The sequence below is a fragment of the Strix uralensis genome, chromosome 3 (assembly GCF_047716275.1).
Source record: "Strix uralensis isolate ZFMK-TIS-50842 chromosome 3, bStrUra1, whole genome shotgun sequence".
Lineage (NCBI taxonomy): Eukaryota > Metazoa > Chordata > Aves > Strigiformes > Strigidae > Strix > Strix uralensis.
Window position 1 is genome coordinate 80,802,213 of NC_133974.1, and position 72,089 is coordinate 80,874,301.

Consider the following 72,089-nt stretch of genomic DNA (forward strand, 5'->3'; position numbering starts at 1 on the left):
TTACCATGCAGTGCTCCCACACACCCAGGTTATAGGAGAGGTGTATTTCACTCCTTTGTTTCTGATCTCCCCTATATACTTATTCCAGGCTCTGTACCTTGGATGCCTCAGCTATTATCCTGTTTGAGATGGGCTAGTCTCTCTCCATCTCTCCCCATTAAAAGTTTCATTCCGGAGCTGAGAAACTTTCCCTAAAAAAAATTAGGTGTGAATGTTTTGTTGGAGCAAGGGAATCCCTATGAAAAGTGATGATGACCTAGCATTTCCCAACAAAACCTCCCCTGGCAGCTTTCAGTGCAGTGTGGTGTTCCCCTGCTTTTGTGGGACATGGGAGTCAGCACTCCAGACCCTCTCCAGCCCCTGGCTCTGTGATCATGGAGTTGTGGATAAGCAAAAGTCACACAGAGTCTACTCATCAAGCTGGTAAGTTTGCCAGTTATTATTTACCCTGGCATCTCTATAGCTCTTGACGCAGCTGCTGCCATCTTCACAGCCTTACGTGTATGTCAGTCTGAAGGAATCACCAGACTCCCCAGATGGTCTCTCACCACTGTGTGGCTGGGAGAGGAAAACAGCTCAAATGAAGAGTAATAGAAATTTTCTGCTCTAGGTCAAAATGCTTTGCCCAAATTAATCCTAGCACTTTCTTATTCATACTCTGCAATCGCTTAGCATCTTCTACTCTGTTTGAGGGGTTGGCTACAGCTCCTTGTGCTACTGCTCTGAGGTAGGAGCCTCTCAATGAAGTGCAGGGGAGTCGCAGTTGTACTATGTGAAGGACTTTTCTGGGGTGCGGGAGAGGAGGTAGGAAGGGGCAGATGTGGTGAGTGGTGGAAATCATGGACAAAGGTGTACCTTTATGTAAGGCCAGCTGGATGGGATGAGGAGGAGAGAAAAGTTTGGGAATTTGCCTACTTTAGAAAGCCAAGACTAGACAGTGCCTTAGGGATAGATAGAAGTGCTTCCAGAAGAGGTACCTATGGAGACTGTGGAGTGCTCAAAATTGAGCCAAGGTAAGGAGCAGATGCGAGTATAGCTGGAAAGAGCTGGAAAGACAGGTTTCCTAAGAGGAAGGTGGGATCTTGGCAATAAATAGCAGTTATGGAAGGATGACTAGGCATGCTAGGGATGTTGCTTGCACACTGAATAGTGGGTGTCTTTTAAGGTGGTGGCACCTTAAAAGGAGAGGACCAAGGAAAGGCCATGCATTGTAAAGAGTATTAGTGCATCTGTGCATCAGGAGCTAGCTGGGAGTGAGAAAACAAGCTTCAAGGATCTTGAATATGCTGTGCTGCAGACAGGCATGGGAAGAAGAGGGGCTTGAAGAAGCAGGTGCCTGCCTAGTACATTGAAGAGGAGCTGGGTAACTGCTGGAAGCTATCAGAGATGTTTGATGAAACAAATTTTATTTGAAAACCAACAACTTTTCCAATGGAAACATTTTCCAATAATGTGTTGCCTTCAACAAACTTCTGGTAAAATGCAGGTAGTTTCTTTCTAGCCTGCCTGAGGCAAACTCAAGCTTCTGGAATTTACATCTGTTGCACAGCCCTGCTATGCAGATGTATCCAGAGCTTTTAGGCTTCTTCTTATCATATCCACTGTATGCCATTGCTTGATTCCAGCATCATTTACACTGAGTAATGGAGGTCTGTGGAAAGACACTATAACTAGTGCTAACCCAAGCTGGTGCATCCACCTAATAGTGTGATGTTGTACAGAGAAAACAGACTGTGGCCAAAATCATTAATACAGGATCATATCTGAGGTGATAAATTCACCCTTTGGTTCTCCTGCTTACACAGCTGGTCAGGGAGTCACTGCACCCCGTTCCATTAAGTGAGATAGATGTCTTGGTCACCATTTGCTGACAGCAAACAGTACAGGAACAGGAGTTGTGTCATTGCCAGCACTCCTGATACAGGGGTCAAAATCATATGAATTTGTTGCAAGTCCTCAAAACTATCCACAGTTTATTAGTGTTATCTCTATAAACATGCAAGACAAGTTTTTTACTTAATTGCTGAGAAACAAATAACCTAACTGCCCCTTTATATCACTGCCTACACAGATTTACACAGCCATAGGAAAAAAAAAAGGACAACAAGAAGTTCATTGACATGCTGGACAAGGTTGTAACTGCCCCTGATAATCTGTCTCCAGAGGAGTTGATGTTCTCCTTCCAGAGAGTTTTGTACCCTGCTGTGATAAGCAGCCAGAAATTTTTAAAGCTCTTAAATCCTTTGAAGTCAGGAATGATGATGTGTTATTAGGAGAATATCCTAAATCTGGTGAATATATAATTTTTCTCAGCTTCAAGTGAAAGTATTATAAAGTGATCGGGAAGTATTTTAAATGAAATGGAATGGAAAAGAGTGGGATGAAAAATGAAATGAAATTAAATAAAATGAAATAAAAAAGAAATCTTTATCTGCTGCAAAGTGAATGCTAGTAAGAAGTATGCACAGTGAACTTTTATGTGTGTGTTTAGATAACATATTTTCTTTATTTCATAATTAAGGTAATGCAAAGGAAAAATAAACAATAAAAGGTTAATGTGCCCAAACCAGTCTTAGACTGCCCTCCATACTCTCATGGTGTATGTAGTACTCAGTGACTTTTTTCCTTTTACCGCTTAGTATGGGCCAAATCCACCAGCTCTTCCACTGAAGGGGAAGAGCTTTGGGGTTGGAAGGGGTGTGAGGGACATGGCCATTGAAGAGCTCAATTCTTCTTTTCCACTACACCCATGATGTGCCAGGGCCATGTCAGGAAGAGTTTTCTCTGACAGCTGAACCTGTTAATCTTTCCTTCATCCCAGGTTCATGGGCAGGGAGAGCTGGAACAGTGATGGACTGGTCAGGTAACATTGCTGTGGGCTGTGTCTATTGCTCACTTACTGAATAAAATTCTTTAATAACAATTGTTGCTTTGCACATAATGGGGCTTTTTCAGTAGTAATTATGAATAGAAGGCCATAATTCTCCCCATTAAATGCAGTTGTTAGGACAAGTGCACACAAGTGTAGAAGACAGCAATTTCATTTCAGAATGGTTATCTGACTAGAGTGATGAGCATTTTTCACCCTTCAAAGTACTTATAGAAATGGAGTCTTCTTGAGATTTAATGTAACAAAAGGAAGTTTTCTTACTGCTTACTTAATGCAACTTTAAAATTAATATTAACCATTAACTTGCACAGATTGTTAGGTAACAGCACAAACATTAATGATCCTCTTTCTCGTTAACAAAATCAAGATGTCAGGTGTTAACAAAGGTCAAAATATGGATTATTCAGTGTGACATAAAACTGGAAGAACAATGAGTTATAAAGCAAAATGCAGAGAAAGCCATGTGGCCAATCAGATACACATTTCTGTTTTTTTTTTTTCTCTCCAGAAGAAGAAAAAAAACTTTGTTAGTATAGTGCTGTGATTATGAATTTGTACACCTAACGGGGTTAAGAAAGGAACAGGCAAATCCAATAGTAAAAATAATATAAAATAACTCTCATTATACAACATTTGCATAAGTGGAGAAGATTATATAGTCCATAAAATGGGAGATTCATGTTTCTCTGATTTTTTTACAGGAGTTTTTCACCCTATTTCTTTGGGCTTTTAAAAAATCACTCTTCTGGGGTTCTACATCTAATAACTTCAGTTGTCAGCATGAGGAGAAGGGCTGTTCTTCGGGTCTCATGTTATGCCTCTTGGCATGATAACTAAGAGTCTTTCAAAATGAACGATAAATGAGGTAACTAATAACAGTTGTTTTAGGGTTTTTCCCATTACCATCTGGAGAGGAAATGTTGGGTGTGTGCTGATTATAAAGAAAATCCGTATGCTAAACATCACAATGCACATCTGAACATCAAAATAACAGCCCCCAGATATTTGGCTGGTGTCCGTATGTGAAGTTTGAAAAAAAAATTCTAGCTTTGTATTCGAGGCTTTAATACAATGAGAGCTCCGAGACATAAAGGACGGGAGTCGGGGGTTGATGCAATTGTAACAGTCAGTCTTAGAGCTCTGAAAGGCATTTTCTGTTTGACAGCTTGTACCATAATTCCCATGTGAGGCTGTGGGGCATATGAACATGTCACTGTGGAACTCTATCTTATGGTGTTCGTTTTTGATTTGGTTATTTTTGAAAATTATTCTTGCATTTGAAGATCCTGCTCTTCAGGAGTCTCAAAACATTGCATCTGAACCTGCTTTAGCAAGACTTGTCCAGAGGGGGAAAGACAAGAAACAGTTCTCCACTGGAGGCAGCAGCAGCAGATAAAGAAATGAAATGTTAGCCAGAGCCCTGTGTCACAGTGTAGCAAGAAATTCAGAAGAATGAGATGGGAGACACTAAAGTAGAATTAATAATACAAAAATTGATAATTTTAATGTATGACATTGTCTTTGAAGACATTCTACGTTTGACAAAACATCCGGCTTATCTTTGAAAATGTCTGCAGACTCATGTTCTCACACAGAGCCACCACTGTTAATAATGCAAAATTCAGTGTCCCTGTGTGTTTGGTACTGTGTGGAAAGTTCACTGACAGGAAGTTCATTAATTCCAAAGAAGGCAAGTGCTCTCATCAGGTATTTACATGTATCTGTGCTGCAAAGCAGGAAGAAACTTCTCAGCAGACACAAGGATTATCACAGAGTAAATGTCCAGTCTGTAAGCTTCAGCATGATTGAATCCATCGCAATGACTCAAAATCTATCTCACTGTTGTCCACATTTGTTTTATCTTCTTTTCTTTTTCCCCCTGATTCATCCATCTATATCAAACTGTTTGCAACAGCTATTTTTGAGAGGGATTGGAATTATACCCTCCAGGTAGCAACAGCCAAGATCATTATTATTTCTGCCATTTTTTTAATACTTCTTCCATAGTTTCTTCTTTCTCCATTTTTTCATAACCCATTTACATAGAAAAATGCCAGATATTTTTCTTTTCCCTTTGGAGACTTCAAAAATTTCAGCACAAGGTGATGCAGTTGCTCAGTGGTGTTTTTTTTAAAGCCATTTCTTACCTGTTTCACAGAATCATTGCATTTTCCAGATATTGCAGGACGTAGTTGCAATAGTTGCAAAGAAAAACAAAGAGGTGACAGGTGAAAAAATTAGATATGATGAAGAAAAGACAGAATATTCATATCTTGAACTGGGAGATCCAGTTAAGACCCACATTATTACATGCACTCTGCCTTTCTTTGAACCTCCCCATCCACTACACCACCACAAGTGGAAGCTACTTTCATGCTCCTTGAGCACAAATGACAGCAACTGTGCCCCTTTGCTAGCCCTGAGACAGGCTGATGGTGGTGGCTGAAGGCTCTTCAGATAGAGACATGCTTTTAAGTGGTTAATGGCTATTCTGTTCCACAAGTGTGCCAAGAGACATTGGTACTTCAGGGAGGCAATTCATGTGACTCATTTTAGTTATCTGTTTCAGGATGAGAAGAATGATGCCCTGGCAGTGATTACATCTCTTCGCTGACTGTAATGGAGTCCTTGGGAACTAACTGACATATAGAGCTGTGGCTGTGCTATAGCTCTTCATAAGGACATCAGCTGAAATGAATCTTAGTGCCTGTTTCTTAAAGCTGGAATACATATCAGCTTTATTATACAAAGAAATCTTTGAGTTTAATGAGTCCAACTCAGTATGGAGGGAAAACGTGGTCTTGTGTGGCAGCTCTGGCCTATCAGAGGTCTCATAGCTTGAAGGAACTACAGTAATTTATTCATAGATTGCCAGATACGGTAGTATTAACTAATGGATATATCCCATAGATAACCATTTTTGTTGATAGCAAAATCTTTATTAAGAAGTTGTTTCACTGCTCTTGTTCCATTTCTTCCTTCTTGCAGTTGTGGTGGTTTAGCCCCTGCCGGGGTCTGAGACCACGCGGCCGCTGCCCTTCCCCCACAAAGGGAGTGAAATACAAAGCCCTGAGGCTGAGATAAGGAAAGGTTTAATACAACAGAGCAACAGCAACACAACAAACAGCAACAATAACAATAACAGTAATAACAATGAACAGAGCAAAATATCTACCAATACAGCAGCGAGAATAGAGCAAATCCCACAGTACACGCGGTAACCCCTTGTCCCGCTTCGGTGCCAGGATGTGACATCCGCAGGGTATCTGAATAACCCGGCTAGAGCTTCCCCCCCACTGCTGGGGAAACTTAACCCTATCCTGGCTAAACCAGGACAGCAGTCTAGGTGTTTGCTCTGCATTATCTGTGTTTTCCCAGACTGCATGTGAAAACTCACCATCTCTGTCTCCATTTCTAGTGTTAGCTATTCCTCAGTTCTTGAGTTCAATTTCACAGATGCAGTTATTCTCTGTACCCTCTTAACTCTCAGACTGACCCAGGCTGCTACAGAGGGGTTCCCACTTCCAGCTTATATGTTACCCGAAAATTAGAAACAGGCAAGACAGCCATTCATTTCATTATTGGAGGAAAGAGGAGGCCAAAGGTTCCCTGGACATCCAGTGTGTGTTTTCTTCTGTGTTTTCTCTGCTGACAGAGAACTTTGTTTTATTCCTGAAGAGGTTGGGTTAAAATGGGATAAGCTTTGAAAATTCCTGAATGGCTGCTTCAGTCCAAAAAAAATAGATAGTGGACAAGCAACTATTTAGAAAGGACTTTACACAATATAAAGGCAATGTCAACCTTGCCAAAATCCTGTCATTCATGAGACATTTGTGAGAACTGTACTGGCACTCTGTGATTTCCAGTGAAGCAAGCACTTTGTGTGCTCTGCAGTTCTAAGCTGCAGTCAGGTTAATATCTTGGAGCTTCTGTTTGCACAGTTATGAAAACAGGGATATCAAATAAGAACATTCAAACTACTTGAAAATGTTTTGGGATGTCTATCTGATTTTCCCATAACATTGTTGGACATTTCCAGCATCAGACTGGTCCAAAGACCAAGGAAAAATATGCTCGATGCCAGTAACTTTCAGTGTATTACCTATTACTTTCCAGAACCAGATTCTGGGTGTCAAAAAAATAGTTGAATTTTTTTGAGTTCTTAGTAACAGGGAAAGGTGTTCAAATAGTTGTTGAAAATAGTAACTTCTGGTCTTGGAAAAAAATACCAAGAAAAGCCATGGAGAATGAGAATATTCTCTCTTCTGCAAAGACAAATGAGCAAAGATAAAACTGTTGATGCATACCAGTAAAATGTCTTATTGAATATGTGATGTAAACTGTGAAAATGTCAATGAAATTAAAGGTTTTGGGATGGTATTTATTTAATAGCTGTGGAATTTTGAAAAGACTGGTAGTTGTCTGGTTATTATGGTGTTCTACATATATAGATGAAGAATTTTTGCTAGAAGGTCTTGTATTGGATCACCATAAAAAGTGGGATAAACTTTTGGCCTCAGGGCAAAAATGAAAAAAATAAGAAAGCAAAGAAACTAAAATCCTTTATTTACTTAATGCTGAAACAGTTGTGTTTTTCATAAATATTCTGTCTTCATTTTTCGTCAGTATCTGCTTCAGGGCAATAATGGGCTCAAACAAAATCATTCAACTGATTTGGTTTCCAGAATGCAGTGCAGTCAGTGAAAGAATTCTAAGCATAATTATATCAGTGGGGTCTGATAAAATTATTCAATTATCATAAAAATATATTAATTAGAATTTTATCTTTGGGACCAGGCAGGATTCTCAGTCATTTAACTTCTTTTTAAAATCAAAGTGCCTGAAACTTTCTCCAACCTCATAGTCTTCAGTATGGAGAACAGCAGATAGATCTGCCCTCTCAGAATACAGGATTCATGTCATGTGTCATCTATAATCTGCTTTTTTCTTTAGGTATCAGCAGTACAATTGATTAGAACTTTTCTGATGAAACAAAGTTTGATCAGAAAATACTCTGAAATGCTCCAGAGCAGTCTTATAATAATCATATTTCCTCCGTAGCTTTGCATAGAAATTTATCAGTGCTATGTCACTAGTTTTATATGTACATGCTGTGGTGCATATTCTCTGTCTCCTATAAACATTGGGTAATTCTGCAGTGACTCATGCCAGTAAGACTGCCTAAGCAATAAGATAGTGTTCATCATATGATATTTCAAATATGCTTTATATGTATCATATGGTGAAGATCTGATCTAGGAAATCTCTGTCCTTGGTGATATTCAAAAGCCATCTGGACACAGTCCTGGGTGACCTGCTCTAGGTGACTGCTTTGAGCAGTGAAGTTGGGCTAAATGAGCTCCAGGGGCCCTCTCCAACCTCATCCACGCTGTGTTTCTGTGATACAGAGTGGGCAAAGCTGGCTAAAGAAAATCTCCTCTATTGACTGTGCTTAAATATCTTCCATAACAAAAATGCTGTGTCACTGCTCCCATACTGCTTCTACCTGGCTATTTCAGCAGCTGAACTGTTGAAAAAAGGTCTCCCTTTTGATGTTAAGAACCAAGTATGTGACAGGAGATTTTACTTCTGATTGTATTGAAACTCTGCCCAACATTAGCAGGAGACAGGACTCAGCTTTTCTGCTCCTGGCTGCTCCCATGCTTTGTAGTGATCTAGGCTTTTATGCAATACTCTGTGTTCAATGGCAAATAACAAGGTCAAATTTCTACTCCTTACCCCAGTGATGCACTTCAGCTCAGCTACCTATGCAAGTAAGGAAACAGTGAGATGGTGGTAGCTGTGGTTTCCATTCTGATAATTTTGTATCGTTTATATAATAAGTGATGATAACATTTCCTGTAGAGGAAAATTTTTAAGTTATTTTACTCTTTTGAGCATACAGAAGAAAATACAAATAGATAAAACTCATGTGATTTATACTATGCCCATTAAAGCTGTAACTAGGGTAAGGCTTGAAAATTTTTATGTTATCTTACTCTTTTGAGCATGCAGAAGAAAATACAACTAGATAAAACTCATATGAATTATACCATGCCTATTAAAGCTCTGACTAAAACAAGGCTTGAGTCATGACTTCAGTAATTGTCTTAATCATAATGGCCATAAAAAGGAGGGAAGAAACCTTTTCCCAACCATTTTTCTCATACTTAAAAGTGGCAAGATCATTTTCACTCAAATTCTCATAAAAATATAGCCTTTGGCAACAAGTCAGATTCTTAGCCTGAAAGGCTTTGGGATGATTGACAGAGTTGACATGATTCATTCTTCATAAAATAATATGAAACCATACTCACAGACCCTACATCTATCTAGAGTACATCTATCTAGAGTAAGCTAAACCCCTCTATTTTTAAGTATAATTGTCAGCTAAGCAAACAGAACAGTGAAATAAAAGACTGAAAACTGATCCTTTCACAAACTGTAACCTGAAAATGAGCTTAACTGTGTACTTTAAACAAACATTGCATAATATAACATATATGGAAGCTCAAGCTATATTTTAGATCAGACATTTTATTTATCCATTACAGGATAAATATTGATTCTGGCTAGACTCCTGTGACATGAGGCCAAGTTAAAATGAAGTCCTTAAAGAATGTGAGACCTTAATGGATTGGACCATCCTGGAATGGACCAAAGTTGCATTTAGCTGTGCATCCTGTATACAGGTGTGGCTAACAGAATATAACGATAATTCCTCAAAATAGTTTCCCGATCTCCAACAGTCTGTGACCTAAGGACATCTTGAATCTGGAAGTAGTTGTATTTAACAGCCCCCTGAGAATTTATCTTCCATGAGGTGGTTGCTGTCCTTCTTAGCTTTCAGTACCACAGTGTCCTGCAGCAGGATTCTGCTTGAACTGATCAGATATTTTTAGGATGAATCAAAAGCTATGGCTTCTCTTGATTCTAGTATACAGTTCTTCATTTATGGAACACTTGGAATGATAAAATTCCAGTCCAAATTCTTAGCTCACCATTTAAAATAATTCTGTATGAACTATTGTCTACGGAATGTAAACATTCTAGTTTATTTTTGGGATCAAAGTACTACTGAAACACTTACCCCATCCTTGTATATCAGACCTGCCAGAGCCTTTCCATGCCAAGTAGGAACATTTTATCACCTAAGTGGCGATAAAATGTTGACTAGTTCATAGAATGGTTTGGGTTGGAAGGTGCCTTTAAAGGTCATCTAGTCCAACCCCCAAGTTGTCCAACTGATCTTAGTTTTTAGGGGAAGGCAGACATCTGAAAAAACACAATGTACACTTTTCTTGGAGCCCATTGATCTGCTCCCTTTATCACACAGAGTCCATTGATCTGATCCTCCGTGACACTGCAATGAGTGTCCAGTCTATCAGCCATCAGATCTCTTTTCAGGGCCCTGTCAACATGCTGATATTCCCGATGCATTCCCTGCTGTCCTCTGGACCCTCTATACCCTGATCTGCATATCCAGACCAAAGCTCTGGTGTTGCCAAAGTCAACAGAAAACCTACCATAACAATGTGTCTTGCATTCTGTTTGTCAGATTTGGGTATTCTAAATCTCCTTCCTCCAGTTTGTTTGGAAAAAACCCCCACATTTTCCAAGGATTAGCCAACCGTGTTATCATACTCACTTAGAGTCACAAGTATGAAACTTAATTGCTCTTAATTATCTCATGTCCAATGAACATATGCCAGAGGCCATGTTAACAATGATGAAATCAGAATAAACACCTGAAGATGTAGGTTGCGTGTTAGCTATCCCTTGAGTCATCAGTAAAAACAAATAGATTCCTTTATATTTCCTCTGGAGTCTCTTTATTGCTAAGTGAGTCAATGAGACAATTTTAAATAACCCAGCTGCAGCTGGTTCAGGGACTTTTTCTGCAAAGGGCTAGGAAGGGAGGAGTTAAGAAACATGCACTGACACAACCCATAAATAGTTAATCTGTACCTGCCTCTGCTGCCCATGATTACACATCAATAGGGACTTCTGGAAAGCAAAAAGGAAGAGAAAGGAATAGAAAAGTCTAAACCAGCTTTAGCTGATGTGTTGGAAAAATCGATGATTGCTGCTGACAAACTGGAACATAGACTTGATCTTTACCTATGGGGGGACTGTCTACTCCACTACTCTTTGCACTCCTGAAATTTTCAAAGCTATGGAGTCCTCTGAAGCCAGAAGAGATGATGTTATCCTAGCAAGCTTTCCTAAATCAGGTATTTTTTTCTTGCTGCACAAAGGAGGTTGCCATAATAATGCTGATAATCAGAACAGGTATAACAATAACAATAACAACTAACAACAACAAGAATAATAGTAATTGCTACTACTAATGTAACTATGGTGTTGCATTTAGAACTATGAAATATTTATTTCAGGTTTTATTTGAGATGAATGAGAAAGGAAAGTGACATTCCTATTTGCAAATTAAAAAAAAAAACCCACTAACTTTGGCATAAAACTATATAATTTCTTTTCATGTGTAATACTGTGTGCTTTAGACTTTTGTCTCCCCTTCCTATAAACTATATGAAATATTTCCATCCTACAAAAATACAAATCTTAGCATTTTTTTGTCTTAGGAAACCATAGACTCCACAGGAACTCAGAATGAAAAGGGACATGTACGTGGATATCAGGCATATCCAGAGTTATCAGAATTAAATGAATAAACATTTTTGAAGGACATCTGTTTTTCCTGAATGTAAAGTGCTATACTTCATTTTTCTAATTGCTTAATATAGCCTATTCCACAGACAAAACATCTTTTCAGTATAAGTGTGTGTGTAGGAAATCAGGGTAACAAAAACCAGTGCAAGACCTCAGGGAGAGGAAGGTGATATCTGTTTTACAAAAAACTAAATGTTTATTCTATCTATTTACATTCATTCTCTTGTACCTATATACTTTCAAGCAGCAAGGTGTTTGTATTTGAATGGTGTAGCCAGGGTCAGTTACAGTGTGTGACATGAAGGATAAGTTGAGTTCTTATCATATATCTTGGGTTGTTCTTGCTTGGTGGTGACAAACTAGTTTTTGGACAGCTCTTTTTTACCATATAGAGGGTGATGACTAGTTCAGTGTGATGCTTTGGGTCCCAAATTTTGCTTAATTCAGCCTCTATAAATGTTAGACAAGTATTCTGCATGCCGTAACCTTGTTGCCACCCTCCTCTTGTCACAGTGCAGGGTCTTCTGCTGACAAGTTGTGGTGCTGTGTTCCTATCAGAGCACAGGCCTCCTGGACTTGATGTAAGGAACACATCCCTCAGTTGCATTGCTGTGAACAGTCTCCTTCCTTATCCACACAGGTCATCCTCTTAACCCTTGTTCTGCCGCTTCTCCTGGTGCCTTCAGACGCACATCCCACTCATACTGTACTCATGCCAGTCTTGCTGTTACAAGTCCTTACATGAGTACTTTAAAGTTGAAATGATTTACATTATAAATACTGGATCTGACAAAAGAGAAAGTTCAAGTTTATGATAATTCCACTGACCAGGAGTTATGCTGGAGTCAGTTTGAGCCAAGACGAATTTGGCAGACAAGGAAGACGATCAGCTAGAGAACTTAATTTGGCACGAACCCAAGACATTTCTTCATGGCTTTTACTAATATTCCTGTGCAATCGTAGTAAATAACTCTTTTTACCCCATGATGTGCTGGTCAATGTCCTTCTTAAAGCCATCTTGTTAATTAGCAGTTAGACAAAGAACTAAGTAATCTTGTTTGGAACAATGATCAACATTTTTATCTCTTCCTATTTTATGGTTTGATACAAGTCCAGTAAAATAGATCCTCCTTTCATCCTACCAGAGCAAAAGAGGCCTCAACTAGTTTTTTATAGGCTTCAGCAATATTTTAAATGCCACAGACCAGGCATATTTCTGGATACTGTGTGAATTTCTACACTTGAAAATACTTTCTTTTGTTTCCCTAGTGAGGTGTCACTGGTACCCCTCATGCACCATTTCATACATTGCATGCAAGACTTTTCCTAGCATCTTCAAAGAAATTCCACTCTTCATGCTTCCAGGTACAAACTGTTTTGGACAAATACTAAATGACTTAATAACAACAGCTGCAAAAAAAAATTAAAATGAAACAAATCATCAGAAAGATGTGCCAGAAGAATTTCCCTACCTTGAAATCGGATATTCTGAGAAATACAAGGTGGGCACTGAAGCTTATATGTAATTTCTCAACTGAACATGTGACATATGAAATACTTCCTTACAGAGTAAGAACTATGGACAACTGCAGAGATTCCCTAACCAAAATAAATCCATGTAGCTCAGTAAGGAGAAAAAGATTCAGAAGGACTGTGTGAGACACTTCCAAAATTCAGTCCAATTTTATTCTGTAGAGGTTACAAAGGAGACATTTCATGCACAGATAAACAAAAAGACTACGTAACACAAGATGAAATGCTGGAGATAGTCCCATAAAGAACTTCTGTTGCACCTCCAACAAGCCAATTCAATTTACTACTGCCCTGCTGCTTTCTTATGTTCTTATTAACAGCAAATTAATATATTTATTTACTTTCCAAAGCCATTTTTCTTTTTTTTTTTTTTTTTTCATAAGGAAGTGCAGCATCTGTATGACTAGTTCAAGTTTCTGTGCACTGTCTGGCTAATATGCTTTATTACAGATGCAGAAGGACAAGCCCCAGAGACAAGTGGACAGCTCAGTCCTCATGTGTAAAGAGACCTTGATGTAGGAGCTAGTCACAAGGAAGTTAGCTACAGACAGTGCCAGTCAAAAACTTCTGCTATTGCATGTCAGAGTTCAGATCCTTGCTCAGGACTTTCAGAGGTATTCCTTTTTCCCCCATCTTTCCTCATTGTTCCAGCTTTTCTCCTTCCCAATCTAATCTCAACTTCTTCCTTCTCCTGTTCCTTTTCTCCTCTTAGTCTCAACAGGCTCATCCATTTTGGCTCCAAAATGATGTGTCATTCTCACCTTTCCCACCAAGATCTCACTCATTACTTTTAGAATTCTCTCATCACATAAAGAAGAAACATGAACTCATATTTTGAAATGGATCAGAGGACAATTTTTCTCCCCAAGCAATTGTTATTAAGAGCTTTTAGGTTAGGGTTACTGAAAACAGACAGTATTTGGTCCCAGGAAAAAGCTTAACAATTTATCCTCTCCCAGATGAAATTTTCGCTAAGGGTTTTGAAACCCTTTGTTGATGCAAAGGATTTCAAAAGAGTAATGTTATGTTAATTATGCTTTCTACTTTCTCTCTTCTCTGAATTTTATTGATGCGGGTGAAGAAATTGCCCCCAAGAAGACTTATATGTACCTATGTGGCTCCTCAAAATTTACCCGAGTCCATTTTCAAGAACAAAGCTGAAGTGAGTACTTTTTAAATGATTTATAGACACACTGACTTCAGTGGATTTTCAAGCCAATTTGATTTTTTTTACTTGTCTCCTACCGGGACCATTTACTTGTGGTGTTGCAAGAGTCTGAACTCTGAGTACAAGTCATCCTGCAAAGAATACTAGTGTTTTACCCAAATGTGACCCTTCTTGATAATTTTATTGTTTTATCTGGTCTATTTTAATAAAACCACTGTTCACCATAAATGTTTGAAAAACAACATGCCAAGCAAAACACACTGAGTTTTTATATAATTGATTTATGTGTGCACAATAAATACATTTAAAAAACTTTCCTCAAGGTGAAGGACAGTGAAATAATTTGAATTCTGCTTGTAATGTAAAATCAGTACTTCAAGATTAATGTACATGGTCCAAGAAATCTTTGCTGTGGTAGTTAAAATGAACATTGCTCATTTTCCACTACAGCCCTTTCCTAATACCTATATATATATTAAAATTATATCCTTCAGATACTGCTATTGCTCTGAAATATGAAAGATTTAGTGATATTTTATTATAATTTTTCCCTAGCCTTTTTTCATTTTCTGTCTTATGAATCCTGGGATAGTTTCTTCAAAGACTTCACAGCTGGAAGAGGTATTGAATTCTTACTTAATGGATACATTCACTCATGGTTACTGGTGTTTTACTCTCACATCTTGACCACCAATGTAGAACAGTCTCTAACACAAACACTAACTTGCCTTCAAAGTAGCCTTCTCTTAAATTGCTCTTCAGTTGCCACAGCTGACTGGGATTGATTACTAGAGGATGGTTGCACATAGACATGCATAAGCAAATGTCTACTGCAATGCTCTCACAGTCCCATAAAGAGAAATGAATTTTCTTTGAAGATGCTCTCCGTTTGGCTAGTCTGCTCCCACTTCTGAGGACCTCCTGCAGTTCATCCAGCTCAACTGAGCAGTGAAGACATACCTTTGGGAAAACTCTAGAGTCAGTAAGGGAGCCTTCACTACTCACCATGACTTTTGGTTATTAAAGGGTATTTGTGCATTGTTTTCAAACATGAAAGTAATACTGCCATATACTAACAGCATGGTTAAGGGTAAGAAAGCAATGATAACAGCAGCGATAATAAAAACTCAGTTAAACCACAAGTATTTGCATGTCTAACTCTATTTTGTGGCCGAAGTGTGATAGTTATTTCTGAAAAAAACATATCCAGTGGATCAAATGAACATAGTTATTTCTTAGAACAATGACCTGAGCTAATCATCTTGGCTGCATTTCCTAGGCAGTCAAGAGACATTAATTTCTAAAGCCTTTTCTTGTAAAAGTGGCACATGATTATACCCAGAAAGGATCTCTGTCTGTAGTTCCAACATGGATTTGAGATTGGAAAGCATGGACTCAGTTTTCAATAATATTTCATCACATAATTATTACCTTATTACATGCTTTGCTTTTACCCAGTGCTGTGGGGATCCTATTTGAACTGTTTCTGGATGGAACATGCATGCCTTCATCACTGTTTCTGTAAATGGACTCTGCTCATTAGCACAGGACTTTAGCTATACAGAGTCTGATTTGAGTAATTAGTTGAATTAGTCCTGGGAACAGCTGTGTGCATCGTTGTCTTTACCTTGTCATCAATGTGGTGTGAAAAGAGATACCCTGAGAGTTGGAAGGCTAGAGGGAGGAAATGCTGTATTTACTTGGATATTACCTGGTGCATTCCTTTTTTCCTAACAGACTACATACTTAGGAGTGAAAAAAACTGTTAAATATTTTTGGGTTCCCTTTCAATGAAGAAGACATTTGTGCTGTTATATGGAGGAGTAGCTTCCAATATGTGAAGATGACCTCTAAGGGTGCTCGTGGGATGTTTGGTGATGTAAATTCACCTTCTGTAAAGGTGAATTTTCAGCCATTCTGAAGACACTATTCTCAGCCTTCCTATTGTTAGGTGTGCCATTCCCAGCTTCATTAGCAGAATTTTCCATCTGTAAATATTAGCTGAATATTCACAGTGTACAATGGTGAAAAATTCAATAGATTTCCTAACTTTAAGGTTTTTCACAACTGTCTTGCAACTGGCTTGGCAGACAGTTTTTTTGGACACCTTTCCTTTTTCAAAACTGTGTGTATCTGACTCACCAAAGTCTCAGCCGAGATGGGGAGAACCAGGGAGTTGGTTGTAACTCAGCAATGAGTTCTTTTCACCTCTGTGGCTAAAATGATATTAGATATTAGGTATTAGATGACAGCATGACAGAGCTTGTCCAGCCATTAAGACCATTAAGTCCTTCTTTGACAGATACTTTTGCTTTTTTTTCCTTTGAAAAAGCTATGGGAACTTTTTGAGGAACCATTGGTTTTCTGGAAAGAAAATACATGGTTATTTCTGAATGTCTGTAAGCCTTTTCCTCCAGACCATCAGTGCCATCTTATACTGAAGTAACTCTAGAGTTACAGCCTTCATGGCAGGAATAGCTAAGCAGCTGGTGAATGGTTCTTGAAATGCAATTGCTGTCCAGCTGGTGTAATAAGGTGAACAAAAAATGAGGCCAATTAACTTTATTTCACCCATGTAACAACCCAGGAGCTAGTCTGTGGCTATTCACTCATCCCTGCCCCGAGACTGGGGCCATCTATTAGTTAAGTGAAGCAGAAAGCTGACCACAAATTGACCTCACTCAGTAGATCTCTGCAGACTAGCAGAACTGCTCAGGTTTGGAAAGAAATCAAATCCACTAATAATTTAAAAAAACAAGGAAAAACACCTCACCATATAGAGGAATGTAAATAATGCTTCCTGAGAAAATAAATACAGTGAATACTGAAACCTGTGCATTACATCTTACACTGTCAATAAGGGTTCTTTGTAGGTGGTGTTAGAGACTGGAGGAATCTTTTTGAGTAAAAGCATAGTCTGGATATGGAGAAAATGTACAAAGAATGCTTAGCAGCAACCACTTCAGGTTAAAATATGATGTGTATTGCAAAGTCAGAAATAAAACAGAGCTGTTAAAGCAATCATTTCCTGAACTCTGATCAAGAATGCGGTTGCATGATACACAGGACAAAAGTCGGTATTGCAGATAAGTGTTGTAATATTCAGACTACAGCTGCCTTTATAGTGATTGCAATATATATCAGATATTAATGCTAAATATAAGACCTCTGACATACTGAGAAGTTGTTAATTTACTGAACAGTATTATAATTAATCACATACAGAGGAATCTAACAGCCCTGCTTCAGAATATGCCTTCTTAAAGGAATATTCTATTTCCCCTTTTATTAATGAATTCTCTAAGTCTTTCTAAAGACTATCAATTCAGGTCATTTCTTGGCAAAAAGACTTCTGCCATGGTTAAGCTCTCATCCAATTATGATTCAAATCAATGGAAATTTTTCATTGACTTAATTGGAATTTTAATTAAATCTGCATTAAACACTGATAAGAAAGAATCTCTTAACACATCAGTAGCTCAATCTCTTTAAAGTATAATTATCTTTTTATAGGCAAAACATCAGCTTCTGTCTCCATAGCTTTGGGTAATTTTGATACATATCTACTAGCAAAGTTGACTCTGTAAATCCTCTGTCAGGCCTTGTGCTTATTTTGCAAGTCTGCATCAGCAGAAATCTGAATCTTATTAACACATAATATGCCAGCTTGGGCCTTCTGATTTCTTTTTTTAGGCTAATAAAAATGGTTGTTATAAACAAAACAAATCATACTTATATGTGTCATTCCTCGATGCTGCTTTTGTTGTTGGTTTCATCACAATACAATACAGCTACAGTTTATAGCTGCCTTTGTTTCATGGATTTCTAACACATCCCAGACCTGCCTTGCTGTCAGGTTCATTCCTAGTTAGAGAAGCGAGAGAGAACACTTAGCCATAGTTTTGCTGGTCACATCACAGAGTGGTGTCATTTAGTTTCCTACAGGTAACAGCTTTTTTGATAATGTTGGGAATATTTGTAATCAGTAGTGTTTGCTTTATGCATTAATCCACTGCTGTAAGGGACAGACTGGGCACAGATATTTACCTGACTGGCACAAATGTGGAAAAGTGATAGGTAGATGTTCCTGCCCTGCACTTGGATCTTGCCTACTTTTTCTCTCTACTCAGGTCTGCTCTAAAGTCAGAAGCAAAGCACTGGTCCCAGACTTTGAGACTTTCACTTGGGGGCTCCTGGGAGCTCAAGGCAACTCACTATGCCGTGTCTATGGTAGATAGATAGTTTCTGTGGGAGGGATGTGTCTTTGCTCTGACTGTGGAAGTTTGCTGAGGCCTGCCCAGGGAGTTAGCCTCTGTGACTTTCATAGAAGGTCAGAAGAAACTTCCCAGCTAAGCTTCAGCTACTTTTCCACAAGCACACCCTGCCTGAGAACAACAAGGCTTTTAAAGCCGGTTGTGCTGTGAAGTCAGCATGCTGAAAGAACACCTCTGTGTTCACCTGCTTTTCTGAGCTCCTCATGCACGTCAGAGTCAATATGTATGCCTTCCCTGGGGAATGAAGGAGCATCTCTGCAGCCTTATGCACCTGGCACCTCAACATATCCCATGCTCATGCAGTGACTGAGCAGCATGATTTTCCTCCAGAACAGGATTAAAGGCTCTGAGACAGACTTTTTTCTCCGCTACTGGCTGCTACAAACCATGATAGGACGAGGCTCTAAACCTGAATATGGGAACTCTGTCTTGTCCGTGGTCCCTGGAATGCTTTTCTCCTGCTGGTTCCCAAATGGTGAGGGAAGAAAATTTAATAGTTCAGACATTGAGAGTGCAAATGCTGGATTTAAGAAAAAAAAAAAAAAAAAGGGATTATTTTTAATATCTTCTTGGTGCTTCCAAGAAATCTGCATTGTATTTATGCAAGTTTTCTTCTGCAATAGTTTCCCACATAGGAGATGATATCTTTTACTACCTGCTCTTCTCAGGTGCTGTATTAACATTTCTGTGGAGTAAATACAGTTCACAAATCAACTAATTAAAGATTCAATAGTCATAAAAATATGAATACTTATTAATAGAAGTGTTTTAATATATAAAAGAGAGTGTCTCTCTCATGGGAGCATTTCCTCAGAGCAGCTCTTTATCTCTCTCTTCAAAGCTATGTTCTCCATTTCTCCCTCACCCTGCAATTCTCCAACCTGATAGTACTCACGTTTGGGGAAAAGGATTTATTTGCATTTCTGCCACTTTTCTTCCACAGCTTGCTTTTACTCAGTATGTGTCACCTTAACTGGAGATCACTCCACTCTTTTCCAAGTCAGCAGCTACCAAAGGTTAGTAGGAACTCAGCTGGGAAGGAAGATAAGTATGGAGGTTAAAAGCTAATGAGTGAAATGATAGTTTCCCACAATATGATTTGGTCTGTGTATAATAATGCCTTCACTAAAGAGTTGTGCTATTCAATCGGCATTTCTTTGTATGATTTAGTAATCATTCTTATTCTAGGTCTCCATGTAAAATCCATTTATAACCTTAAACCTTAAGGATGTAATCGATTCATTGAGGAATAGGGTGATCCAGCAAAGCTAGTCTTGGTGGCCTCTGGTTGGTGGCCCCACTTGTTTCTGTAGGGATTCAAGGATCCCAGTTACCAAACATCTTCTGCTGCTGATCACAAGACAGAGACTAAGTGTGGGAACAGCACTGGAACTAATCAGGAGTGAAAAATAAATTACTAACTTGGCAGTCTACACTAGCAGGAGCATTTTTATTGTCTTGTTGCACTGACTTTTAAATCCCAGCTATTCTGATAAAGTCTGCAATTACAGCTGTCATAAAATTGCTATTAAAAATGGGAAACACAGGTTTCAAACCATATGGTGAGACAGATTTGAAACTGTACCAGTCCCAGGTGTCTACCCTATCTTATCATCCATCTCTGGCTGGAGGTAGTGGGGGAGACAAAGTAAGGCCTGGAGAACAGAGCTTCAGAAGCAGTTCCTGAATGGTATCCCTGGTACATCAAGGAAAGTACCATCACTTTAAGAATACTCTAAATTAGGATAGTAAAAGATGTGGGTATTTAGGAGTTTTGTCATTAACAATCTGCTTTCACTCTTCAAAGGCAGCAACTGTGGGTTTTCTGTGATGTAGAACAGCCATAATTATTGGCAGAAAAAGACTTAAATAAGAGAAATTACCTAAAAATAAAAACACAGAGTTTTGCCTTTTCTGAGCTGCATGTGGAAATATATTTCATGGACAGATTAGTAAGTCTGGTGAGCTGTGCTACTGATGACTATTTTTATCTTGTTTTGGATGTAAAATCCCTTCATCTTCACACAGTAAAGCAAATCTAAATATAGGGAATGGACTTGACCTAGGGAATGTGTAAAAAAAGATGAAAGCTGAGGAATTGTATTAGGATCAAAAAGGGGAGTGATAAAGATGAGGGAGCCTTGAGACTAAGAAAGTAGGGTGAAATAGAAAGAGGGAAAAGCTTTCATGGTTTTGTATCTGTGTTTTTTCTGAGATCAAAGGGGACTGTGTATTTTGATGAACTCTAAGCTATAAAAGTTCCTCATATTGGAGTTTTGAAGAGACAGTTGTCCACTATCAAATACATCAAGTGAAATACGAGTTCACCTTTCCCCTCTGGGAATGAATCTGGAGGTATTGAATGGAATCTAATTAGGGAAGATGAGAGTTAAGCAGTCCTACTGGAGCTCAAATAAATTAATTGGCAAAATGAATCAAAACCGCTGACCATATGAAAATAGGAAGAGAAAATCATGAGGGGATTAAAAAAGAAGGGTTTTTTTTTAAAGTTTTTGTTTTCTTTTAATGGATCGGGAGGGTAAGAAAATGGTAGAACATGGAAAAAGGAGGATGGAGAGAAACTTTATGGTGAGCACTTGACATTTGGCCATGGTGAAAGCTCTTCAGCAGAGTCTCTCAGTAGAAATTAGCAGAGCACTCCCAGGAGGCAGGCCAAGAGCTGAGCAGCCACACAAATGGACTCACTGCTTCGCTCTAAGGTTTGCCCCCTGGTTACGGCTGATGCATATTTGCCTGGGTACTGCAGGGGAATGTCATCTAGTCTGGCACATACATCTCTGCAGAAATAGTTCCTTATTCATGAGCACTAAGTTTGCTTGGGAAGAAAATGCAATGCAGGAACTTTGTCATTTGTAAATGATGATGAATTGCTGCATGAAGCAGGGGAGGACAGACAGGCAGTTATGAGATATCTGTGTTCAGACTGGGAAAGCTTGATTACATGGCTACCAAAAGGCATAGTGGGAAGCCCAATACTGATACAGTGGCTTTGTTAGCCTGTGTCTTTCAAGGCTTGAATTGCCTGTTTGGCATCATCTTGGTCCCTGAGGAAGTGGTTAGGTGTCTGCATTGGGGTCTCCATGTGCTTTTTCTAGGAAAAATTATTTGCTAAGGCTCAGTGCAGCACAACTGCTGGAGCCAGCCTGAGTCCAGCACTGCACCCAGAGCACTAGGAAATGCAGCACAGACATCCAGAGTAGCTCTGCATAGACCCGTCTTGTGTTTCTCAGGGTTTGTTAGAGGCGATGATACCAAAAAGAGCTATGCTGCTAAGTTTACCCTCAAAGCAGCAGAAGAGCACGTATCACATAGTGGTGTCTAAGCTTTTAACTCTTGTTCCTGCACTAGCTACCATTAATCTTCAGTCTGGCTAAACTGCCCATAGATAGGCATGAACTGGCTATTTCTAGGGAAGAGATACTCAAATTATTGTTTCCCTCTCTATTCCCTTACAGATCTCAACTCATCTCTCCAGTACCCTCATCTCTATACCCTGTGAGGGTGGGAGGGTATGGATACAAAGCCCTGTGTCCTCCTCCCATGTCCCAACTTTACTTCCAGCAGTACACAATACAGCCCTGGTCCTCCTCCACAACACACAATGCGGAGCTCAGTCAGCTTGCTTAGTCCTTCAGAGGGCAGCAGGAAGTGAAAGAAAGGTGGTAGATCATGGGCCAAGAGTAAATAGGTTGTTACAAGTGGTGCCCACACTGGCCTGTTAGCCAGCTAGTCAGCATCTGAATTAGCCCACAGGCCATTAGCTGGCAGTTTCTTTTTAAACTTTCTAAAGGATTAATTTACAGTGTCATGACTGGGACTCAACAAAATCCATGGAGAAACATGTTTTGAAAAAAATGAGAGAAAAACACTCTGTAGTTCTTTTTGCATGACTTTGCAGTCCTAATACTACAATATTTGAATAAACCTAAATGTCTTTGATAAGTTAAGTGAAAAAACAGTTAAAATATGATCTTCAGACAAGGAACTAAATTATTTTCTCTCTGTGAAAATACTTTGACTTTATGCTTAAGACCCAGGCTGCACAATTCCAGTTCCTATAAGAATATATGCACTATGTCTTATATGCTCTAATGAGCAAGGTGTGTTTGCTTTGATGAGACTGATTTGTACATTCAAATTCATATACTGACAATTAAAATAGCAATTATTCTTTTTTGCAAAGAATGTGACAGGACTAATCTTTTTTTAATGCATCCAGATAGACACCTCTTTAATTAGCTTTATTTAGCATACTTTACATTTGCATTTTATATTTGGCCTCATCTGTGTTGCGACATTACTCTTTGTTTGTATGTCATAATTACTTCTGTACTAAAGGCTCCATATCTTTGACTATTTCAGGGGCATAGGTCATAATGGGATTAACGTCAAATTTGCAGGAAATAGGACATTTAGTGCATTAGCAAAAATCAGAAAGTCCTCCATAATGTCAATGAGTGTTTTGTGACATTCTTCTTTTCTCCCTCCTGTCAGTTTCTTCCCCTTCCTCTTTTAATGTCAGGTTTTATAGATACACAATAAGGCAATGGGTGACTTCTTGAGGTCATTGGCCTGACATCTGCACATTTATTTGGTAACAAAGTTCTAGTCAGAGACTTCCAGCTTTTTAATTTAATTTCACCAATACGGTTGGGAAAGATCAGATAAAACAAACAAGCAAGCAAATAAATGTCTTTTGATGATGGTTTTAGGAGTCTGTTAACATACAGCTGACATCTTCAGATTAGTATAAAAAGATGATTTCTCCAGCATTGTGTGTCATGAAATTCTCTGTATTTACTGACATGTTCCTTCTTATTACCTAGTGGAGTATTAACAGAAGGGAGGGGGCAGTTAACCTTTGCATCTGTACTTTGACAACTAGCCAATACATTAATAGAGATGATGAAAGCTGTGGAAAATTGCTTATTTCCTACCATGTTCCAGAGAGGGGATTAAGAGAGTGGAAACTCTCCAGAGACAGCAAAGCTGAGGCTGAAAAAAGCTGTGAGAGGAAAGTTTAGAAAAGACATGTGGGAAATTTTGGGTAGCAGAAAGACAGCTGTGTATACTTCTGTAGACAAGGGATAGGAGTCTAATCTGACGTGATCAGCTTTGTCCTGGTCGGGGAAGGTGACCATCATAAAGAAGACCTCAATTCAGGAGTAAAACAAAAGATGAAGGAGTATCCTAGAAAATTTTACAACAGAGAGAGAACCCAGCTCAAACAGTTTTTTAGAGTAGTCAAGAAAATAAGCCCGTATCATGTACTAAGGATTAATTATTTTTCACCTTTGTTTCAGTATTTCCTGTATTTTTAAGTAAATAGTAATAGTGCCATGCAGGCTGGTAAATAATTTTATTTGTGGCAGTTTTCTTACCCCTGTCATGTACTCCTGACATAATAAATCCTGTGCAATCATGAAAGGCTCTTCCCCTTCATTCCTTAATGTGCCTATACCCCTAGGCAGCAGCCTCTGCCAGTCTTCAAAAGGTGCTCCAGCACTGATCATCTTGATGGGTCATCTTTACACCAGGACTCTGGGGATGCCACTGGTTTGGGACAGCCTTAGAAGGGGCCTGGACAGGGTGTTCCTTTTTCTGAGTCCTTAATTTGGATTTCTGCCTGCTTTTGTCTCCCATTGCTCCTCTGGGCTTGTGTAGACAGGCCTTTGATAAGCTGATGGCTACTGAGGTGGGCCTGGGAGTATCTGGGCAGGGTATTATTTGGGCTCTCCTTCCACTGTTTCTTAGTGCTCCTTTGTGAATCTGCAGACAATCTTTTGTCACATAACCTAAGGTATCCTACCACCCTGGTCTCTGTTTGGAGACTTTGACTCCCCTCTGATATGGCACATGCTAAATTATTCAAAGGGAAAAATGCCACATATGGCATTTCCATTGTAGAGCCAATTCTACTTTAAAGCCTACTTTTCATGGACTCATTCATAGAATCCCAGGGAACGTCCCTCCCCCTGAGTTGGGTTTTTTTTTTGCAGATGGATGATCAGGGGGATTTTAGGGTACCTTCATAAATGGATCAATATTAGTGGATCCATCTTAAATCTTATTAGGTCATTTTGGAGGCCTAATTTATGGGAGCTTTCTCCAGAGTTTTATTGAGATTAATGCAGTTCATAGGAATAGTTACAGAAAACTACCTCTTCTCATTTACCACCTGAGAGCACGAGTTTTGAGGGTATTGCTTTGTTGTTTCATTTAACAGGGAATGGGTCTGCATAAACAGATCAGTCCACTAGGCAACTGTCAGCTAGCAGTGTCCTGTACCTATCACAGAACGGGTACTAGCCTCTTTCTGCAAAGCTCCACAACCAGAAAAGACCAGGTCTGATAAGTATGGGGAGTCAGAAACCTTTAGAGGCACTGTGGTGGCTAGAACAAATACCATTAATTTGGAGATTACCAAATCCTTTAATCTGTTTTTAATCTCCATGTTTTTAAAGCTGCTTTTTAGAAGCTTGAAATCAACTGATGTTTTCTGTCAGTCTCCAAAATCAGTATTTGGCAGGATCAGAGGGTCTTCTTGTGTAACACATGGTGCAAGATACATTCCTCCCATCTCCTGGCTCAGGTGTCATGGCAGATGGCTGTATCAAAGGCTCACATTACTAAATCTTGATCATGCCTTTTTTTTTTCCCCAAAAATCTAACTCTCCTCAGAATCCCTCCTCATGACTTATGTCTTCTAATTGGTTTTTCTCCACTAATACTGTTGTGTTTGGGGTTTTTTTTGTTTTGTTTTTGTTTTTGTTTTTTTCCTAAGGATAAAACATGCCTCCAAATAATAATTGGCCTGACTGCCCTATCTGGTAAAAATACACTAGAAATCCTCTGGATAGTTTCTTTGGACTATTCTGTGATGAGTGAAGTGTAGGAGTGAAATAAACTGTCCATCTATCACTGAATCCTATTCCAACATTATGCTATTGCATGAGATACATTAATAATTTACATGACATTTCCCTCCTTTTTCCTTCCTTAGGGAATGCGTACTGTCCCAACTGCCATGAGGAATGCTATTTAAACCCCAGGCTGCAATTCACAATGTTCTATTTTGATATATTTTGTTTAGAAACTCTGTGGTGTAATTAGATTTTTTGGCATGTTATTCTGAAGCTAGTTAAGCCCTTTAACCTAGAATGCAATTGCATTTTCTTGTTTTTCTTGTTTGCTTATGTTCAACTTCTGTTGATTTCAAAAGGTTCAGATGACTTAAGGTCTTTGACTGGAGTTGCGTTATTTCTTTACAGTTTCGGAAAGAGTAGTAAATTATTGCTCACAGGGTCCAAAAAAAAGCCAAACCCATCCCCCCATTAAAAAGTAATCTGTAGCTCTCTTTTTCTGCATAGCATTTCACACTGTGACGGAGCCTGTGTGTGAGAGAGAGAGAAGAATGGAGAAGTCTAGGAAAAAGTTTACTGATATCATAGATAAGGCAATAGCTGCTGCTAACAAAATGGATCGTGATGAACTGCTCTTTTCTTACAAGGGGATTCTCTACCCTATTACTTTTTGCAGTCCTGAAGTATTCAGAGCTATGGAGTCCCTTGAAGCCAGAAGTGATGACATAATTTTGGCAGGATATCCTAAATCTGGTGAATATAGTTTGCTTTCTTCATAAATAAAGTTATGTAATGACAAATAAGTAGGTTTGTACTTAATATATATAATATATATTATATATAATTTTATATATTGTATTAAGTAATAGAATTTTCACAAAATTTTGTAGAACTAATTTTGTTCTCAAAAAGCATAACAAAGTTAACTATGAAGATTTTAGGTAGGGAATGTTTCAAATGCCTGAGAAACAGACATCTGATTTTCTTTTCATAACATGTAAAGGTTTTTGTTATCTTTGCTTTTTATAGTTATGAAGTTAAATGCTCACACCGGAAATAACTAGATCTCCTCATATAGCAGGATCTGCTCTCACATTTATATTTGTAAAGTTAATAGCTTTATATTTTTACACAGATTGGAGCTTTTGATACCTTCACATGCCATGCTGCATATTCTTTAGTTTATTTCACATAGATGTCAAGAATATCTGAAATCATAACTATCAAAAAATTATTTTTGTAACACTTGAAATGATCACACTGATCTTTGACTATTGGGAAATCAAGAGGAGATCTTTTCTCGAGTTGTGAGTTTATCCTACATCTTTGCTCCTTCTGCCTGAAAGCACACTATACTGGCCCATATCAGAGCTACAGGTTTGGATTAGATGTGTCTCATTCATTTTAATGTAGCTGTTTCTCTCCTTCAGCAATTGGATTCACACTGTCTTACAGAAGATAGTCACAGCTGACAGGATTGTAAAGTTTTTGCTTTTTTTTCATGTTTTCTTTTTGAAGAAACGCTATGCACCGGAACACAGTTATTAAGACTGTAGGGACAAAGCTGTAGGAACCCAGTGTCCAGAAGTGGGGAAATAGCAAACTAAAGATGGGAGTTCTCTACAGGCTCTTTTTTATGTTTTGAATAAAAATGCAATAAATGTGTATAGGAAATGTCACTTTAGAGAATTTTTGCCTATTGGTAAAGAAAATTGGCTTATAGGCTTCAAGTTGTGCCAGGGAAGGTTTAGACTGGATATTAGGAAGCATTTCTTTACAGAACGGGTTGTTAGGCGTTGGAACGGGCTGCCCAGGGAGGTGGTGGAGTCCCCATCCCTGGAGGTGTTTAAGAGTCGGGTTGACTTAACGCTGAGGGATATGGTGTAGTTGGGAACTGTCAATGTTAGGTTAATGGTTGGACTGGGTGATCTTCAAGGTCTGGAATATTACAGACCAGTTTCTTCAAAGAAGGACAGAGGGGTGCTGCTGCCTAAGGATTCTCCTGTGTTTTCTCAGCCCTCTCTGCTGTGGCAGGGAAATTCCAGATTCCAAAGGCAGGTAAAGGAGACATCCAGAGATCTGAATGCTTTATTATTCATAGAATCACAGAATCATCTAGGTTGGAAAGGACCTTGAAGATCATGTAGTCCAACCGTTAACCGTCTTTTCCAACCTAGACAATTCTGTGTGATTCTGTGTGAAAATGAGCACATACAGCACAATTTTCAGATCTAGTTCTGCTCCCGTGTTGAAGTTCTGTGACCCATCTTTCCTCCCAAGATAATCCTGTGCAGCACATCAGAAAAACATATAAAATGTACTAGGTTTTGAGGTACAGGTTTACCACCCCAATCCCCCCTATATTTGTCACAATAAAAATTTATGACATTAATGCATGTTTTTCTATTTGAATCTTAGTGGTTCTTCTCCTTTATTAGTTAATTTACAATATACAAGTTAATTCACCATGTACTGAGCACTTCGAGTTGGAGAAATGTATCCTTATAAAGAGCAAAGGTAGGACCCTGAGAAGTGATTGTCCAGGTAGTCAGCTGTGATTGTATCACAGGAAAGCAGACCAGGCAACTCATCTGGTAGTACTACCTACCTCTTGGCTTTCCTGGCAAATCCATTTCTGTTTATTCTAAAGGTTTTACAAACAGTTCTGTATTTTTCCCCTTTCAGGCACAAACTGGCTAGGTCAAATCTTAAGTGATCTGGTAGCCATATCTGAAAAGAATAAAGAAAGCAGCATGAATGATGAAGAACTAGAAGAATTCCCCTACCTTGAAATGGGAGATACTGGGAAATATGAGGTGGGCACAGAATACGTATGAACAGTGTCAAAATTTTGTGCTTCAAATACTGAATATATAGTGTATGAAATCATCCACTATTTGATAAAAAACTCTCCCACTTCTCTGTATGTGATGTGTGGTCAGGATGAATCTCACCTGCGTTGCCAAATGCTGAGGGATAAATGGACACTTCAGAGGACTTGAGAGGAGCACATACTCATTAGATATGCAAGAACTGCAGAAATTCAGCGTAGCATGTTTTGTATTTAAGAAGAGTTTAATGAAATATCAAATACTGAAATACTGGCTTTTGTCTCTTTTTTACTAGCTATTCCTCACTCACATTCTGTCTCTCCTTGAGATTCTTCAGCTTTCACATACACCCAGTTAAAGTCTGCATCTTACCTTTAGATTTGATCCCTTGTCTAACAGAACATGTTGAATTCATTATCGCTGAGGAGAATTAACAATGGGTAATCTTCCAATCACTCATTCTCAGGGTCTTTTGAAGATTAGAGTTACTCAGAGAATTCCACTAAGATCTCAGGATAACACTCTCAAAAAATAGATATTTTCATGAGCCAATAACTGCTGATGAGTTTAGCAAGGCAATATTATGTCATAGAGTGATGAAAAGAATGCTTGTACTAACTGAACTGTCCAATTTCCTCCTTCCAATTCTTAAAGAGAATGAACAAATTACCTCCTCGAAGAATTGTATTTACTCATCTCCTTCCTGAAAATCTTCCCAGCTCTATCTTCAAAAATAAAGCCAAGGTGAGTGCTGATTTTAATCTCTTGGAAGCAAACACTCCAACAGATTTTTTATTTAAGCCAAGTTAGTTATTTTCTGCCAATTTTCAGAATCACTTTTCTCCTTAAGTGTTTAGCCTGGTCATTTCTACATGCCCGTTTAAGTACTGACATTCAATTCACTTAATCTCAGTTCATCCTTATTGACACCTTTGTGTCAGTCTCCACAAGTGAGATGGGGGAATGGAACAAATCAAAATGTATTTTGACATAATTTCCTATGGGAGGCATTTTATGGTGTTGTTACAAGCGAGGGCTTCAGTGTGTCAAGTTTCAGAGAGAATTTTTGTGATTTTTTCCCTGCTACCTAAATGATGAATGAAGGTTGTATCGAGCAAAACATACTTAGATTCTGCATAATTAATTTAATTAATCTGTAAAAGATATTTTAATAATCTTAGGCAATCATCTTCACAAGGTTCTGAAGCAAAGTGAAATACTTCACCTGAATTAGAATGAAATTGCTACTTCTGCAAGTAGTATACAAGATATTGGAAATTTCCCAAACTGTAAAGTAGATAATAAAGTAGATTATTGTTTTCTTCATACTATAGTCTGCTATGTCTTCCTCTACAAATAAAATATTTTAAATTTTTCTAGATATTGTTGCTGATTCGCAATCCGAAGGATGTAGCTACATCTTTTTACCATTTTTCCAACGTCATGTCTCCTCTTCCTTCCTATGAGACCTGGGATGATTTCTTCATAGCTTTCATGACAAAGAAAAGTACAGTATACTCTCCTGTCTGCATCAATTATTCAATGCTTTGACTTTGTCTAAAAACCTTGCACTTTTAAAATCAGCTTCACTAGGATTTTTTTGGTTTACTGTACAAAAACAGAGATTAAATACAGAAAGTTAGAAATTCGAACTAAAGTTTACAGTACTTGTCTTACTGCCTGGGGATAAATCCTTATCAAAACTGCACTTCCACAAAATGCTTTAACTTGCACAAACTGATATTTTTGCTGGAAGAAGCAGTTCCTCCTTATCCCTATCTTGGATCCCCCTTCACCCCTCCTCACCAGTGTCCATCATCTTGTGCCCATGCAGACATCTGAACTCCTACATGCCAAATTGGACCAGAGGAATCATTTGGACTAAGTCTAGTGCATTAAAAAAGAAAGAAAATAATCCCACTAGTTTATAATAACATAAATTTTTCAGTTTGGCATATCACATTACCAGCAGAAGGGAGGGTTAAAGAGGGTTTTAAACTGCATTAAGGGACTCTGCAGGGTGGTTTGAGTACTGATAGCTCTTTGGTGGACTCACATCTGTCTTGAAATACTAGCTAGTTTTACCATACTGACTTACAAATTGTATTATATGCTTGAGACATGTGCATGTGTCAGAACAGCTTGGAGTAAAACCCTGTAATTCCCACAGAAGGTGAAAACTCTGTCATAGACATTATTAATAATATCCATGGCTGAGGTATCAATTTAAGGAGTAAAAATTGGTTTATTATATAAAGAGCTTGTCTAATCTTCATTTATGCTTCATCTTAGGATTCTTTTGTTTTATTTAGTGCCCTGGGGATGCTACTTTGAATACCTTTCCAAATGGAACAAATATGCTGATGATGAAAATGTCATGACAATAACTTATGAAGAGCTAAAAGAGGTGAGGTTACCAATAGTTACAAATATTTTCTACTTCAAAGAGCATTTGTTCCTAAACCAATTAACCATTATATTCATGTAGTGTATTCAAACTGTCTGATACTCTATGAGCTAGATTCTTATTTTAAGGGAAGGAAAGGTGAGATTCAAACTTAAAAGCCTTTTAAAAATTTTGTTTGTGAAAATGATTCTTGTTTTCTCTTTAACTCTGATATAAGCCCAAATCACTGTAAATCAAAATCCCCAGTATTATTTTGGGGGGAGCTTTTATATATTCAACAGTGTAGATTTTGATCAACTGTAAATCATATACAATCTTTTGTGATCTATAGGAAGACAGATCATATCTCCGACGAAATTATGGAGAAGAGAAACACTATGTACCGCTCCCATCCTACTGAACTCTGTGGATGTTCTATATATGTAGCCAGCAGAGAGATGTAGGGAAGTGCAAACACCTTGGAAAGCAGTGTAATTTGTTTACTGTCATGTGGTATGTTACATTCCTCTTTTCAGAATCCGGTCCTGGGTGTGAAAAACATAGCTGCTTTCTTTGGTATTTCCCTGACTGAGAAAGAGCTTCAGACTGTGGTAGAGAGGAGCAGCTTCCAGTCAATGAAGAAGAACTCGCAGAAGACCCATGGCGCATTTGGCAATATTCTCTTTCGCAAAGGTAGGAAGCTCCAAGAGGTCCAGAGGCAGAAATGTCACACTCTCAAGAACTTGAGCCACCCATCCTTTCCTTCTTTTTTGCACACAGATTAGTTTTATGGATTAGTATCAAGCAGGTTGATGACTGTTATGCTTGAGAAGACTAGTCAAGGAGCACTGGTGAGGAAGAGACCCAGCAATGCTCTATCAGCAGGCTGCAGCCAGCACAGGAGAAGCAACTGCACAGAGGAAATTATAGAGGCCCACAGGTGACTGGCAGGAAGGAGGACCTGTCATGTGTCTGAACTCCTCTCCATCTCTGTGCCAAGATCACTGATTCTTCAACCATTACAGGCTTACCTGAGCAGGCAAATCTGGGCCAAACTCAGCCTGAGTGGCATGATCACACTTTTTAGGAGAGTGTAGAATCTCCTGAAAGGGCCACTGCCAAGCCTTTGTTCACACTCACAGGTTAGAATTAAGCCAAGCATGTACATAGAGAAGGGGAAACAAAGGGAACTACTTTTGCAGTGTAGTGTAGGGGACACAGACATGAGAGTGCCAACCTGGCAGTCAGAATCTATTTCTTCATTTTACATTAAAGAAGTCACTGGATAAAAACTCAAGCTGCCAAGGGAACAGAAACCCAGCTCTCCCTCCTGCCAGATGATTCTTATTTAAGTCTTCATGGTCTTCCACCTTGTCAGTCATTACTGACTGGAGTAGGGAGTTGCAGAGAAACAGGACTTCAGGCTGTTTTTCTGGACACAGTCACCTGAAGAGGAGTATGTTCTTTTGCATTATAGCAGTTTCACAGATCTGTAGTTCCACTGACTTCCCAAAATTATATTGGTGCAAAAATGAGTGAAGTTTTCTCTTGAAAAAGGTATCAGCTCCATTTAGTGTACAATGGAACAAGAATGACAGATGTATAAAATAAGAACCAATAAAATTTCTTGTTTGTCAAGAGTTTCTTTGCTTCTTTGAAGGTGGTGTAAGTGACTGGAAGAATCTTTTCAATGAAGATCAAAATGAGAAAATGGACAAAGCATTTGAAGAACACGTAGGAGGAACTAAACTGGGAGCAAAGTTAAAGTATGAGGTGTACTGTAAAGCCTGAAGAGTAGTGCAATGTGGTTAGAGCAAGAACTTTTCAATGCACTCTCAGATCATCTGAATGCTACATACTACAAAACTAGATCAAATGATCCAAGCACCTTAGAATTACTGTGATAATCACATTGCAGCAACCTTTACAGTGACAATGATGAAGAGCGGGTTTTTGTTTTAAAGGTGAGATCTTTGGCTTGCTTTGGCTAAACTCATTGGCTGAATAAGATGGCAACTAACCACATTCAGATAAACTTAACAGCCTTGTTTCAGTAGCTGTCACCTGGAAGGAAATGCCCCCTTTCTCTATCTAGCCAAACTTAGACTTTCTAGGCTATTTATAATTATTTAATATGTAGATTTTTTTTTTTTTCAGAACTGTTTCAAATCAGGTGACATCTTCACAGAAAAGATCACTAGCAAAAATATGGATCTGACACAACCTTAAGTAATGACAAAAGATATCTTCCCCATGACTTCAGCAGAAACTGGATCAAAGCTAGAGGGAAGAGAATGAAGGGGAATGGGGATCAGCATTCTTAGGTATTTTAATCTCTCTGAATGCAGAATTTCAAAATGAATTTCAGATTATAGGCTGGTATTAATAGGCCAGATCCACTCACAGGCAATGCTTTTATAGAATCATAGAACAGCCCTCGAAAGGTCATCTGGTCCAATCTTTCATGGGAAAGGGGGCCTAGACGAGATTATTGCATGTTGAAAACCTCCAGTGATGAGGACTCTACCACATTTCTGGGGAGGTTGTTCCAGAGAATGATTGTTCTCACTGTAAAGAATTTATTTCTTATATCAAGTTGAAACCTCTCCCACTGCAACTTGTACCCATTGGCCATTGTTTTCTCCATGTGGCTCCTTGTGAATAGAGAGCTCAATCCTCTTTGTAGCTGCCTCTTAAGTGTTGGGTGATGAGGTCCTCCCTGAGCCTTCTCATCTTTGTGGCCCTCCTTTGGACTCCCTCCAGTCTGTCTGTGTCTTTCCTGAATTCTGATGACCAGAACTGGACATATTACTCAAGGTGTGACCTGCGAAGTGCTGAGTTATAGAATCATAGAATTGTTTATTTTAGAAAAGCCTGTTCCAATGCTTCACAACCTAAGGTGTGGCCTCACCAGTGCCAAGTACAGGGGGACAATCACTTCCCTCGTCCTGCTGACCACACTATTTCTGATACAAGCCAGGATGCTACTGGCCTTCTTGGCCACCTGGGCACACTGCTGGATCACATTCAGGTGGCTGTTAATCAACACCCCCAGGTCCTTTTCCACTGGGCAGCTTTCCAGTCACTCTTCCCCAAGCCTGTAGCATTGCATGGGATTGTTTTGACCCATGTGCAGGACCTGACATTTAGCCTTGTTGAACCTCATACAGTTGGCCTCAGCCCATGGATCCAGCCTGTCCAGATCCCTCTGTAGAGCCTTCCTACCCTCAAGCAGATCAACACTCCCACCCAGCTTGGTGTCATCTGCAAATTTACTGAGGGTGCACTCAATTGCCTTGTCCAGATTATTGATAAAGCTATTAAACAGAACTGGCCCCAATACTGAGCCCCGGAGAACAGCACTTGTGACTGGCTGCCAACTGGATTTAACTCCATTCACTAACACTCTTTGGGCTCAGCCATCCAGCCAGTTTTTTACCCAGCAAAGAGTACATGCGTCCAAGCCATGAGCAGCCAGTTTCTCCAGGAGAATGTGGTGGGAAATGGTGTCAAAGGCTTTACTAAAGCCTAGGTAGACAATATCTGTAGCCTTTCCCTCATCCACTAAGCGGGTCACCTTGTCATAGAAGGAGATCAGTTTAGTTAAGCAGGATCTGCCTTTCATAAATGCATACTGACTGGGCCTGATCACCTGCTTGTCCTGTACCTGCTGCATGATGGCACTCAAGATGATCTGCTCCATAACCCTTCCCAGCACCGAGTTCAGACTGACAGGTCTGTAGTTCCCTGGATCCTCCTTCTGGCTCTTCTTGTAGATGGGCATCACATTTGCTAACCTCCAGTCAGCTGGGACCTCCCCAGTTAACTGTGACTGCTGATAAATGATTGAAAGTGGCTTGGTGAGAACTTCCACCAGCTTCCTCTGTATCCCTGGGTGGATCCCATCTGGCCCCATAGACTTGTGTGTGTCTAAGTGGTGTAGAAGGTCGTGAGCCATTTCCCCTTGGATTATGGGGTCTTCATTCTGCTCCCTGTCCCTGTCTTCCAGCTCAGGGGGCTGGGTACCCGGAAAAACAACTGGTCTTACTATTAAAGACTGAGCCAAAGAAGGCATTAAGTACCTCAGCCTTTTTTTCATCCTGTGTCACTATGTTTCCCCCCGCATCCAGTAAAGGATAGAGATTTCCCTTAGCCCTCCTTTTGTTGCTAATGTATTTATTGAAACATTTTTAATTGTCTTTCATGGCAGAAGCCAGTTTAAGTTCTAGTTGGGCTTTGGCCCTTCTAATTTTTTCTCCCTGCATAACCTCACGACATCCTTGTAGTCCTCCTGAGTTTTCTGCCCCTTCTTCCAAAGGTCATAAACTTCTTTTTTTCCTGATATCCAGCCAAAGCTCTCTGTTCAGTCAGGCTGGTCTTCTCCCCTGCCAGCTTGTCTTTTGGCACATGGGGATGGCCTGCTCCTGTGCCTTTAAGATTTCTTTCTTGCAGAACATCCAGTCTTCCTGGACTCCTTTGCCCTTCAGGACTTCCTCCCAAGGGATTCTGTCAACCAGGCTCCTAAACAGGCTAAAGTCTGCCCTCTGGAAGTCCAAGGTAGCAGTTCTCCTGACCCTGCTCCTTACTTCTTCAAGAATCAAAGACTATCATTATGTATAACCATGAATAATTCTCTCTTTGTATCACAAAAATCCCAAATAATTTTCTTTTTAATATCATATAAATTTGCACTTGCTCCACTGAAGACCATATTTCTATCTGTATAAAGCTTAGTAAAAAGCAAAATTGTGAAGGTAACGTCTTTTTCTTGTGTTTGAAGAGAGTTCTTAATCTATACACCTACATGCCACTTCTAAGAACTGCTTTTATGTTTTCCATGTTCCAGACATAAAATAGGAAAAGAAAATGTAGTGAATACAGAAGATGATGTTTCCTACCACTAATGCCAGTCGAATGCTCTTACCACAAAACTACAGTTAACATTCCCTCTGTTCATTCTTGAGTTATATATGTGCCTACAGTTAAGCTTTAACTTTAATTAATACTTAAACACTGACATAGATTAACTTCAGTAACTGGAAATTCTCTGAAACTGAAGATGCCAAAATTCACTGAAACTGGCTCTATTGAGAAAATGGGGTTGTCAATGGTGATGGTGTGAGACATTACTATACTCAGCTGTTTTGTACCAGCATTGGTATTTGGCACTGTGGACACAGTATTTCAGACCTGTCCAGGGACCAACTCCACTTCAGCCACCTGTTCTGGAAAAATAGCAAAATAAGTTTCTTTAAGTATAGTTGAATTAAAAATAGGAAAAACACACACACAATTTATAGATCTGTCACTTAAGAAGATAAGTAAAAATAAAAAATACACTAGGAAAGAATAAAGTATTCAATGACTTTTTGCTTCATTCTTCTAAATTCTGCCTGGAGATGTAGAAATGAAGTTTTGCAAAAAAATAGGAATGCTACTTAAAATATTTAGAAAAAATGAATGGATTCAAAAGCAGAGCATCTGAAAGTCCCGACACAAGCCATCTTTGAACAACTAGAAGTTATCTGTGAGAACCCAGAAAAGTACCAGATGCCTGGAGGAGGACACACATAACAGCCATGTTTAAAAATTTGGGAAAGAAGAATCAAAATAGAACAGTCACCTTAACTTGATACCTGGAAATTTACTAGCAAAAATGATCAAGCAACAAATGAAGAAACATTTTGAAGATAATAAGGTGGTAAGTATAAACCATGTCAAAGCTGTTCGTGCTCCTTCTTTAAAAGATAACTTATCTTTTGAATAAGATATGGTCAGAATATACAATAGATGACAGCATCAGAGAGTTTCTGAAATTATATGACAAAAGACAAATCTAGGTCAACAAATTCATGGCTTCGTATGTGGAGATGACAACTTACAAATGTGGTTATAGAAATGAAATTAAAGTACTGACAGTAGATTTGTGTTCCTAGAAATTCATACAACATGACAAAAGGCATCTTGAAGCAGGGTGAGCAGCAGCAATACTTTTAGGAATATCCAGTTGTTTACATGGCTGTTGTGAACTTGGTTGCAATAGTGTGTTCATGGCCAAACGGCATATACTGGATAACAGCAAAATTGGCAGGACAATTAAAGCAATATCCTTTAGTGGTGAGTCCTGGTCATATTCAACATTGTTCTTAACACTGGTGGATAAACTAATATCTATATCATATAACATTGACTTTTAAGTCTGGGGATCAGAAAAGAGGACTGAAAGTACTGCAGAAAATGGGGAAACAATTCAAAACATCATAACAAATTGAGGAGAAGGTTGGCAAGAAGTTCAGTAAAGGTGTGTAAAATGCTACATTTAAAAAAGAGAAACCAAAGACACAAGTACTTAATGGGGGCAAACCAGTCAAGCAGCAGTTGGCATGAAAACACCCAAGTAATCACACTCAGCAAGGGCTAACATGGTGAAAGTGCTGGGAAAAAAAAGGTCAGATCTTATTCTGGTCTACAGTAACAGGAGGATCATACCTAAGACACAGGCAGTAATTATTACAGCCTGTGGTTGCAGGTCAGTCTAAACTGGAGAATGCTGCTTAGGGAGTCTGCAGAGAAATTGAAGGAAGCATCTGGCAGGGAGGAGACAAGCATGCTTGATACTTTAGCAGTACAGGGGGAGGACTAGAAAGTCGCATTAAGTCCTTTCTAGATCCATACTTGAACACATCTTGGAATATGGCAGGCCAGCTTTCCATGTTCTTACTGAACTGTCTGTGCTAATTCTTCTTGCATTAGTTAGTCACCAAACACTCCGGTTTATGCAACAGGCAAGACTCTACCACGTCTGACTTCCTTATGTGATATTTTTTCCCCGATTAGATCCACACCAGATTTTAGAGTTACACTCGATATTATCACTCTCTGAATCCTATTGCAATTTCATGGCAGCTTTTTGGGTTTTCAGACACTGATGCTGCACAAGAGCCTTCACTTGCAGTGAGGCTTGCCAGGCACACGGGGCTTTGAGAAGTAAATATAAGTAGCAGATTTACTTTAGTTAAGAAGATAAAATCATTGATCTTCAAAAGCTGTTACCCTTGCAGCATTTTTGGATGAGACATTATGTAGTTAGTTGTTACTGAGTGTGGGAACAATCTCTTCAAAGACTGGGTGCTACACTGCACAGAAGGGAAACACAAGCTCTATGGGTAATTCCTCAGATAATAATACTACATCACCACCACTCTATTGAACTAATTAGATTAAAGCTAGTTGAAGAACACCTAAACTAAAATGAACAGTAGACATGCCCTTGCTGATCTGATGGAAAACCAAACCATGACCTCTTTCTGAAGTTTATCCTCTCTTGTGTCATCCCAGGGCTATGGGTTCAGTCCCTTTCTGCCCTTACAATCACCCTGAAGGACAGAGCTATTCAGAGCAGTAACACCTCATGTGCTTTTGCTCCATTAGAGACACTCTGTGGGCCCTTGCATTCAGTGGGGTAAGGAGGTGGGAGAGGGGAGGACAGAAAAGGCAAGCTGCTATGTCAGAAAATGAATGTGGGCAAGGAGACTTGATGGATGAGTAACATTTTGAGGGGGTGAAAAGTAAGCAGAGGTGAAGGCAATGAGTATGAGAATCAATTCAGAAAATCTTGGGAATCTCTTTTCAAGGTAAGACACAGTTGACTGACACAATAGCAGTAGTTTTCAATCTTTTCACTGCTAGATCCTTACCAGTTGTCAAAGAAAAATTAAAAAAAAGGTGTATCTTTCTGGTCTAGTCTTTTTTTGTTAGCCTGTGATTCCTGAAATGATAAGCTTCCACTGAAGAGGATGCTCACATTGCATTTCCATCTATTTGCTTTAAAGAGGATGAAGAAACCAGAAAAATTATACTAACTGTTCTCCCACCCCATGTCCTTTCCCCAATCCATTTTCCAAAAGAAGGCTTAGGTGAATCTTCGACTATGGTGAATCTTCTTGTGTTGTACTGCAAATGCTCCTGCTAATAGCATCTAAGGCAGATTTTCATGTAGATGAATTGAACAACTCAGTTTTCCCTGGGGACCATGTGAGCTGTGCCACAGTCTTACAGCTTCCCTGCAGGGTCACCTCCTTACACTCGGCTGCTGGGCAGACAGAGCTGGGACTGGGACTCCCTGCACCTTCAGGACACCTGGTTCCCCTGAGCCTCTCCAGAGAGACAGAGCTGCCCTGAGACCTCACCTCTGCAGCTCCTGAGCAGCCTGCCAGGTGGCTGCGACAACATCGAAGGCCCTGCTCATGAGCAGAGGTCAGGGTCCAAGGGTTAAAGGACCCAGAGGCACCTGTGTCCCTAGAGGCTCAGGTGACAGGTTGTTAGATTTCATGTTGAGGTGTTATAGTGATCTGGCTCCCTCAGGATTCATGCAGCTGGCTCTGGAGGCAGGAGGAAAAAATGCTAGTTTATTGATGTTCTTACTCTTCAGTATTGGCAAATGGGAGGATATTTTTCTTTGCAACTCAGAGTAAACACACAGATGGAAAACTGAAAACAATAACAAAGCTGGCAGAAGGCATAATATATGAAGGGTGCTTCCAGTTTTTATGAGTAAACTGGCATTACTAGAGAAAATATTTCCAATCAAATGGTCTATTTTGATGGTTCTGCATTTTGTGAGACCAGAAAAATAATTTTAAATGATTCTTTGTAGGTAACTGTAAGCAATCTTCCAGGTTTTACAGTTGTGCTTTTGATTTGACACCTCCTCATGCTTAATTAAGCTTGTATATAGGTTTACTAAATGTCTAACATCCATTTATGAAGAAAGAGACAAGGATGTGATACACAGCAGTCTGGAGCTCTCTGTGGGTTTGATATATGGGTAGTGAACAACACCCATACTATATTCAAGGGTGTGGAAGAAAGAAAGAGTGAAAGACCCCTCCACAGGGTAATTCAGCCTTCCTGTATTGCATGTGTCTTGTTGGAGTGGCCTGTGGAGATACCTATTTTTTCCATCTCAGTACTCCTTATCTTCTGAAAATGCATCAGCCAGAATACCAGTAACTCCCCCACCAACAACAATTTCACCTGAAGATTAAATTATGGGTATGTGTAGGCAGAAACAGAACTGAAGTCATACAGGTAGAGTTTGATTCATGTTAACACAGAATCTAAGTATTAGAGCTTCACATGAAAGTAACTCTCCTGTAGGATTTGGTGAAGTGAAAGTCTCAAATGTGAGTATTTAATCATGAGAAGTATGGGTTAGGTGATACTTGTCCTTAGCTCTGGAGATGTCTCCTGAAGTGATGATGTCACAGAGCCGCCACCTAGAAGGAAGTTGCACTCTTGGAGGTGTATCCATTAGTGGAATCAATAACAAGATAGGTTGAGAACCACTATCTGCATGTCCACTACACGCTGGTTGTCCAGTTTGTAAATTGCACTGCATGCTCACCAGTTAAAAATATTTCAGGGAATATCCTTTATACGTCTGTTTTTGGTTTCATTTAACATTTTGAATACTATTAGCTGTTGCCCCAATAGATTCCTGTTCCTGGTGTCAGCTGCAGAAAGGACTCTATGTCACTACTGTCAGTCTCCAGTCCTGTGATTTCAAAAGGAGTTAACAGAGTACAGAGTTAATCAGTGACTTGTACCTTCATTCCTGAGCGAATGCCCTATCCAATTTGCTAATATGTTGCATAAAGTGTTTCTGCATTGTGGAAAGACAGCCTGTATCTGTTTGTTTGAAAGGAGTTCCACAGGGATACAAACATGAGCAGAAATAGGGGAAGAGTCATAGAAACAATGGAAAATGTTTTTTCACAGAGTGAAAAGATTGCCCCAGAAGACATGCTCTTTTCCTACAGAGGTATTTTATACCCTGCTGTAATTAGCAGCCCAGAAACTTTGGAAGCTCTGAAATCCTTTGAAACCAGGAGCGACGATGTGATTCTAGCAGGCTATCCTAAAACAGGTGAGTGTTGTTTCCTTGGTAAGTAGTCAAGTACACAATGCTGCAATCCAGAAGTTTGTGTCAGTATTTAGCACAGCAATAATACCTGAGAAATGCTTATGATGACATCAGACTTCATATCATCATGAATTTAATTTGTAAGGCATCTCTGGAGGTCAAATAATACAATTTTCTGCTCAAAGCAGGGGAAAGACCTAACCTTCAAATTTAGGTTTGGTTGCTCAAGGCTTTATTCAGAAGCATTTTAAAACTTTGAGGGTGGAGATTCACCACCCATTGGAAATCTATTGCAGTGTTTACCCACTATAGTGTTTTTTTGGGGGGTGGTGGTGTTTGGGTTTTTTGTTTGTTTGGGGTTTTTTTGTTTGTTTGTTTGGTTGGGTTTTTTCACTTCTATGCTGTCAGACATGCCCTTGTTGTGATTTGTAATATGCCTCTTCTGTAATTTCCTGGCCAATTTTCAGAAGAGTTGGCTCTCTCTTTATTATAACTTCCAGAAGTGGAAGACTGCAGTGAGATTTCCCCCATGCCTTTTTTTTTTTTTTTTTCTTCCAGCCTGAGCAAACCAAGACTTTCTATGCATTTCATTTGCTCCAGGTCCCAGTGATTTCATCAAAGTTCAGCAGGTCTTGCCTCAGATTCTCAAAATTGCTTGTGCTTCTTGCACACAGTATTCAAGTGGTGAACTCACCAGTGTTGGGTAAAGCAGAATAATCACATCCCTTGATATTCTGACCACTCTTGCTTATACAGGAAAGTATGTCGTTACCCTACTCACTGCAAGGGCAATACAGGGAATGTATCCTGCTAACAAGGGCAGAAAAACTGCTGTTTCCATAGCCTTACTGCATTGCAGAATGCAGGTGATTCCTTTGAATCTAAATGGAGCAAAATACATGAATGTCGTCAGGACTCTTGGATTATTTCCTCTTTCACTATAGGCATTTTAGATTCCTTCATTTTTTTCGCTATTCACTTTAGAGAAATATCTTAATAGATCATTTGCAGAAAAAGAGGAACTGTTGATCCTTATCCCCTTTGTGTGCAGCCTGTAGAGCTGTGCAGAGGCAGAAATGGTTTAAAGGTGTGAGGGTCCACTTAGACATCTCAGAAGGTGTTGAAAGCTGAGACTTTGCTGTACAAGCCCAGTCGCTCACATACCAGTTTTGCCAGGTTGCAGAGGCCAAGACAGCTAAGCCTGATGCAAAGATGCTGACAGCAACTTGACAGTCTGGTGGTTTGGTTGATGACCTCTTCTGCTGCCAGTTATGGAAGCCTATGGGTGCTGGGAACGATACCAAACTGTGTTGATCATGAAGAGACGGTAAACTGAAGCTGGTCAGGAGGAGGGAATGGAGTGTTCCCAAAGACAGCGCTGTGGAAGGAGAGCAGAAACAGCCAAGGGACAACTCAACTGGCCCTGTGCTAGGAGCTCCACTGCGCTTGAGTAATTTCCACAGAGAGTAGTCTGAGGTGACCAAAAAGTGCCAGAGCTGGAAAGAGCAATAGAGATCTGCTTCTGTTTCACTGAGGGATGGGATGTGCTCCTGAAGTGAGCACGGTAGCACTACACATCTGGCTGGCAGCTCTGTCCCTGTTGGCTTTTGGCATACCCTTGTTGATTATTGCCCAGTGCCATGGTTTAACCCCAGTCGGCAATTAAGCCCCACACAGCTGCTTGCTCTTTCCCCACTCTGGTGGGATGGGGGAGAGAAACAGAGCAATGAAAGTGAGAAAAGTCGTGAGTTGAAATAAAGACAGTTTAATAGGTAAAGAAAAGCTGTGTGCACAAGCAAAGCAAAACAAGGAATTCATTCACTACTTCCCATCAGCAGGCAAGTGTTCAGACATCTCCAGGAGAGCAGGGCTCCATCATGTGTCACGTCTACTTGGGAAGACAAACACCAGAACTGCCAGCATATCCCCCTTCCTTGTTCTTCCCCCAGCTTTTATTGCTGAGCATGATGTCATATGGTACAGAATATCCCTTTGGTCAGTTGGGGTCAGCCAACCCAGCTGTGTCCCTTCCCAAGTTCTTGTGCACCCCCAGCCTACTCGCTGATGGGGTGATGTGAGTAACAGAAAAGGCCTTCACGCTGTCTGAGCACTGCTCAGCAATAATTAAATCATCCCTGTATTATCAATGCTGTTTTCAGCACAAATCCAAAACATAGCCCCATACCAGCTACTATGAGGAAAATTAACTCTTATCGCAGCCAAAACCAGCACATCCAACTGTTGACAGGCTAAAGTACAATATAGAGCCAAACGGGTTCACAAATGTGAACCAGTTTGACAAGATATCCCGTCAGGCAGGTAGTAGTCATGTAGGCATGTAAAAGTGCAGTCAAATGGATGAGCTACTGGTATCTTTATCCTTTCAGGAACTAACTGGCTTGGCCAAATCATTGGGGAGTTGGAATCAACAGATGCCAAATATACAGAAGAAGAAATGAAAGAGAGAATAAATGCTGAAAAGAAGCTAGAGACATTTCCACGTCTGGAATTTGGAGATCCTGGGATATATGAGGTTGGCAGGAACTGAAAATATTATCATTGCTCTTCTTACAGGTAGTAATAGCTGAAAGACAATGGCTGATCTCAGAGGTAATGGAGAGCTTAGAGCCTTAAAAACAGCTATGGTCTGCACAAGTAGCATGTGTTATTGCCCTTGGTGTCCCAATGCAAGGGCCTCAGAGCACAGACAGTGCTGAGAAGCCACAGGGAGCTCCAGCCCTGGATCCAGTGGATTTGATCAGTAAGACCTTTCTCTTGGGCATCATGTCCTCAGGCCTGTCTCATGTGAAATGGTGCTCTGTGGCAGAGGCTGACAGAAGCCTACACCACCAGTGCATCCCTGTGGGTTTTCCAAGGGATAAGATCCTTCTCTGGTCTCACCTTTTCTTATTACCCACAATTTCTGAAAAGGCACGTGTCATTGATTAAGCTACTTCTGTCCTGTCACATTTCTTCCCACTTGTTTTAAAGAGGATGAAGAAACTGCCTTCCAGAAGAATTATAATAACCCATCTACCACCTCATCTCCTGCCCCCGTCCATTCTCCAAAGCAAGGCTAAGGTGAGTCTTCTCTTTGTATCACACTGCAAAAGCTTTTCCACCCCTAATTAGCTTTCCTCTGTCTGTGTGAGATGTGTTTTCTGCACTTTCACCTGGGCTGGTCAATGCACAGGCAGATTTCCAAGGCTGAAGAGGCAGAGATTGGCTATTAGGATAAATTTCTTCACCGAAAGGGTTGTCAATCATTGGAACAGGCTGGCCACACCTGGAAAGTGGTGGCGTCACCATCCCTTCAAGTATTTAAAAGACATGTAGGTGTGGCACTTAGGGAGATGGTTTAGTGGTGGACTTGGCAGTGTTTGGTTTACAGTTGGACTCAATGATCTTAAAGGTCTTTTCCAACCTAAATGACTCTGATTCTATGTGATGTGTTGAGAAGATGGTGTTTTGGTCTGTCACCGAATCAGAACCAAATTCTGTGTTTTCTTCCTCTAGATTCTTGTGCTAATTCGGAATCCCAAAGACACGGCTGTCTCCTATTACCACTTCTACAACAACATGCCAGTGCTGCCATCCTTCTCCTCCTGGGATGAGTACTTTGCAGCCTTCATGAATGGGAAATGTACTTTGCTCTGCATCCTCTGGCATTCCTCCTTACATGAGGGGCATACACAGGACCCTGTGCATGGAAATCCTACTCCAACATACCTTACCAAGGCACTCCCAGGACAGGCAGATAGGCACATGTTAGGGAAGAAACAGGGACTACCAGAGAATCAGAGTTTCTTTTGTCTCTAACTCAGAGAGAACATGAGAAAGCTTTAGTGTGACTTTTCCATTCCTGCAGTAGAGCTTGTGGTTCGGTGCTACATAGTGGCCTGAGCTGAGGGTTCCTGCACTGACCTCAGCTGAAAGAATAGACATGTTGAGCCAGTCACCACTTCACCATCCCGGTGCCATGCTTAGAGCTGTCTGGGATGACTCCTCTGGTTTGATAAGAGCCTGTTTTGGGGAATACTCTACACAATTATGTCTCTTCTTTGTCTGCAGTGGCCTGGGGATCCTACATTGACCACTTACTGGAATGGAACAAATACATTGACCACGAGAGAATCATGATGATAAGCTATGAGGAACTCAAAGAGGTATGGTATCTCATCCAGCTCTTCTTTGATGAGTGCACTGTGCACCCCTCCTGATATGTATGGCTGTGGGGAAGAAGAAAGTCTTTGGTCAAGCCTGTCTGCTCCCTTAGAAGGGTGTGCCTTTCTGAGGTAGTCTTATGTTTGGGGGAGGCCCATGGGGTTTAGGAGGAGGATAGCCTTGCCTGTTCGTGGAAGAAGTCATATGTGGCACAGGCGCAGTTGCTTTTGGGAGAGAAGAAAAGGCCTTGAAGCTGAGGCCACCATGTGTGGGTTCTTTCTCTGTTAGAGCTCTTAGAATTCCTTGGTGATACTGTGGGAGACAGCCTCCTCTGCTGGGCTTCCTACTGGGTTCTGACTCCATGCCACAGCCACAATATCAAGTCTTCTAGTTTCACTTCTGTGCTATGTTCCTTTGGCCAGGATCAGGTATTGGGTATGAAAAGGATTGCTGCCTTCTTTGAATTCTCCCTGTGTGAGGAAGATTTTCCCAGAATAGCCAAGAAGACCACTTTCCAAGCTATGAAAGAGAATTCCAAAGAAACCCATGGAAGGTTCGGGGACATCCTCTTCCGGAAGGGTACGTCTCTGCAATTGAAGAATCTACTTGCTAAAGTAGAACTCCAGAAGGAGTTCTGAGTAGGTTTCCTTGTTCAGCTATGAACTCACGGGCTGTCTAGGAAGGACAAGTGTGTCTGAGTTCTCTCCTGTGGCATCCTGTACAACAAGCTTCTACCACTGATGGGATCTGGGGGCTGTTTGTGAGAAATGTAGCAGAGAGCCAGGCTTAAGAGCCTCAGCCATTGCTTCCATGTTGCTCTATTTCCCTGTGCAGCCCCAATTAGTTAGACAAAGTGAGGTGTGAAGGTGGGGGCCAACACTGGTGTAGGTTATGCCAACAATTATGCACCAAATCTGCTTGGGCTGGATGGTTACAGATGGGTTGTGGTGTGGCTGTTGCCTGGGGTCAGGTGATGAGGCTGATCCTGGATCATGGATCCAGGCTGCATGTGTTGCTTCATGAAAGTCCCCTTTGGGAGGAGGTGTGCTAATGGGACAAAAGTCTCTTGAACCTCAAGGGAATACATTGCTCACTGCTCTGCTGGCCTCCCAAGCATCTTCTTGTTATGCACTCAGAGCTGAGGAATAGTATCAATCTGGTTCCTCTTAATAGACATGCTAGTGGTGGCCCCAGAGATGACAGAGTTGGGGCCAGGGCCAGAGCTCTGGGAGCCCAGCTGGTCCCCATGATATCAAGAGTCTTTGGTTTTTGACTACTGTGGGCATGGGCTTCCTTTAATCCCTTTCCTTCACCAGTTCTTTGGAGGAAGAAGGATTTAACTGCTATCATCTCTACCACCTACCCCATGACTCCAAATAACTTGCCCCTTCAGAGGGAGACATTCATGAATGAGCTTTCCTTTGCGACGAAATCAGGTTCCCCACTCTTCCATGTAAAAACTTCATGAAACCACCTTGGAAACCCCCTCTGGGGAGAAGAGGCATGCAGGCGGCCCACCGGCAATGCTCCCTGTGGCCTGGATGCAGCCTTTACTTCTTATCTTTACTATCTTGCCTCTCCCAGACAATGAGAACTCTCAGGGGCATAAATCAGGTCCTTCCTGACTCATGTAGGCAAGGATTCTGCTTCACTGCTGCCTAGGTATTATTCCCTCTCAGGAGTGGCTACCTTCAGTTTCTGGTACTTCTTCTTGTACACAGGGGTTGTTGGGAACTGGAAAGACCTCTTCTCTAAAGCTCAAAATGAAGAAATGGACCGAAGATTTGAAGACTGCCTAGGAGGAACAAAGCTGGCAGCAAAGATGAAATATGATATTTACTGCAAGGCCTGAAAATAAGCAGATCAGCAGCACAACAGCAAGTCATGCTCCAAAGGTGATCTCCAAAGGTGGGCAGACCCCATGTTTCCTCCCCATGAGAAAACAGAGAAAACCCTCAGAGATCTACCTGTCGCCTATAAGCATTTGGGTGGTAGTTCTTAGTCATGTGCTGGGCCTAGGGCAAGTGCTTTGCTTGATGCAACCAAATAAAATGTGTGTATGCCTCGAGTGAATGTCTGGCATCCTTTCAGGAGAGAGACAGTGCACAGGCATCATAGCACCAATCTGGTGGTGTCCTTGTGACTGCTTCATGTCCTGAGATGGTGAATGAGCACCCTGTGGTGCTCAATGGTGAGGCAGCATAAGCAACACAGGGTGTCTCCTCCCAGCATGCACTGGTCTTGACATGGATTTGTGGTGTGGGTCTGAACCCCCAAGTGTCTGTGTATGGGGACAGCATGATAGTCTGCGTTTAGGTCCACCATGGCTACCACGGTGTTGGCATTTGTACAGCAAGGTCAGAAATGCCTTTGACACTTTGGCAAACTCCTCACTTCTTTGGTGCAAGGTGGGACTTCTTGAGATCTTACTGCCACAAACTCTTAAGTAATGAACAGCTATATGTTTTCTGGAGTGTTTTGCTCCCATTGCCCTCTCTGGTAACAGTTAGGTAAGTGGCAAGTGGGAAGAACCACGACTTTTGAATAGAAAGATCTGGGGACAGAAGCCCCTTGATGACCATGTTGCTGAAGTATTAAAGCTGCATTTGTTTGACAATAAATACATTTATGCTACATAGGTGTGATTTCCATACCCTCCTTGCTGGTGTAGATGTCCTTGCTACATCTGTGCAGAACATGCTGTGTGACCTCCCATCCTGGGTTTCAGTGAGTGGTGGTGGGTTTTATAGTGGGGAAAGGGGCTACAGCAGTGGTCCCCTTCTTGAAGCTCCCCTGGCTCCAAGTCAGACCCACCTTTGCACCAAGGCCAAGCCAATTAGCTGCACTTCTGCAATAACATATTTAAGAAGGGGAACCTAGGAGGAGGAGTTGGAGTTGTGAGGAGGAGCTCTGAGGAGAACATCTGTGTGAACACTGAGGTCAGTGGAAGAAAGGAGGAGGAAGGGGAGGAGGTGCATCAGTGCAGAGCCCCCCTGTAGCCCGTGGTGAGACAGCAGGGCCACCCTTGACACCCATGGGTGTTCATGGTGGAGCAGATGCTGACCTGCAGCCTGTGGAGGACCCCACACTGGAGCAGGTGACTGCGCCCAAAGGAGGCTGGGACCCTGTGGGAAGAAGAAGCCCCACTGTTGTAGTTCAGCGCTGGGAGCACTGCAACGTGTTGGGGTGACCCACGCCAGAGCAGCTCAGGAAATGCTGTGGCCCATGGGAGTGACTTATGTCTGAAAAAGTTTGTGGAGGACTGTCTCCCATGAGAGGGGGACTGCACTGGATCAGGGGCAGAATGTCAGAAGTTACCCCCCTCCCCGAGGTGAAAGAAGTGAGCAGGACTGACCATAACCCCCATTCTCTGCCCCTTGCACTGCTGGGGGAGGAGATAGAGATATTGGGAGCAAAGCTGAGCCTGGGAAGAAGGGAGGGGTAGGGGGAAGGTGTCTTTAAGATGTGGTAATGCTTCTCACTGTCACAACCACTCTTTTGGAAAACCAGAAGAAGGCTGGCAAAGGGAATTCAGTTCCTTAGAAGAGGGATTCCTCTGCCATATTCCCAGACAGATATATCTGCAGGACTCTTACACCAAACTAAGATTAAAAACCAAGCAACCAGCAACCAAAAATGTAATTAAAAAACCTGGGAAATTTTAGGGCCCTGTCAAAGCCCCAACTGTCCCTGCCCAGTCCCCTGGGTCTCCCTCTACCCTACCCATGGCCCAGGATCCCATGTCAGCTCCCCGGGGCCGTCAGCCCCTGACCCAGTGATGCTGCAGCACAGTCGGTGTCCAGCTCCTCACAGCCTGCCCTGTCTGGCCATGGGCTCTGCCAAGCTGGATCCATCCACAGGCTCATGTCCTGGACCACCCTCAGCCCATCACCATCCCCAGGGAGGTGCCCGATGCCTGGGTCTGGGTCTGCCTCAGTGCCCCCGGCTGCCCTGCCCCTGGCTGAGGTTGTGGGACAGGCCCTGGCTGCCAAACCCCACCCCACGTCTCCTAGACAGGAATAATTGCGGATTCAGCTCTGATGGGCCACTCACAGCCTGCTGCTTGGTCAGATTTTCTAAACTTCTGTGCAAGAGCTGCCTGTGTGAAATTGCTTTGCATGAAGATATGTGTTTGTTTGAACCTGATTATTCTGGGTTTGTAGGTTTTCATTCCCAGAAGAGTAGGACTTCATCTAACTCTGGGCTTCCATGGATGAAAAGAGAAAAGCCACCATGCCCCATAACTCTGGAATTAACAGCATTTTAATTGATTCCTTAATACATGCCCTTTATTATTTCCTACATGGTGATATCAAAAGCTATCTAGATAACAGAAAGCAGTGTGCATCTCAGTGCCTGCAAGAAGCTGAACAAGTGAACAAGCCTGACCAGAAATGGGGAAACAGTCACTGAAATATTCAAAAGACCTTTACTAAGATGAAAAGATGACATCTTAAGATCTGTTGTTTTATTTTCCTGCAAAGGCATTTTGTAGCCTAAGGGCTCTTAGCAGCTCAGAAACTTTGGAAGCTCTGAAATCCTTTGAAACCAGGAGTAGTGATATGATTTTTACCATCTTTCCTAAAATGGGTGAAACCAGGGGTGATTATATGGTTCTCACCATCTTTCCTAAAATGGGTGAGTCTTGCTTTCTCAATGAAGAGTCCACTGCTGCAGTCCAGAAGTGTGTGACTGCACATAACACAGCGATAACGCCCATGACAGGTTAATGATGACTTCAGTCTGCCGTGGAGGCACAGGAGCAGGGGTTTTTCCATGGAGAAGGCTAGGAGGACTGGTGTTTCCATAGCCTTCCTCCACTGCAGGACATAGGTCATTCCTGTGTGCTGGGTGGAGGTACATGCACATCTGCCACCCAGACTCTAGGACCTTTTTCTTCTCCCTTCCCATGCCTTTCAATCCCAGCATTTGGGATTACTGGATACCTTCATGTTTTCTCCTAATTATTTAAAGAAATACCTTAACAGGTCATTTGAATTAAAAAAGAGGAGGTGATGTTTGATCTGCATTACATCCACTTCAATCAACTTGAATTTTTTTTCTCAGACAGGAAAGGTATAAAGTTGTGATGTCTCATGTAAATATCAAAAGTATTTTAGATATCATCTGACATTTAAGTCATAACACCTCGAAGTTTTAACCAATCTTAAAAGAACTGTGTTAGAAAATGCTTTATGTGACTCATTTTAAATGTGATGTGGCCAAGATTCAACCCACTTAATTAAATGGTGTGGTGGTGAATGATGAGTAAGCTGAGAGGCATGCAGCCTAACTTTCAGCTCAATGGGGGGAAAGGGCTTCTGGCTTCTAAAACAACAATTCTCAAGAAATTATAGCAATATGACTTGGAGAGATGAGCTTAGACTCTCCTGCTGGTTAAAATGCTGAAACTGGAATTGGTCATTAGGAGGTAGTGTAATGGTTGCACAGAAACACCTCTGAAAAGCAGTAAAAACCTTGGATGGGATCTAAATTCTTTTAGTCTGTGATGACTGTTACTTTTGACTGATTCCTCCAATTTTCTTTTTAATTTTATTTTCAGAAATTGATGAGTTTATTTCCTTTTGACCAAGTTGTCATTACAGACTGTTTTGCATTTGTTTCTACAGATAATCAGTCTTTTCTGATTTGTGGTATCTTACAGTTTTCCAACTCATGTTACCCAACCCTACTTAAAGGATTTCCTTCTCCAGACCTCTCAGTCTATGTATGCTTATGGGTGTACAAGCTGGAAATCTTGGCTATAATACAGTCCCTTCCTAAGACACATAGTTCTTAATATTTTTTCATGTTTGTTTTTTCAGTTTTATCTATAGTCCATGGAACAATCTATTTCCAGTAAAATGTTTATTTTGTATTTGTTTCCAATCCCATTAAAGAGAATTAAAACATTCTCTTCCAGAGAACGATATCAACCTCATGTCCTGCCTCACTCATGCTTTTTCAAAGCAAGCCTAAGGTGAATCTTCTTTTTGATTTAATCTGAAACTACTATTATTAATAGCATTTTCATAGAGATTAGTTTTCCATTTCCTGTGTAAAACATCTTTTCTGAGATTGTATGTAGGCTTTAGAGAGGTAATTATACATTTCCAAATGTGAGGTGATAAAGTGCTATTTACAGAGAATGTGAACACATGTTCTCTTGCAGCTGCAACCCTAATGGCTTCATAGGTTATTACCGCCTTCAGCTCATCCCTGCCAAAGACAACTGCTCCCTCAAATTTTCTTGGGGAAATTTTTTCCTTGTCTAAAGCTTGGAGGTGAGCCTACCTGGACCTTTTCTTTACAGTGGACACACCATAATCACCCAGAGGGCTGTATACTTCTAAAGGCTACATTTAAGTTTAGCTAAATGAGGAAAATCAACATTGAAAACATGGAAACTCAGTTTTTTTCTGAGTGAGAATAATATAACAGACCTTTTAAACAAATCTGTTTTCTCCTCACAATTTTTTGTCTCAGTCCAGCAACATTTCGTGGCATTTTGGGTTGCAGCAGGCTCCACACAGGCTGAATATTCCTGAGAAATTTGAGCTAGTATCTGCCCCAAAGGCTAGGCTTACTTCCCTCTTCTGACTGTAGCTGTCTGCTCCTTCTTTTGCATAAGTTCTTGTGTTTGCCTGACACCCCCAGCTTTTTGAAGCAGCATGAAACACTCACTTTTGGTGGCAATGAGCTGTCAGATTGTCCCAGCTGTCTTGCACAACCTCACCCCTGTGCCTCTGGGTCTCTAAGAAAGAATTTTTCTGTTGCTTCAGAGGCTTGCCTCTGTCATTTTCTGCTTCTTTCAGGCATCTCCTAATTCTGCCCTTGCCGCAGGCTTTCCTGCCTGCTGGGTCATGCACCCACACTCCAGACGCTCCAGCTTTCCCAGCCCGGGGCTCTCCTTCACCCAGAGCAGAGCAGCCACAGCAAGGCAAATGGGCAACCCCCTGGCCAGCCACTGAAAGGGAACAGGGTAGACACAACACTGTGCACGTCCTGACAGACAGCATCCTTCTCCCTCATACCTGGAGAGGAGCAGCAGTGCTGACTGGTTGTGGATATGCTAGAAGCTATAGCCTTTTAGGCTGGGGGAGAAACAAGACATGTTTCTGCAAAGGGAACTTTAGACCTACAGTCCAGTGGCAATTATTCAAGGTTTATTGCACTCCCTCTAGTTGTTTTAGCAAGAAACTCACTCATTATCTGAAAAAGAATTAATTTATATCTTTGCTACCAAGAAACAACTTGCTAGCAAAGGTGTGCATTTTTTATTTTTTCAAATAGTATTGACAATTTTAGTAAATGTTAAAAATATATATTTTCTAAGTATTTAACAGCTTTTTCCCTGGCCACCCAGTTGCATACTTTTGCTTTTTTTCAGATAAGATACACAACGTTGAAGTTGCAGCCACCTTCTATTTTTACTTGTACTACTGGGATGATACTTCACAGCTTTATGAATGGGAAAGGTGCTTTCCATTGTCTAGAAAGATATTCTGGTTAATAGTGTGTACAGGTAAAAATAGTTGTAGCTGAAGCGAGCCTAGCTTTTTGGCAATGAACATAAAATTAGAATTTGACCTTGTGTTTGGTAGATACTCCATTTTCTGACACTGTGTTATCTTTCCACCAGAAAAGTAGTTAGGCAAAAGCTTTAGCCCTGAATTCTCCCAGGTTTTTGAAATAATTCTCATGTATTTTTTTTTAAGGTTCCAAAGAGACAGATGTGATGTGGTCCCACAGTGAACCTCTCTTAGCAAATAACTGAACCAGTGTTTAATGACAGGAGCTGTTTTTCAGCAGGTCTTGTGCATTTGGCTTCTCCTCTCCAGCTGATGCAGTACATATTGGCTGCTACAGCTGGAACCTGATGAAAGGAGTTGTGGAAGGAGGCCACTGTACCTTCTTCCGCGGTTCCCATGCCCCTCGCTACCTTTCACCAACTTTCTGATGGCTGGTAAGAAGCAGATCTGGGCTGCCTGAGCAGTTTGTTTATCAAAAAACTGGTCTGCCTGGACTCCAAGGGAAAAGGGAAGGCTGGGCTGAAACATCGGGACGGGTTGGACATAGTCCTCAGACTTCTTGTTGGACAGTGTTTTCTAGGCCTTATTTATTGTGGACGTGTAGCCATTTACAACCTGTGCAAAGCACAATATCACAACAATCAGACTGGTATAATTGCCTGAAGACTTGCTTATATTAATAAAAACAAAAAACAAAAACCACAGTAAAAATATGCCAGTTATGTATGATTCAGTAAAAGCACATTAAAGCCCTGGTAACAAAGGAAAATTTTTCACCAGATAAGACTGGTTTATGGTATGGACAATTTAATTCATTTTCCTTGCTTGAAATATGGAGAAAATATCAGTTACCTATTTCTGAGGCTTTGTTAGTATTTGTAAATATTCCAAAGACAAGACATGTTGAATACCATATCCTGCATAAAATGGAGCAGTAAAATTTCTGAGTGGCATTTTTTTGAGGGCAAAAAGGGATAACATGACAATGAGAAAGACTGTTATCATGAAAAAACTCATACTGTGTTCAAAAATACAGAGATCAAAGGTTCTGACAGGACGTGTACTTACAGACATAAATGTTGTTAATTATACCACAGACATGCATGCTAAAACATTTGAAGACTTAATTTAGAAGGTTCTTCCAGAATTGAAATCTAATAAAGCACCTCTGAGTATCCCCCTGCTATATAGAAAATCTTTCTTCCATCTTATTCCTCCGTAGTCAGTTTACTGTAAAGAAAACTAAATACAATCAAGGAGTTGGGAACAGTTCAGAATTCAATCTGTTATTCACCCCAGCTAGTGCCTGGACATTATGGTTCAGTGCTCCTCTGTTCCTCAATATTTGCTTCATAATGAAGATCTCACAGCTGAATATAAACCTAAGAACATGAAAGGAAGGTAGTGGTGAAGAAGAAGAAGCAGCCCTTCCTTCTTTACATAATTCATCTTTACTTTCACTGTTGCTGAATATTTTTTTTTCTCTTCAACAGTGGCTTGGGAATTGTTTTGAATGTGCAGTTGAATGAAACAGGCATTTCAGTTATGAATATCTAAAGTCAAGCTATGAGGAATCAAAGGAGCTGGGGTTAATGTTATTTAAAATAAAGCATTCTTCAACTTTTAGTCAATGTATTACTGAAATCATGGACAACAGGTCATAACGACTCATTAAGATCAGTTCAATGACGCTTCAAAATAGAAATGGTCAGGAAATTGTTCCTGCAAGTGAAATAAAAAGAACGTATATTTATGCAATACAGTTGCTGGCTTTTATTGAAAGCTGAAATACCAAAACACATGTTTGCAAAAAACGGGAAAATTTTACGTAAAATTTTCTAATAAGTCAAAAAGCCGTTTTCTTCTTGGAAAACATTTTGGTAGGAGCTCGTAACATATACACTGAAATGTATTTTGAAAGACTGAGTATTTGGTTTGGATATGACATAATTCTAACAAAAACCTTTTGCAAAGGAGGAATTTTGCTGACTTCAAACAAAAATGTGTTAAAGAAGCTAAGCTTCACAAACAAAAGCACTTTTGTATTAACAAGCCATATGTCCAGTGCTCTCCATAATGATCTTCAGCACCCAAAGTTTGCACATCTATACATAGGTGTAAATCCCTGGTCTTTTGGCAGAATTGGGACAACCCTTAGAGGGTCACTTTAGTTCCTAAGTTGTCTCGGCAATGTTGGCTACGTATGAATAAAATCAGTGGCCTCATTTTCAAAATTACAGAACATTTATTTTCTACGGGTATCAGTAGATGTTGATCGTATGAAATAGCTCTTAAAATCAGACCAGCTAACATCATCGTAAAGATACATAAAGATACTTTGGAGGGAAATTTTGCCCAATATGGCAATTTTTTTTAAAAAAAAGATCTAACATGTTGTCACAGAATTTAAACTGCCTAAGGCTGAACTGAAGAATTAACTGTAAAATATGTATCCTATAGATGGAGTTGAAAACTGCATTGTAGTAACATGAAATGTTATATATTTGGCAAAAATGTTTAACTACAGCTTACATGTGTTCTCTCCCATTGGTCTTACTTCAGATGAAAAATGTCTGTTCTAAGTGTCTTCTTCAAAATGTCTGAAATAGATAGGCATGTAGGGAATGCTACCCTGCCACTAGACAGCCTTCTTCCTTAGCTCAATGTTTCCCCATCCACTGGGGTCAGTACCTCAGGAAGTGTGCTTTCTGCTCATGGCCCTGTACCTTCCCAACACGCTCACTCTTACAAATACAGACTCATAAGCTCTGTCAACAAACCTACCAGTGTTTCCCGGAAGTTAGTGGTAGTTCAGAGTGTCCTGTGTGCATCATTCTGCACAGGCAAAATAGCCTTGCATGGGGAGGGACCTCTGCCCACTGATTCCCTACATATTCTGCCTCTTCGATTTCCTCAGTGAAGCTGGGACACAAAGACTTTACACAGCCAGACCATTCAGGGCAAACTGTGAAGCCTACAGAAACACTGCTGTAACTCTGCCAAAGGTACAGCAAAAATACAATTATGTACAAATTCTGCATCAGAATCAGATACTGGGAATGAGAAGGGAAGCTGAATTTTCTGGGTCTCCTTGACTGATGGAGACTGAAGCAGCTACAAAGAAGACCAGTTTCAAAGCTATGAAGAAGAAACCCTCAGAAATCCAAAAACATTTGGGAATACATTTTCAGAAAAGGTGAATTTACAATTCTTTGTAGGCAGCTGTAAAAATATCTGTTCTAGTTGTTAGCACTAATAATACGCCACGATTTTGCTTAGATAGTTTATCTCATACAGATAAAATTGTGGATGCATTTACAGAATGAGTAGCACTGAGGTTATCTAGGTTCAGCTACCTAAATTTAGATATCTAAGTTAGGCTAGTGGTCTAGGTATCTTCCTAACAGAGAGAGGTAAGTGCTTGCAGTGGGAAGTTCATTACTTTTAGTCTTATGTCTTGGTGTATTACCTTCTGGAGGTACCCATTCTTCCCTGAGACTGTTTTACCTTCTGAGGAAGTCTCATTCAAAAATAAAAAAACCCCATTTATCACTTATTTAAGAATACTCTATTGAAGGGTTATGTTATGGGAAAATGGGCCACATTTTAAAAAAAATTTGTGAATCATAGCTTGTCAGCTGAGCAATACTGATTGATTACTGCACACTCCTTATGGTATTAATCTTAAGTTTTCCTCATGAAGGCTAAGCCAATGAGTGACCTGCTGCGTTTGAGCTCAGCAGAATGAGCTGGAATCTTACAATTTTGTCTGCTGGTAAATATGACACACAGTTTCTGTGAAAAAAAAATCATTTAGATTTTTATATCCTGGTGAGAAACTCCAATAACTCCACAAATGTTATGTTTGCTTTTAGATGAAGATGTATGTGACTTACTGGACATGAAGAAGGATTTAATACCTTAAGCAAGAATTAAAGTACAGAAATGTAACATTTTTTATCCTGTAAACCACAGCTCAGGTACTGCCTAAACCCAGAGGTGAAATGACTCCATTTTTGTCTTAAAGGTCTCCAGACACCCAAACTCTGCTTCAAGACATGTCCAAGAACTCTTCTGTCTTAACAGGCTCTGAGCCTTGGGGCTTCTTGAAACTATGTACAACTCATTTGAACTTCACAGTTAGATCTCATCTTTCCCTCATACTCAGCACTTTTGGAATATGAGGGCTCTTTATGAGCCTCCATCTGGGTCTCTCCAGATGGAAACAGCTGAAAATGATAATAATTTTTACAAACCTTTTGCAAAGCATGTAGTGTTGATTCTCCAGAACAGAATTCAGTACAATAAAATACTTGCTAATACTGGTCTGCCTACACAAGCCCAGAAGAACGATCTTGGTTTTACTAAAATTTTATTTTTAGCCTGTCACTTTTAAAATGCTTTCTTCACCTCAGAATTACTTGCAGGCTGAATGGCTCACAACAGCTCTTCTGGTAATTGCAACCTGGCTCAAAATTCTTGGCATTGGTCTGGGGAGAAATGTGCCAACCTGGGAAGCAGGGTCTCCTGGTGGCCTGAGGGGAAACATTAGCAGGAGGCTAAGGCACTGTTGGGAAAGGATTTGAAAGCTAATGGCATATGAAATAGTGTATATGTGTTGGTTAATATAGCACAGGATAATTACCTGTGTTCTTCACAGAAAGATTCAAGAAAAAAAAGAAATTCCCGTTTCTAGCAGCTTCTCTTCCTTGAACCTAAGTTTACAGACTTCCTACAGAAACTTAATTTAAAGATCACTTAAATTTTTATGACATTATGAAAGCCAGCCATTACACAGAGATGTGTCTGAGCACAATTTTTTAGCTGCTCCTTGTCTGGCATGCTGAGAAGTGCTGTGCAGTTCCACACAGGAGTTCCAGTTTCATCCCATTTAAAGATTATCTGAGTAATATACATTTGGGGCAGCACCTTAAGCCTGTTCTGTAGTAACTGGAAAGAAAGAAATCCCCCTGAGTAGCAAAGGTTGAGTCTGATTTTAGATGGCTTTAATCAACTTTTAGTCTCCACTGGCACTATAGCAACCGTGTTCCTACCTGAGATGCTGCAGATGTAGTTGAAGATGGAGATTAATTGTGTCAAACTGTGCCCAGTACCAGCACTGGGCTCATCCTATCTTCATCCCACTAGGAATAAGTGATTCTGAAGTGAGTGGGTTTAAACTGCTGGTGTGAAATGGAAAGCAATCAGGCCCCAAATATACAAAAGGGCAGATAAAGCTAGCTGTAAAGGCTACACCCCTTATACATCTTTGTTTTTCTATCTTCCTGTGTGCCTTTTACTGCAATTTACCTCTGAGAACATATCACTTAGAGCAAATCTTATCATTAGTGCTTATTCTCAATTTCTCGGGCAGTATGGACCTGTCCTGCAGCAGCAGAGTCACTTTTTCAACAGCATCTACTAAGATATTTTCGGTTTACCATTAGAAATGTCCTTGCCTAGTTTTCTGCAATTTTGGGAGGAAGAAAGGAACAGGTGAAACATCCTTCAAGCTTCAGCAGATGGTCAACAATGGCTCCCAGCTGCATACCAGCTCAGGGGAAGTCACACAGTTCAGCCTGTGTGATATACATACACACGTGCATGGAGCAAAAAGACTGTCAAAGACAAGTAAACTCAGCTGAAGAATCAGCTGGAACATATTACCTCAAGAACCTTTCTTTTGAAATGGGCAGTTTTTGCATCGCTGCAAAACCACCCCTGGTAATCTGTCTTTGAAAACATGTAGTGTACATCTAGGTGCATGTGTATTGTCAGACATTGCACTTTGTGCTTCTTTTTACTTTAGGGGTGCTTAATCTATACAACATCTGAAAGTCTGTTTATCATGTGTGCCCACACTTCTACCTAACAAGGGGCATGAAAACCTTACAGGCAGTGTATTCTGAGAGGAAGGGCTTGCTCTCTGCCTTAGACATAGAAAATCTCTGGTGCTATAGCATCATTATGCCACAGGCAAGATATCTCACCCCAGGACATGTTATCTTCCTGAACATCACTAAATAGTGTTTGGCAAGGGGTTGAATTCTGGTGGAACTTGTGCTGGAGCCAACTTGGTAACTTAATTTTATGCAGTTGAAGGTGTCACCTGGGAATTACAGCTGGAATCAAAGGCCTGAGATTGCCCCACATGACTGTTTTAACCTGTTCTGCAATCCCACACAAGCGCAGATAGGATAACAACACTACATAGTCTCTACCCAGAAGGACTGTGTTATTAACATTTTTAAACTAGTTTTAAAAATACCTTTGATATTATACCTTTCAGTTTTTCCAGGTGGGTTTTGTTTTGTTGATGCTATAACTAAGCTTATCTGTTGAGAACTTTTATGGTGTTAATAAATCCATTTATTAGCAGAGATGCAGTTTTCATTTCATCCCAGTTTTAAAAGACAATGGTACTGACTGAATATAGAAAATGCTCACAGAATTTGATAGGGATGAAACTAAAAATGTTCTCTAAACTAAACAGCAGAGTTATAGGAGTTACTGTAAACACATAGAGAAATATATCCCCTCCAGAGTCTTTGACTATTTTTTAAAAAGTCAGCCCTATTGAATTCTGTAACAAGAACAGAATTTCCTATTAAATACTTGCAGAAAAAATCTTTAGGACTTTCTTAAGTTAGACAAAACACAGATAAGTAAAATATTTTTCTGCTGTGCTGTGCATATACGACTCCCGCCAACACTGACAGTAATGAGGGCACAAAGCACAGTGTGGAAATGAGTCCATTGGCTAGCCCAAGCTTTCAGTCAGGCTATAGTTGTTGAATCTAGTGGATATGACTCTTGTTTCTGCTCTACCAATAGACAATACTCATTTGTGTCTCAGGCATATGTATTACTTTCAAAAAGGCAGAGGCAGAGGCCTTTAGTGTAGCTTCCAGATCCTTTGATAAGTTGCTGGAATTTTGATTTCAATAAAGCCTTGCCTTCGCTGTGCCCTAGACGTAGCAAAATAACTATTCATAGTTGTCGATGCTTTAAGAGACATCCCTGTGTTCATAAACCGTTTGTTGCAATGTTTCAAAAAGGACACCAGGGGGCAAAAATTATTAATTGCTTTTCAGAGCCAGGCTAGCAGGAGAGGGGATGCAGAGCCCTGCGGGTCCCTCGCCCAGGTAGGAGCTGTGGTTTGGATGAGGCTGATGGGGCCGATGGGGTTGCTTTGCATGGACAGACCTCACCCAACCTGGTGCTCTGGGCTGCTTCTCTACTGTTACACTGGAAAGTGGTCCTCCTTCTCCTCCTGACTAAACTCAAACCAGATGGTACCTCCCAAAGTGAACAAATACTTCTTCCCTTATTTAGTGCAAGGATAATCCATACAAAATGTTAAAAATGCAAAATACAAAAAGTGGAATGATAAATGTAGCTCCATGGCAAAGGAGTCACATGACTATGAAAAGGTTTGTTAGATACATCTTGATAAACAATCAGGCAGCTTTAAATATCCTTACCAGGAAAAAAGAAATAAGATTTTCTCTTTGAAGTTTTGTCAAGCATAGTAATCACAGATTGTACTATTTTTACTAACTCACTAAGTATTTAACATATCTTTTTTTCCAATGTTTTCTTTTTTTTCTCCAAGACAGCTGTGAGCAGACAGCATAGCTACACACTTTTGGGTACTCTGCAAAAAGAAATGTTGGAGAGGCTTTTGGATATATTCTCCCATTGTCTTTTGCATTGCAGTGCAACATGTGGGTAGAATTTCCTGTGCCAGAAGAACCGAGAGGACTCTTCTGTGCTATTATTATCACCAAGAATGACTGATTCTGTCGTAGCAATGGAAAATGTAAAATATCAGCCATGATGGGTCTGATTTTTCAATCTCATACTGGAGGGTACATGTGAGGAAAAATCGTGGCCACATCTGATTATCTTATATATCATTAGATGACAGAAAATGCAGTGCTTTATAAATCCAAAGTACATAAACCAGGGGTTTTCTAGGGGCAAAACCAGTTTCCTCCAAGTCAGACTTGTACCCTTGGCAGCTGGTGGTTGTCACCCCACAGATGGAGCATGCCATTTGTACAGCCCGTTCAGCCAAGAGCTGAGAAAGAACATCATGGATGTTGTTTCATCTCCAGATGTTCTGTGTGACAAGTCCATGCCACAGCTCAAATGAAGCCCTTTGAGGCCAAAGCATGACAATCTAAAGGAATGCTGCCAAATGTATGAAAATGTTCCATGTATTTGACATAAATTTGAACATCTGTGATGCTCAAAGAAGATTTCATGAAGCTCTGTAAATATTGTTACATGTAATTAACTTCACAGCATGGGTACATTATTATTCCCAGTTTATGGCTAGGGAGATTGGCACAGAAAAGATAAGCAATTAGCCCTTGGGAAACAAAAATATTTTATGCCTCAGAGGGAAGCAGAACCCAAGCAAGTCAAGTAGTAAACCTGTCCATCTCTTATTTTCCATAACACCATTTTGTGGAACTACTGTTTCTAATTTGAAGGAGATGGCAAACAACAATTCATGGTTACAAAGTAAGAGTTGTGCTTTATAGCAATAAAACAAGAAGGGAAACACATTTCTTCTCAGATGTCCTTCTCATAGGTGTCTAATAGCAATTGCCAATTTCAAGAACACAGGGCATAAATTAATGTAATTCATTATGCAGGCTTCAAAAAAGAGGAGATTGTTCTAAAGGCTGTGTGCTTCCTTTTAAAAGGGTATTTATCTCTTCTGTCTTCTAGTTTCTGATTCTATATGATACACTTAAAATATATTTTTAGCTTTTCTCCATAACCACTGGGATTAGAAACATCACTATTGTTGAGAATGAAAGCTGAAATCCCTTTCAGAAAGGAGCTGGGGTTTTCTGAAAAAGGTGGTTTCTATGAGGCTCATCATAGCTACCTGGCTCAGTACCATTTTTGCTTCCTTTAGTTAGCAGAATAGAGTTTTAAAACATCCATATCTCTTCATGAGCAACATGGAAAGAGAAAGTGAACATGATCTTTCTGCTGGTCTCAGATCATCTAGCTGTTAACACTTCCATCCAGGATGTTTGATGAAGGTCTCTGGGTTGTGATCCACTGACTGACCAGGCTGGAGACATCTCCCATGTACATAGCAGTCCCCTCTGGCCTCGGCAGGCACTGCAATGCTCAGGGGGCAGTGATGGCTGGAAGAAAAGTTTCCCTCTGATATGGCTTGGGGACCCTATTCAGGAGGTCCAAGGCTTCCCACTACCACTGTTTTGATGTAGTTTATGTGACTTCAGTGAAGCAATTGGTGCTGCTCCATATTTAGAAGTTGTGTCTTTTCACACCTCTGTAACCCTCACTGTTGCCTGGAGATGCACGGACGCAACCAGACACTGAGCAGTGCTGGTTAATACAAGCGCAGCAAGTCCTGTGCCAAACATTTAATAAAGGGAGTCCCAAGCTCAACGAATCTTGGCTTCCAGATCCTAGCCCGAGCTTTGAGACTCTTATTAAAAATAAACAGATTTTTTGGAAGTGTCATAATAATAAAAATTTGTTCCAAAACTTTTGATACCTGAAACAGTGTAAACCTTCTATAAGCAGATATATTGGTCTTCCTGCCTGTGAAGGAGCGGCCCTATGGATGTGGCAAGGTGGTTTATCAGTTGAACATGAAAGACATGTAGTATCTGTGTGTGTCACACAGCCATGTTCAATTTCACCTTGCTACAAGGATCAAAAGCAGTGGGACTGAGCAGTGGGGATTTCTGCCTGAATGCAGATACATCTCCACACAATGGGGAATGGGCAGTGGGGGTGGGAGGTCCCACAGTCAGAGCCAGGAGGATCATGGCAGTGGTGAATGGGCTCCAGGGCCCCTCTGAAACTCCAGAATTGCCATGATGGGCCAACAGGGCCCAGGTTGTTCTCAGTCCCACCACCAGTGGAATGGAACCATCTCAAGCTGGCTGAGAGAAGAAGGTGGTTACAAACCCAGAACAGCTTTCTGGAGCCCGTGGTCAAAGAGTGTGGGGCAAATAAATCCCTCCTGAAGGGCTGAGCCTGAGTGAGTTAGTGCGTGCCCTTCTCACAGTGTTAGGGGCGTGAGCAAATGGTCTGAGCATAGGTGAGTTTTACAAAACAATGTCTGGCAACAGGCAAGCATGGTTGCTCCTGTGAAGTTTGGGCAGGTAATGCAAGAGCAGATACTATGTTCACAATTAATTTGAAGGGACACTACCCAATTTCTCTATACTACTGTATTATTAAAACTGTCAGTTACACCAACTCTTTAGAGGGAGCTTTGTAGGAAGGAAGTGTTTGTCATTCTGAAAAAACAGCATTTTCAGAGGAAATGGCACCTAACCATTGGAAATAATTTGTTACACTCAGATTTTGTTTCTATGGAAGGGAAAGAAGCAGAGCTTGGTGAGGTAAATGCCTGCAGTCCCACTGGGAAGAAAAAAAGACAGTGTCCTGCAAGAGTGACTTTCCAGCTCTGGCAGAAAGAGATGCTTGCTATAGGATCTCTGTGTCTACATGACTTTGTGTACAGACTACAGTTCTGCCTTACCCATCTTTAGGATACCAGCCAGCTGTTAATCACAGGAAACGAAGATGGCAAACTGTGGGGGGCTCCCAATTTTGTTTGTGGCTGTTTTTGGAAGAAGAGTAGAGACACTGCTGGTTTTTGCCTGCTCTGGGCAGATTCCCGGTGGTTTGCACAGCATTGTGTGGCGGCACCATGGAGACTGCAGAAACAGGCAGAAGGGAAACTGCAGAAATGTATGCTCTGGGCTGGAGTGGAGCAAACATTGGGTTCACTGCACTGAGGGCTGTGGTTGCAAACTCAGCAGTACTTGTGCATTACAGAGATGCAAGATAAAGGAGACCAACTGGTTAGTGATGTTCTGCTTTTTGTGAGGCTCCTTCTGACTGACCAGTGTCTGACATATACAGTGGCAGCAAAGTCATCACCAAGCACATAGTGAATCCCACTGGAGCTATTACTTTATAAACTACATGATAAACTGAACGAGAGATACTTTAAATACCTCTTTTTGTGTTATTAAAGATTGGCTACTCCTTCAGGCATGGCAGCTTTTGAAATATATTGGTCATTATAAGCCCTGAATTCAGGGCTTTACACATAGCAATTTGGAAAGCTAGACCTTGGCAATGCTGTTTGAAAAGCCTCTCTAAGCCAGGAACCCAAATGATGCTTTCATGTTCAGCTGAGAACGTGGGAACATCCCGACTGTGTGACAAAGCTGCTGTTGCCCCTGGCTCTCCTTAGGCTAGCACTGCCTCAACAGAGACTATCATACAAAAGCTCACATTAAAGAGCCTTACCCACCCCCCTGCAGATCCAAACCACTATAAATACAGTGGTGTGACTACATTAACGATCTTGGCACTGTTGTTTGGCATTGCACAATAATGAGAAAATATCAAAACCTGACAAGTCAAAAGCACGGGCTGTTCTTGCTTTAAGGGTATGAGCACTAGGTGTCACTGCAGTCCAAAGAAAATGCATCATCTCAGGGACCCCGGCAACTGCCAGGGAAGAAGTAATTTTTATTTTTGCATTTGAGAAAAAGTAGATTTTGACCGTGGCAGAGAAATGAAGGAAAAAGGCAACTATGTTATAAATACAGATATAAGCATAAATACATAAATCTTATGTAGATAGCATCTTTTATTCAGAAGGGAAACAGATAATTTTTATGGCAAATTTCAGTCTTTTCCAGGATCATCTTTTTTTTTGCACACATAGAGCCCTCATCTTGTTTCAGCTGAAGACACCCGTCTTGAAAGATCTCCCGTATTGAAACTGCTGAATGTTAATTCCCTAGTTAGTAGCAATTTTGGATAACTGATATAAAATTATTTAAGACAAGTGGGGCACAAGAGATTAGGGAACACCAATATGTAAGTACAAAGCATACTAAAACAGAAACAAGCCTATGGGAGAACATCCGTAACTCTCCAACACCTCAAATTTCCTTGTTCACTCATCTTTCTTAAACTTTGTAGCCTTTTCTCCATACTCCTTTCCCTCTGCATCCTAAATTTCCTTATGTCCTCTACTCTTCCACTCTAAGTGTGTTCTGAAATAATTGCAGATGTTGTGAGCTGGAAAAATGAGAGTGTCAAATAAGAAATAAAATTTATACTCAGAGCCAGTGAATCCTTGTATTTTTTCATGTCTGGATTTCATCATTTGCTGATTTGTAATGTAGAAGAGCAGCGTGAATGAGAAACAAAGTTCTGGCAATGTTTTTTTTTTTATTATTTTTCTGTCTTTTAACAAATGATGGCTTCTGTCAAAATAACCCCCCATAAAACCTTATATAGCTCCCTTGTGAGTTCTTCCTATGCCAATTAAGTTCAAATGAAATGTAGTGGCTTTCTATTTACTTTTTTATTTATTAAATGTGTCCAGACAGCCTCTGGCTACCATTAGAAATTTTCAAATAAAACAGACAGCTTATTGATTTGTGTCAACTCAGCTCCGAGTCCCCTCCAGGGTAAAATAGACATGTTCACCACCACGTCCTCAGGCAAGAGCCTGAGCAAACAGATGAGCCATGCATCCTGCCCAAAAAATCAACAGGCTGGGATACTGGCAGACCAATGGAGGAAATTAAATTCACAGGTAGACAGACCTCCTACCAGTGAGTAGGCAGGAGGCATTTCCATGCTGAAATGCCCCTGCTAAGAGTGACAGGTAAAAGAATATCCCTGCTGACCTGCAAAGAAAGAGTGGGGGCCCAGGAGGTAGTCTGGTATCTGCCATGCCTTCTCCCAGCAGTGGGCTCAGCTGAGTTCTGCAGTCACTCACTGACAGGAGTACTTTCCACTGAAATGGGTGGGTAATTATGCATCCACAAAGGTTCCTTGCAGGGTGAAGCTCAAAGGATGGGGATGTTGATTTTGCAGTTTCAAGGAAAGGATACAGACTCAAGGCCCTGAGTAAGTTGCTCTTGACCCTGCTTTGATTAGGGGTGCTGAACTAGAGACATCTAGAGGTCCCCTTCTCACCTCAGCTACACTATGATCCAGAAAGTCTTTTCCATTTCTAATTCCTAGATTCATGGGTTATGTTACAGAGAAAAGACAGAGAAGCTGTGATTCTAGTTTACACCTTTGCAGAGGAGAAAAAATAGTGAGTTCAAAGATGTAGTAGGATCAAAGCACTCTAAGAAAAGAGTGTGACCTTATGGTAGCCTACTGAATTTGCTCTAGCTTAGTTTAGATTCTTCATCGATTTTCACCCACGTCTATTACTTCAAGTGCAAAATTATCCTGTTAAGTATGGGTGTTAGCAGGTTAAATAGCTGCAGACTGGTAAATGCAGATGTCCTCAGTCAAGCCTGATGAGAGCCACTTACATGCCACAAGGGCTGCCAACAGGACAATCTATCAACTCTGTAGGTGTCCAGACCATAACTGAGGTAAGCTGGCAGACGACAGGCAGTTATTCATAAACAGTGTCACACAGCTAATATCAGATGATGCCTTTTCCTTATTGATGTTGTAAAAAAATTTGATTCCAAGGTGAGCTGAGGTAAAATGGCAAGTTTGGAGTTGGATTTGTTTAGGGTTTAACAACTGTGTACATAATTACTGAGAGAGAAAATCATATAGTTAACATGAATTTAGCTTAAAATAATGTTTTGATAATTGGTTGTGCTGTTTTATGTCCAGGCCTACATTCAGAGTTCAGTTCTCTGCGTAAGATGAATGTCTCACAAACAACTTGAAACAGAGCATCTTGCTGAATTATCTCTCCTTCTGACATTATTACTGTAGAGTATGGGCATGCTGCTTTCTTGTGACTAACTCAGTGATAGCAAAGCCTACTGTTTCTATGTCAGTCCTCATGCTTTTGGTATGTTTGGTGCCATTCCATCATTCTCCTTTCTTCTGGTTTCTATCTTGTACTTCCTCTCTTCTCAGCTTATTTTCTTTCATCTGGTCATGTTCCTGTCTTTTCCATAAACTTGATGTGCTTTCCTCATCTCTCTCCTCTTAAACAAGCTCTCTTTCACCAGGGTCAATTCTGTAAATATCTGAGTCTTGCTGAATCACTCATTAATATCATCCACACAGACTTCTCTTAAACAAACATTTCCAATATCACATCAGCACATCATGACTGCCAAAGAACGCACTCAAAGGGAAACAAACTGCCACTCAACATGCCCAGCATGACACTAAACACATGTAATGTCATTCCACAACCACAGGTCTTATTGTTATTTTGTTTGAATTTTCCCCTGCCACTTGTACTAGACTACCAACTTCATAAAGAATGATTATTTAATGGCAGTTGTACAAGCCAGAGAGTCTGAGCTAGTAGCTTTGAAAGCTCTGATTTTATTTCACCCTGGCCAGCCTGAGAGTCAGTGACAAAGGACCTGATATGACACAGGCCCAGACAAATAAAATACATATGACAGTGATTTCATAAGAGGAACTGAGCTTTTATAAGAAGCTTAAGGACCAAAAGGTGAACAGCAAAGGTTAAAGAGAGCATTTGGAAAGACAGTGCTTACCTCTCTTTGAGGATAAAAGGAAAAAATATTTGTCGTCTTTCCTCTAGCTTGGAAGACAACAGAGCACTCTCTTATTAGGTAGGAGAATCACATGATGAATCAAAATATGGAGCTTGATTTTGGCTATAAAGTAGTAATCCAGATGTATTGTCTCTTTCTACCTCAGCCAGCAGTCGTGCACTATCATGCACTATACAAGGCAGAATATTTAATCCATGCCTTTTCAACAACATACAGCACAGCAGTTAAGAAGAGAAGATCTAGATCATGTGGAGTGAGACAGATATTCTGTAATGGCTTCTTCTCTAAAAGAAAGAATGAACAGAGCCTGCCATGCTCACTTTCCCAGGATAAAAGACACTGTTATCAGTATTATGTGCTTGAGCTAAAACTCAGAGGAAATTGAATTGTAATCTTGGCACATTCTTCTCTATGGCTTTCTGTAATTGTGAGGTGCTAGAGAGCCCAATGAGCTCCAAAAAGATCAGGCACTAGCACATACATGTACCACCCTTCCATTGACTTCCTGTCAGGAGACATCTCCTTCCAGATGTATCCCTGTCTCTTTTTTCTCTACTCATCAGGCCATCAGTCCTCTATCTTTGTCTTGCTTATTTGGATCCCTTTTAAACAACACATGGAAGGTTTCTTCTAAGGCACTCGATCAAGAAAAGAAGTCCAGCTAAGACTCATCTAATGAAAACACGACAGAAGGTGTTTAGCTCCCCCTTATTCATCAAATCCTAGTCCTCCTTAAGAGACACAAAATCTTTATTTGTTGTGCATGCTGTGCCATAAGGCTTCCTCTGTTTTTAGTCATAGAAATTCTATTTGCTGCCTTGTCTTGACAGGATGCTTTGTGATGAGTGCTGCAGGGAGATGTTAAGAGTGTGTGCCAACCCCATGCCTCTGCCATGGCCAAACATGATATTCCTAGTGTTTTGATAGATTGAAACTACAGTAACAATAAGTTTGCACATGTGTTCCAGGCATGCAAGTGCATGCATCATGGAAAGACTGAAACAATTCCCGTTGTTTCCTCTGTCACTCTGTGGGGTTTTTTTTTGCTAACAGTTCAAGATATAAAGTATTTATTGTTGTAATCATCATCTCCAATTCTCAGATAATCCACAGAAATACCAAAGTTTTCACACTGATATTTTCCTCTGAATATACTTTCTTCAATATTTGTATTCCATAAATTGCCTATCTGCAAAATTTGAGCCTAGTTGTGACATTTCTGTTATCTAGGTTTGATAAACAGGAAAGCATTTCCTGCAAGAATTGTTGCACATGCATTTTTTGTAATAGTCTCAGGGGAGAATATTCAACCAACTTTACTAACTCCTTTTCTCTGGGCGTTCATGCCAGTGAAATGCGATCACTTCAATGTTTAAGGAATAATTGAAATGTCAAAGGGAAATAGACAATGGCATAAGCATGTATATTTCATTGCAGTTATAGAAGATTCTTGGATTATTTTTGCAGTTCTGATATTCTGGAATTTTAAATAGGTTCATGAAGATTCACAATAGATTCACAATAGATTCACAAAGAAGAAAATCTCATTTTAGTTACTCACAGAAATGTAATTTATCCTCACAGATTTCATGGGAGCTTCATATTTCAACTCAGGTTATCAGCACTAGCATCTGTAGGACAGAAATAGGAATGTCATGTTTTTCTTAAAGACTGATTGGTTTTCTGCTGAGTTCACTAGATGTACAAAGAAATATGCCAAACATCTCTGTATTTTAACCACAAATTTGCATTTTATCATTGCCTCATTCCAATTTGCTTATTTCTCTTTCTTTCTAGAGGCCAAATGAAAATTTTCTCTTATAAGGAAAACATATTTCTCATCAGAACATTTTATAAACCATCAAAAGAAAGAATTACAATGATAATAAAAAAAAATATCTGCTTTGCTTAGAGAATGGACCATCATCTGTGAACAGGATATACACTGAATGATGAACCAAAATAAATAATGAAGAAAAATGTATTTTAAATGTTCATTTGCATTTGATAGCAATTTTCTATCCATGTCAACATATAAGACTCTTATAGTGTTGCCAGTTCACACAATTTAAGCTTTAAAATTTCAAAAGTGGGTGTTCTGCTGTGAAGCTTGAAATTGGTCCATTTGCAAGTCTTAGGCTGAAATATCACCATCATGTTGACAAGTGTGCACTGTGTGTGCAAATGCAAACTATACAATTTCTTCAGAGACAGAAATCACCCAGTTGAGAACAGAAATGGTATCAGATGACTCCGTCTCAAACCACAGTAACCCAAAAGTGAACTTTTACAAATTCCTAAATGAAGAACATTTAGCATGTTAACATTGGAAGCAGGAGTGTTAAAATCACTGGTACAGCACTTGCCACAAACAACATGGAAGACTGGTGCATAAAAGTTAAAAAACCTCTCAGGAATGATTGCTTCAGAAAAGTGTGTGTGATCTATCTCTTTCCCCTCTGCAAGTCAGAGTGAAGGGCAGAGGGATGTTAGCCCAGGGCTATCGCTATCCTTTAGTGTAAAGGCACCCATCACTCCTTCCTGTAGAAGGTCCATTACTAGAGCATGACAACAGCTAATGCACCTATACATTGGATGCTGTGTTATTAATGGCCCTGCTAATAGCTGGTGACAGTGAGAGAGTGAATTTCCACAGTTCACAACCCTTTGTAAGACTTCTTCTGGAACATTTCTCTCCACTATCAACACCCAGACTCCCCCTCTGACCTCTTTATCAGCCAGTGAGTGGTACCAGAGGCTTAAGACACATAATCACAGCAGTGTGCCCTGTGTGCTCTGCAGGGTGGTATAATGCAGAGGGGAAAATTAGGAAAAAAGCATTGCTTTAAAAAATACAAGTTCCTGTTAATACTTCATGAGGCAATGATAATGTTATTTAGTTTAACCTTCTCCTTTTGTGCTTACTAACTTCACATAAACTTCCGTATTTCATCTTCAAGTGAATCTTCATATTTATAGCTGTGCAACCTGATCCAAAATTCACCATGGTCAGTGAAAGTGCTGCCATTGACTTCAGTGGACTTTGGATCAAGTCCGTATCTACCTTAGAGCTCTGGCTCCCTTGGCTCCCCGCCATGAAACCACAGGCTGAACCTGGCTTATCTATATGGTCAAAGAATATAAAAGTATCATTAAAAGAAAACACTACTGTGTTTGCTTCCACTTCCGCCTCCCTTTCAAGAGAAAGAAAAGTAGCTGCTCATTTCAGTACTTCTGCAATTAAAGGTAAAATCCACAGCTACAGGTCACAGCTTATTTCAAGCATACTTTGTGCTCAGCAAACCTTAGAAAACGGAAGTTTTCACTCCTGAATTTTTGCTCCACAGACCAAGTGGTTGAGTGAATCCCCATTGTGTGGTACAGATAATGTTACACAGATGTTGCTGAAGCACAGTACTGGCTCTTGGACTGCACTTGGTGTCTGCAGGAGCACCTGGAGTCTTCCAGGGCCTTCAAAGCCTTGTACTTGGCCTTTCAGAGAAATGTATCTAAACATGGTGATGATGCTGGTGGCTGTAACAGGAAGGGTGGCTGTAATGTACTGCTCCATGTGAGAGAGCAGAGATATCAAATCTCACTACTCCGTCTCTTGAAATTGCCAAAGTTTCTTTGAGACATTTCATTTACTGTTCACACTATTAATGGTTACTGTACTTCCACAGAAAGCCTAAGTTTTAAGGTGGCCAAAATCATCCTGAGTATCTTCTCTCCAATAAGAGACAATACAAGAACAGTATAACTACTTGACTGTCAGTTTTTAGTAACTGAGACTTTGAGTTTGCATTTGAACTGTTCAAAGAGGTTTAAAATACTCTTTTTTTTTTTTTTTTCTTTTTCCAGGAGCATCAAGGAGTTTGTATTGCATAGAATTTTCCATAACTAAAAGATCAGTGAATCTATTTTCAAGTCTCCTTAAAGTAGAAGTAACTTCAATCTTTCTGTTACTCTGTTTGGTGTTTTTCAGCCTGTTAGAAAAGTATTTGAATGAATCGTCTAGGGTATGTTCAAGTTTTTAAACAAGTTCTTAAAGGAATCTTTTAGTTGGTTTGTTTTCTTAGCACAAAATATGTATATAATCCTTACTCAAACTCAGAAAAGCTGTTCAGTTAGCATAATGCAAAGAACTACCCTGCTTTGCACAATATTGCTGAGGGCCAGTCAAATGGGAAGAATTTATTTACTTCTTCCCCCTTTGTTTTGCTTTGCTTATTAATACCCATGGTTTGTTTGGGAGCCTTGGGGAATTGAGGAGGTACCTTTTTCTTAGTTTTCTTTCCCAGAAGTACCAGCTCTAAGAGTTGGGTCAATATATGATGCACTCTGATTAAAGACACACAGGACCTAGAAGTTGTTCTGGAAGCCCTAAGGCTAATACTGCCTGGCTGCCCAAGAACATGTCATATCATTGAAGATGATTCTGATATTTCAGCAGTTGCATGATCCCTTTGCTCTTTCTCTGTCTTAGCATCTATTTCTGCCCACTTACTTTAATGAAATTTGGGGGATCTTAATTTTCTCAGAGATTGCTCTTCCTCTATCAAATCGATCAATGGATTCAAAGGAGATGGGGCAGGAGAAGCAGTGATACACAACCAGACATATGCAGATCATGATAAATGCCTCCTTTCTTTATTAAATAGAGAGAAAAATCAGCTATCATGTTATATATTTAAAAGAGTTCAGATTTCTGCAGATTTTGCATGGGTAACATACAGCTTCCTGGGCTGGGCTGGCAGGGAGAAGCCCGAGGTAAATGGTGGTTTTCAAGCCCACCTTCTCAGTGGCTCCATGGGGAGATAGGGGCAGCTGCTCTGAGCCAGCCCCTCCTTTGCCCGGGCCAGCCCCTCCTTTGCCAGGTGCTGGCCCCACTCCAGCAAAGCACTTAAGCACATGCTTAACTTTCAACACATCAATTACTCATGGAGAAGTCAAGCCTGGAGAAGCTGCTGCTGCAGAGATAGTGGTGAAAAGGAAATGGGGAGGTGGTGACCTTATTGCCTCTCTTTCCCAATGGACCTGTCTGCAGACATCATTCAGGGCCTGGGGTAAAATGATCGCAGAGGCTAATAGGTCAATGACCTGTTACTCTGTCGTTGGCCTAGCCCCAACCTTTGCAAAAGAAAGGGGAAGGGAGAGGGAAAGATCTGTACAGTTTGTCAGATGTTATCACACTTGATAACACAAAGCTTCGCTTTCAGGAATTTTTCTTTCCTAGTTTGCTATGAAAAAAGATGG

The 72,089-nt window shown here is 40.4% G+C and overlaps 2 protein-coding genes across 3 annotated transcripts; both read left to right on the plus strand.

The window, feature by feature from the left end:
* Window positions 1-25,988: 25,988 nt before the first annotated feature.
* LOC141941028 (sulfotransferase 6B1-like) lies at window positions 25,989-36,011 on the plus strand. The gene is made up of 7 exons (XM_074863052.1): window positions 25,989-26,190; window positions 28,123-28,253; window positions 28,923-29,012; window positions 29,649-29,775; window positions 30,581-30,675; window positions 31,191-31,347; window positions 32,315-36,011. Exons 1-7 carry the CDS (start codon window positions 25,989-25,991, stop codon window positions 32,443-32,445), a joined length of 933 nt encoding a protein of 310 aa, XP_074719153.1. The 3' UTR covers window positions 32,446-36,011.
* A 138-nt stretch (window positions 36,012-36,149) lies between these two features.
* On the plus strand, window positions 36,150-46,811 carry LOC141941027 (sulfotransferase 6B1-like). 2 transcript variants are annotated; one of them, XM_074863051.1, is made up of 8 exons: window positions 36,150-36,355; window positions 40,435-40,582; window positions 42,967-43,112; window positions 43,571-43,660; window positions 44,096-44,222; window positions 44,651-44,745; window positions 45,166-45,322; window positions 46,465-46,811. In XM_074863051.1, the coding sequence occupies exons 1-8, from the start codon at window positions 36,311-36,313 to the stop codon at window positions 46,593-46,595; spliced, it is 939 nt and encodes a 312-aa protein (XP_074719152.1). In that variant the 5' UTR covers window positions 36,150-36,310; the 3' UTR covers window positions 46,596-46,811. The 2 variants fall into 2 exon arrangements, with proteins under 2 accessions (XP_074719152.1, XP_074719150.1); XM_074863049.1 differs by lacking the exon at window positions 36,150-36,355 and having other exon boundaries at window positions 40,339-40,582.
* The last annotated feature ends 25,278 nt before the right edge of the window (window positions 46,812-72,089 follow it).

Coding starts and splice junctions, on each gene's coding strand:
- LOC141941028 (XM_074863052.1), top strand. CDS start 25,989: ATGGAGAAGTCTAGGAAAAAGTTTACTGATATCATAGATAAGGCAATA. Junction 29,013..29,648: donor TCTTCAAAAATAAAGCCAAG/GTGAGTGCTGAT, acceptor AAATTTTTCTAG/ATATTGTTGCTGATTCGCAA. Junction 30,676..31,190: donor CTTATGAAGAGCTAAAAGAG/GTGAGGTTACCA, acceptor TCCTCTTTTCAG/AATCCGGTCCTGGGTGTGAA.
- LOC141941027 (XM_074863049.1), top strand. CDS start 40,381: ATGAGCAGAAATAGGGGAAGAGTCATAGAAACAATGGAAAATGTTTTT. Junction 44,223..44,650: donor AGCCTTCATGAATGGGAAAT/GTACTTTGCTCT, acceptor CTTTGTCTGCAG/TGGCCTGGGGATCCTACATT. Junction 44,746..45,165: donor GCTATGAGGAACTCAAAGAG/GTATGGTATCTC, acceptor TCCTTTGGCCAG/GATCAGGTATTGGGTATGAA.